This window comes from Pinus tabuliformis, chromosome 7 (genome assembly GCF_031772625.1).
Source record: "Pinus tabuliformis cultivar Carrire ecotype Pingquan chromosome 7, CPIR1, whole genome shotgun sequence".
NCBI lineage: Eukaryota > Viridiplantae > Streptophyta > Pinopsida > Pinales > Pinaceae > Pinus > Pinus tabuliformis.
The window spans coordinates 10255818-10327906 of record NC_142293.1 but is presented as its reverse complement, the minus strand read 5'-3'; positions in this window follow the sequence as shown (position 1 = coordinate 10327906).

Genomic DNA, 72089 nt, shown 5'->3' with positions numbered 1-72089 from the left:
TTTGTAACTGAGCTGGAACCACTCTTCATAGTCTTCAAGGGACTCATCACTTCCTATGGTCATTCGGAAGATTTCTTATTTAGTATATCTTGACCTACAATAGTCTCGATACTTGTCATTAAAGGCCTGTTGCATTTGAGCCCAAGTTGTGATGCTATTGCCAGGCAATCCCATGAATCAGCGCAGTGCTTCATCCTTGAGAGTAGAAGGGAACAGTTTCAACTTTTGCTCGTCTTCTGCATAGTCATAAGTTCGACAAATGACAGCAAACTCGAACAAGAAGATGTCAGGATCTTCTCTAGTCAGACCATGGAAGTGAGGTAGGGCTAAATGACTTATATTCTTCATTTTGGTGTCCCCATTGGTCTCCCGAATGGGGAAGGTACTCTCTATTCTCTATCCATTTCCCCTAGCATTTCTATTTTCAGCCATTGGCTCCCGAGGAATGGTTTCTTCTTCTTGTTCCCCTATAGGTTCCTCAAATATGTCTGGTTGTTCACCTAACGGACCTTATTGATTGCAGCCACCAAAGAAGAGAGAAGGTTGGTTGTGTGAAGAAGTGGGGTGTTGGGCAAAAAATTTCCTGAGTTATCTCTATTCCTACGAGGCATGAAAGGAAATATTTTTGGTTGGTTTTTGTTTCTTTTTCTCCACACTGAAAGTACCTGCAGAAATTGAAATTGTGATTGAACAAAACAAATTGCAACTAGCTGAAATGAATTTGCTGGATGGAAATTTGCAGAATTGAAAAGGAAAGCAAGGAAACGCAAAACTGAAAAGAAAAGAAATGACTAGTCTACTTTTGCCGAAATAAACTATTAGAAGAATGTTGCAATAGGAAATAGAAGAAAGAAGTAATCACAGAATACTCTTACGCCTCCCCGGCAACGGCGCCAAAAAGTGATGAGCTCCAGTATTGCAGCAAGAATTCTACAACTCCTAGGCTACCAACTTTACTTTTATCAACCCGGTAGTTCGTAACAAACTTAGAAGCGTCGGTGCTATATGCACAAGTACTAGTTCTCACTACAGGTTGTCACTTGGTCAGTCGGTGCGAGATCACTAGGAGCTCAAGCCAACTTCTATATATTTCAAAAGAAGCTCTATGTGTGATGAAAGGAAAGAAAGATTACTCTACATATTCTATTCTAACTGTGGAAAGGAGAAAGACTGGAATGTGCAGCAAAACCTAGTAAACCATAATTAACAAGCTAATTCTACTTCTGCCAAAAACATTATGAAAACCACGAAAGAAATTCCATTACCTAATCAAGGAAGTAAACAACATCTAACCATGCTATTTCTGGAAGTAAATGAGCAAAAAAAAAAAATGGATTTTTATGTGTTTTTATGTGAATTTAACATGCATCTAATTTATTGTGTGTGTGTGTGGAAGCTTGGGAGGATGTAGGATGGTGTGGATTGGTCCTAGGAGGTCTTAGGTGGCCTTCTGGAGGTTTTTTCCACACTCAACCTTCAAAAGAAAGCCTACGGGAAAAACTACAAGAGGACACAGGAAAACTACAAGAGGAAAACAGGGAAACTACAAGAGGCCTACAGGAGGAGGCCGAGAGAAATTTTCATTGTTTTGAGGGTGTGAGAGTGGGTGAAAAAGGTGGATGAAGGTTGGAATGAGGTGTTAGGGCACCTAAGGTCTACCATGAATCACCAGGAGAGAGAAAGATGATTGGATTTTCTCAAGGAGAGAGGAAGAAGTTCTATGAAAAATGAAGGAAACTAGGGCAGAATTGAGGTGAGGTTTGAGAGACCTATAGGGCATGGATCAGATGGAGGGTGTGATTGCTAGTAAGCTGGCCTACTGCTAGAAGATATCTGCTGCATAGAAACTGATAGTCAACCAAGAAAATCAAGCAACCAATGAAATGAGTGCATCCTAGGAAAAATAGAGTTTTGCGTGAAAATGGCCTAAACTATGATGTAGAAAAGGAAATGCTGGTAAATGTTGTAAGAAAGGAAAGCATGCAAAAGGACTATTGCAATTCAGGAAGTGAACATGATAAAGAAGATCTAAATCAAAGAAAAACTGAACTATCAACCTACTAGAGAGCTGCAAACACTAGAAGTCCTAGGGATGAGGAAAATCTGTGTTTTTGGGGCAGCAAGAGAGTCTTTGCCTCAAATCATGGTCCCAGAGGGAGGAAGAGAGGTCAAGGCACTGCTGCTAGCCTTTTGAATCTTCTCTGATCACTGCTTAACCTGCTACAGAAAGCACAAATCAAAGCAAACTACTAAATCATTAAAAACAACCTATTCTTAACCATAAGAGAAATACATCTAACAACATATTAATCTACAGACTGAAGTAAAGCATACAAATACGAGTAAAGAGGAGCTTGGCTGCTTGGATTGGGTCCTAACCCAAGAGCTTCATCCCTCTAAGGTAACTCAATGCTAGCTCAAAAAGGATTCCATCTTCATTATCAAAAAAGAATAGCAAGATTACATAAAACTGTCAAAAATAGTAAGCTCGAAATTTGAGCAGAGTTTACACAAGAAAAAAGTCGACCCTAGTGAGGCCCTAGGCCTCTCTACTTACACATCTGAAGCTATCAATAGCTTCGTTAAAATCAAAGAGGCTTGGCTCCCAAAACTTGAGATAATTATTAATCATCTTCCACTTGCTCGATTGCCTTCTAGTGCATGATTCGGCTGCTTGTACTCTGAGCTGAATGAAGGGGAATTCGAAGTGAGGAGCAATAAATGAGGGAGATTACCTCCTATCAGTCCTCTCCTCTATCTACTTCAAGTTATTGCTACAGTTTGACCACTAGATCCTGGACTTTGACCTCGAAATCCTTTAATAATCTGCATTAAATACATGTTAGACCACATGGCATAATAACTAACTCAACTCACCCTATAAGCATAAATATAATCAAAAAATCATACAATAAGCTAAGAGAATGGTTGATTTGACTAGGTTAGGAGGTAAAATGAGCCCATATAATTACCCATTTATGAGGCTCATTAGTATTTTTGTTGAATTAGTACATGATGCAGTGGAAATCTATATGGATGACTTTACACCTTATGGCTGTGATTTTAACAGAGATTATCCTGATTATACACTATTTTCGGAATGCCTGCATAATACATAACCTCCTCTACGTTGATCATCAATTTGCAGAATTAAAGAAATAATCGCATGCCCACATTGAAACAACAATCACACATATCAACACAGTATGTAATGGGGAAAGCATATAGCTAAAAACCCCGAACTATCTGTGTATTATAATGATAGAGAACATGTAACATTACATAGTACAATACTCCTCACAAGTACTCAGTACTATCTCCACCTGCTACACACAAACTAGCTCAAATCTGAATCAAGTCACAGGTTCAAATTTCCTCCACTGTTTTCCTGCCTCTACTGCGCAATCCAAGTTGAGAATAGATCTAATCCAAGTTCGAATTCCCTTTGGTTGTACTGCGCAATCCTCATTGGCAATCTCAATCAATGATTGTGCAAATCTCATGCACAGCTATAGTCACAACTGATAATAGTCTCACCCTTTCACCCACCTCTAACACTTGTCTCCACTGAACTGTCCATGCACTGAGTTAACTAATGTATTCTTTAGTTGATTTATGAGTTAATAATTAGTGAATTAATTAATAATTAATTCACATCACTCATCACTAGTGTATTTGGCAATTAGACTAAATACAACTAGTTCAACTAAGTCAAACTGAACACAACTCCATCAACTCCTCATTCAACTCCACCAAACTCAATCACTTGAGTTCTAACTGAAGCCCATCATGCAATAGCTCAAATAACCCATAGGAAAAGCGTATTTCCTTCTGGCAGTTGCATGTGCCACATCCGTAGCTCGAACTGAAGTGCTGCAAGAGGATAAGATAATGTTTATAGTCCAAATATTATTAAGAGCTAATAATATTCGATTGTTCTATTTTTAGACTGGCAGTCTAAAAACAGACTCTGCCCATATGTCTAAAAATAGAAGTCCATCTATTTTCACCAACATGACCAATCATCCATAAATAGCATCTTGCAACTCATAGACCATGATCCATATGTCTAAAAATAGACATAGTCTAAAAATAGACTTTGCGCCAAAAATAGCCTGCGGGCTCACTTAGTGAAGGCGACTTCTTTTCACTAAGCTCCATCATCTTGTTGCATTTTCAACACTCCCTCTCAACAAGATATGGATTATCTGCAACCCCTATCCTGCCTCTGTGGTATTCGAATTTTCTCCTGGTGAGCACCTTCGTCAAGATATCAACATCCTAATTCTCCGTGGGAATATATGAAAGTAACATGATTCTCCGCTGCACACAATCTTTGATATGATGGTACCCGATGTCGATGTGCTTGGATCTATCATGAGATACTGGATTAGCCGAGAGTTTAATGCAACTCTGGTTATCACAATAAATGACAGTAGGCTCCAAGTGTGACCCGAACAACCTGACCAGGATCTTTCTCATCCATATAGCCTCGCATGCAGCCAAACTTGCTGCCATATACTCGGCCTCTGCTGAACTGAGTGCCACAAATATCTGCTTCCTGCTGTACCAAGAAACTGTTGTCGACCTGATACTAAAGATCCCTCTAGATGTGCTCTTTCTGTCCGTTGGGCTCCCTGCCCAATCTGCATCCGTGAAGCCACATAGCTTCACCTCATCCTCCTGTCTGTACCACAATCCATATCCCGATGTGCCTCTGAGATAACGCAATACATGCTTGCCTGCCTTCCAAAAAAGCTTAGTTGGCTTAACCATAGCTTGTCAAAGCTGGTTAACAGCATAGCATATATCGGGTCGTGTATTGACCAGATACATAAGCGACCCCACCAACTGTCGATAAACAGTGGCATCCACTACCTCCGTTGAAGTAGCATCCTCCTTCCTCCAACCTCCAGGAAGAGGAGTATCAACAGGCTTGCAGCCATGCATGTTGAACTTCTCCAGTATCTCCCGGGCATACTTACCCTGAGAAATAAATAGTCCATCATTGCGCTGCCAAATTTCCAATCCCAGGAAATAATGAAGGAGGCCCAAGTCCTTCATCTCAAACTCTCTAGCAAGATCCTCCTTGCATGAAAGTATCAACAACTCATCTCCTGTCAAAATCAAATCATCTACATAAAGTACAATGATCAGCAACTTACCCTCCACCACAATCTGGTATAGGTTAGGATCCGCCTCACTCTTGGAGAATCTAAGTCCGGTGAAATAATTGTCTATCCGTGTGTACCAAGCACGAGGTGCTTGTTTCAACCCATACAGCGCTCTCTTGAGCCTGCACACATGCAACTCGCTGCTGAAGATCTCAAAACCTTCGGGCTGCTCTATGTACACCTCCTCCTCAATGACTCTGTTGAGGAACGCAGTCTTCACATCCATTTGATGTATGTGCCACCCCATCTGCGCTGAGAGAGCAAGAATCGTCTGTATGGAAGAATACCTTGCGGCAGGTGCAAAGGTCTCCTCATAATCGATCCCCTCTATCTGTTAGAAGCCTCGGGCAACAAATCTTGCCTTGTACTTCTCCACACTCCCATCAGCTGCTTGCTTCACTTTGTAGATCCATCTCGAACCCACCACTGATTTCCCCTCCGGTCCTGGGACAATCTCCCATGCACTGTTTCTAACAATCGAATCATACTCTTCCACCATGGCATCTACCCATGTGGGATCCTCCACAGCTTCCTCGAAAGAGAATGGCTTAGTCACGACACATTTGCTCACAAGATCCATGTATCTAGTGTACCGGTCAGGTGACTGTCTCTGTCTGCGTTGTCATGTAGGTGGTCCTTAGCTTCTGTAGTGCGCTTTCGCCCTCTGATGGGTGGCGCTACATGAGTAGTCTCTTCCACTCCATGAACTTCATCTTGTGGCTGATCCACATCCTAAAGCACATTCTTAGGAACTAATAGCTCCTCATCTGCATGCAAGTGTGGCTCCCTCTCAAGTGAACACTTCATGGCTTTCTCCTCCTGAAATTTGATATCCCGTCACACAACAGTCTTGCGACTGTCTTGCAAATACACACGATAGTTGTGGGGCGTATCAATGTACCCCACAAATATCCCAACCTCTGCAGTTAGCTCCAGCTTCTTCTTGGCATCCTTTGTCACATGCATGTAAACAAGAGAACCAAAAATCCTCAAATGGGAAACATCAGGCCTCTTACCAGAATAAGCCTCCTTGGGTGTACTCATGTCAAGTATCTTATGAGGACAATGGTTTTGCACATATACTGCAGTATTGCATGCCTCCGCCCACAAGGGAAGGGGTAGGCCCTAATCATGCAACATCGCCCGTGCAGCACCCACGATCGTTCTGTTCTTCCACTCAGCAACCCCATTCTGCTGTGGGCTATGGGGAGCTATGAGCTCTCTTCAAATCCCTTCTACACTGCAGAAGTCCTTGAACTCACCAGAGATGAATTCACCACCATTGTCGCTCCTAAGAGCCTTCACCTTCTTCCCTTATTCCTTTTCGACAAGTGCTTTGAACTCACAAAACTTTGAGTATGTCTCACTCTTCTTCTGTATGAAGAAGATCCAGCACTTTCAAGAGAAATCATCAACAAAGATCACATAGTACTTGTGCTTTGCTGTCGAAGCTACTGAGAAAGGTCCACACACATCTGTGTGAATTCTCTCAAGGATCATCGTGGTGTGACTATCCTTCTCGTGAAAGGTGGCTTTCACAAATTTTCCCAAAGTACACCCCTTGCACTGATCTGACTGCACAAGAGTGCCTTTAGGAAGCCCAGTATAAATCTACTGCAGTATCTTCAAGGCTCCATGGTGAAGGTGGCCCAATCTCCAGTGCCACAGCTCGCCATCATCTTGGCTCACCAATCCTACTACCTTGCATGCCATTGTTGCGCAGTCATCTACATGCAATTGATAAAGGTTCTTGACTCGAACCCCTATCTTCCGGGTTTCTCCAGTTGTCTTACTGCGCAGGAAAGCCTTTCCCTCGCTGAAGAAAACATCATATCCCTTGTCTTCTAACATCGCCACAGAGATAAGATTCTTCTTCAATCCTGGAACATGCATCACTTCCTTCAATACGAAGGGTTTACCAGACTCCCTCTCAAAGGAAATGGTACCGATACCGGTTGCACTGTATCTACCATCATCGCCCATCTCGATGTGCACTCCAAGATATTTCTCATCCATATCAGAAAACAAATCTCGATCTCCTGTCATGTGAAAAGACGCACCACTGTCCAAGAACCATACTGATCCCATCACACTTGATACCAAGCATGCGATCAGCAAAAAATCCAGCTCAAACTGCGAGGCTAAGGCCTCTCCCGTTACAGATCCAGCAACTTGCTTATTTTTCTTCTTATGCGAACAATTTGTGGCATAATGTCCGTGCTGGTGACAGTGAAAGCACTTCACCTTGGACATGTCCTGCTTCTTGCCTTTCGCACCGGAATGAGAAGCTTTCTTGTTCTTCCCCTTCTTTGCTTTGGTAACCAAAGCGCAATTTTCTTCATCAGATGCCTTTGATGAAGATCCGTCCCTAGTATTTTTCCTGATCTCCTCTTGCACAAGATCAGACCAAAGTCTCTCCCATCCTGGCAATTTCTCTCGACCATTGACAGAGTCCTGATAGGAATGCCAACTCTTCGAAAGACCAAGGAGAGCCAAGCTCACCAAGTCCTCATCATCGACAGTCACCCCCACACTTCCCAGCTCATCCCAGCATTGGGTGAACTTCGTGAGATACTTGGGCATACTGTCTCCTTTCTCACACTTAATGTTTTTGAGTTTATCCTTGAGCGCCAACTTCCTCTGGTCGCTCTTGCTTTGGAATAAATCTGTCAACTCTTTCCACATCAAGTATGGAGAAGCCTTTCCATGAAGGCTGGATACAATGGGATCCTTCATGCCCTCCAACAGAATTCTTCGACACTTTGTTGTCTTCTTTTGCCAAGCCTCAACGTGAGCAGCATCAGTAGGCTTTGGGACCTCAGCCTCTATGAACTCCTTCAACCCATTGTCATCTAATACCACCTCCATCTTGTCTTTCCATGAAATATAATTCGAGCTGCCTTCAAGGGCATACTCCAATCGCAATCCGTTGAAAGACATTTCAACTTCGACACCAAGAAAACATTGTTGCAAATTCGAATTCCACAAACTCAAAACTCAACCGCTTCTGATCTAAAATTCGTGAGAACAAAGTATTTCTTGTACAGAGATTGACTGCATGGGCATTTACCGAATATCTCACCTTCCAAAAGAAGGATGAATCCAGAGGCTACCTCGCCTGATTACAGACTCTGCCTAAAGAAATAAAATGTAATCACTTTCTGAATAATAGATCTGATGATCAACTTCGCTCCGATACCATGTAGAAACTTTTTCTACAAATTATCTAGCTCTGATACCATGTAGAAATTTTGAATAATATAACACTTATTCACAGAGATTATCCTGATTATACACTATTTGCAGAATGCATGCATAATACATAACCTCCTCTACGTTGATCATCAATTTGCAGAATTAAAGAAACAATCGCATGCACACATTGAAACATCAATCACACATATCAACACAATATGTAATGGGGAAAGCATACAGCTGAAAACCCCAAACTATCTGTATATTATAATGATAGAGAACATGTAACAATACATAGTACAATACTCCTCACAAGTACTCAGTACTATCTCCACCTGCTACACACAAACTAGCTCAGATCTGAATCAAGTCACAGGTTCAAATCTCCTCGACTGTTTGCATGCCTCTACTGCGCAATCCAAGTTGAGAATAGATCAGATCCAAGCTCGTTTTCCCTTGGCTTATACTGTGCAATCCTCATTGGCAATCTCAATCAATGATTGTGCAAATCTCATGCACAGCTATAGTCACAACTGATAGTAGTCTCACCCTTTCACCCACCTCTAACACTTGTCTCCACTGAATTGTCCATGCACTGAGTTAACTGATGTATTCTTTAGTTGATTTATGAGTTAATAATTAGTGAATTAATTAATAATTAATTCACATCACTCATCACTAGTGTATTTGGCAGTTAGAATAAATACAACTAGTTCAACTAAGTCAAACTGAACACAACTCCATCAACTCCTCAATCAACTCCACCAAACTCAATCACTTGAGTTCTAACTGAAGTCCATCATGCAATAGCTCAACTAACCCATAGGAAAAGCGTATTTCCTTCTGGCAGTTGCATGTGCCACATCCTTAGCTCGAACTGAAGTGCTGCAAGAGGATAAGATAATGTTTATAGTCCAAATATTATTAAGAGCTAATAATATTCGATTGTTCTATTTTTAGACTGGCAGTCTAAAAATAGACCCCGCCCATATGTCTAAAAATAGAAGTCCATCTATTTTCACCAACATGACCAATCATCCATAAATAGCATCCTACAACTCATAGACCATGATCCATATGTCTAAAAATAGACTTTGCGCCAAAAATAGCCTGCAATCTCACTTAGTGAAGGCGACTTCTTTTCACTAAGCTCCATCATCTTGTTGCATTTTCAACACATTAAAATGAATCTCTCTCTCAGTCCAGAAAAATGTGAATTCTTAATGACTGAAGGGACTATGCTAGTTCATTCAATATATCAGTAAGGACTGCAAGTGGACCCAAACAAAATAGCAATCATCCAAAGGGTCCCACCTCCACAAAATCAGAGAGATGCTAGGAGTTTCTTAGGGTTAGTTGGATACTACAGAAGGTTCATAAACGACTTCAGCAATGGCCTCTCTTTTTTTTGGTAGTTGGCCAAAGATTATGAGTTTATATGGTCAAAGAGTTGTCAAGAGGCCTTAGACATTCTAAAGGGTAAGTTAACCATTGCACCAATCCTTAGGGCCCAAACTAGGCCCTCCCTTTTCATATTCACGCTGATGCCTCACATAAAGCCATAGGAGCAGCCTTAGGTCAGGAAGAGGAGAAATTGCCATGTGCCATCTATTTTATCAGTAAGAACCTGTCAAAGGCTGAGCTGAATTATACTATGAACGAAAAGGAACTCCTGGCTGTTGTGCATGCATTAAACAAATTTAGGCATTACATTACAAGCTATCAAGAATTTGTGCATATTGATCATGCTGCAATCAAATATTTAATGAACAAACCAGATGTGAATGCTAGAATTATAAGATGGTTTCTTTTATTACAGCAGTTTGATCTAACTATTGTTGATAAACCTGGTAAGGAAAATGTTGTTGTTGAATTTCTATCTAGGATGAATCTGCTTGCAGGTGAAGAAGGAATGGTGGATGACCAGTTACCAGATGAGCATTTGTTTTCTATTTCAGTTCTCTCCCCATGGTTTGCTGATATAGCAAACTATTTGGTATCAACACAGTTTCCACCAAACTTGCCCTCCAAAGAAAAGAGCAAGATAGTCAGAAAGAGCGCCCCCTTCACCTGGATTGGGGGCAATTTGTTCAAACATGGCCCGGATCAAATCTTAAGAAGGTTTGTAAGGGAAGAGGAAGTCTTTGACATCCTTCTGGCCTGTCATGATGGGCCTTGTGGAGGTCACTTTGCAGCAAAGAGGACAACATTCAAAGTGTTGCAAGCAGGCTATTATTGGCCTACTCTTCATCAAGATGTGAAAAAGTATATTAGTTAGTGTGATTGGTGCCAGAGGATGGGAAAGCCTACTCCAAGAGATGAAATGCCCCTACAACCTGAAGTGACTTTCGAGCCATTTGACAAGTGGGGCATGAACTTCATTGGGCCTATCAACCCTCCTTCAAATAAAAAACAACACATCATTGTGTGCACTGATTATTTGACTAAGTGGGCTGAAACCAAGGCAATTAAGGCAGAAACAGAAGAGAAGGTGGCCGAGTTCCTAAGGGAGAATGTATTATACAAATTTGGGTACCCTAGAGAGCTAGTCACGGACGAAGGCAGCTAGTTTACCTCCAGCATGATTGAAGAACTGCTCAGGCATCACAAAATCAAGCATAGGACCTCAACTCCCTATCATCCACAAGCTAATGGGCAAGTGTAGGTGACCAATAGGGCATTGGAGAACATCTTAACCAAGGTAGTGAGCAGCAGCAAGAAGGATTGGGCAGAGAGACTAGTTGAGGCCATCTTGGCCTATAATACAACATGGAAGACCACCACTGGATTTGCACCCTATGAGCTAGACTATGGGAAAAAGGCTTTGTTGTCCATTGAGTTTGGATATAACACATTGAGGATGGCAGCCCAACTAGATTTGGATCTCAGTCATGCACAGAAATAAAGGTTGTTACATTTAAATGGCTTGGATGAATTCAGAATGCATGCCCTCCTACAAACATAGATAGTTCAACTTCAGAGGAAGATCTGGCATGACAAACACATTAAAGAGAAGCAATTTCAAAAGGGAGACTAGGCATTGTTATATGATTCTAGGTATAAAGACTTCAAGGGCAAGCTAAGGACAAGGTGGCTCGGAACTTATGTGGTGGAAAGATGTCGCGACAATGGTTCAATGCAAATCAGAACTATTGATGAAGAAGCCATTCCATTGCTAGTTAATGGACACCGATTGAAAATGTACAAGAGGCCTTTATAAAAACAAGAGTTCATTGACAATATCAATAAGATAGTGATGATGGTGGAGCAAGTTCCAGCTCCTCCCTCATCAGGTCACTGAAAAAGGAAAAAGAATAAGGATTCAGGTGAAAACCTCCATGAGGCGCCTGAGTCCCATATTTGGGTTGAAAACCTCATGAGGCAGCCCAAGGATGAGAAAAATGAAAAGGATAAGAAGATCCCTGGGTGAAAACCTTCCTTGAGGCGGCCCAGGGCAGATATCTAGGGTGAAAACCTCTTTGAGGCAGCCTAGGTGTTTTTTTTTTTTAATATATATAATATATATAATAATAAAAGAAAAAAACATAATTGTTATTTGCAGGTGGGTGAGAAAGACAAGCAAGGAGCAAAGAAAAGATCCAAAGGGAACCCTGCCTCACATATATTCATCTCCTCCACTCCTTACCATGCATCCCTCCATCAATCCCATTGTTTTTCACTTCATTGCTTCAATTCAGGTGAAGATTGTGTTTTCTACCAGAATCACCTCAACCATTACCATCATCCCTGCATCCACACACACTCCTACTCCCTCTGTCCATTCATTACAGCATCCTCACAGCACCAGCCAGCAACATGATCAAGAAATTCTAAGGGAGACACCAAACATTGCCAAGTGGTGATCTAGGAGCTCCACAGTAGCAGCAACAACAACAAATCCAGGAGCTCCACAACATCAGCAACAACATTAGATCTTCAGTCACAAACACCTACAAAAGCTAATAAACCATCAGCAGATAGCAGAGGAGGAAAAAGAATGACCATCAGCAACACCTCTGATCTTTGACAACTGCAACATGGCATCACCACAGGTAAGTATCCCACTCACTCTCTCATTTGCATCATTTGGTCAAAAGTTGTAAAGGTTAAGAGGTAGTTGGTTTATAAGTGAAAAGGTGGCAAACAGGAAATTCTTTAATAAGTCAAATGAGAATGCAAGAGTCCATAGATACAGTATTGTTATGGCAACCATTTGAGAATTCTCAAAGAATTAAGACTTGGGGTAGAAACACCAGTTCACCAAAGACTCAGCATACCCTATTTCCTAATGCAATCACTCATATACTCCAGCAACAAAGTAAAGGAATGGAATTCCCAACAGTTGGCTCACCATGGTTTGATCAAAATCCTCATTGAGGATGCCCTCCAAAACCTCAAGATCCCTATAAAATGGTCAGTCTTCAGAGACTTACCAGCAGAGGATGACATCAAAAACTTCATCTATGATGTTAGTCCTTCTGTTAGTTAGTGAGGAGGAGGCAAAAAAAGAAGAAGATACAGAGCTAGATGGGATGAGATGGATGAAGAAGAAACTAATACAGAGGAACATGCTAAAACACAAGAAGGATGATGCTGAAACAGAGGAAGAAACTGATGGAGATGAGAAAGAATAGCAAAAGGAAGAAGATAAGAAAAATAGAGAGGACAACTACAGGAAAAGGAAAACTAGCCAGCATGTATGGCCAGCCTCTCCTTGGAGGCCATCCAATGTAGAATGCCAGCTAAATCCTATACTCTTTACTCAGAGAACAATGGCTGCAATTTCAGATTAAAACACTAGCACAAAGGGGCACCATGCCATTTCAAGACTCCAGACAGTTTATTGATCTTTGTGATCAAAGTGCACTAGAGAATAGGGCCAAAATGGCTGAGTTTTACTTGCACAACATCGCCCTCATAGAAATGAATATCTGGGATCCTAATGTAGAGCCAGGAGATCTATAATTAATGGATTTGGCATCATCGATGAACCATGAGAAGTCAAGGGCTGCAGAGATGAAAAGGATATTGACTAGATAGCAAAATGAACCCCTTTTCATCAGAGCTGAACAATCAAATCCCATGGCCTTAATCAACACCCATAATCTAATTGCAAATGATCCTCAACTGACACTTAGATATCTTGCTGCCCAAGAGCAAGCAATTTCACATTTTGAGGATATGTTTAGGTTGCTAAGAGATGATAATATACATGCCTACTAAAGGAAATGGAAAACATTGCCACATAGCTTGAAGATCAGAGAATATCACTCCCCTCAAATGTTGAGAGAGGCACTCAACAAGACACCTATGTATAAGCAATCAATGAAAAGGTTGAACGTCAATTGAATAGGCCTAAAACTCAGTCCACCACTACTCCTAGGGATGCTAGAAGGGAGAAAAGAAGAAGAGGAAAAGAGGCAGTGGGAAGAAGTAGAAAGGAAAGCAGGCTTCTATAAACAAGAAGAAGAGACCACAGCAGAAGCATGGGATGTCAGAGAGGCTACCAGAGCCATGAAGGACATGGACATTGACTAAGTTGCTCAGAGGATGAGCAACACTTTCAGTAGGGGGGTGATGATGAGCCTCATCATTGAGTAATTATATGGGCCTTAATTGGCCTTAATTCACCTCCTAGCTTAGTCAAACCAACTATTCTCACAACTTATTGCATACTTTTGATTATATTTTGTTTATGAAATGAGTTAGAGTTGGATATTTGGCTTTGTGGTCTAATGTGCATGTAATGTAGGAATAAAGGATAAAAGCAAGGAAAAATGCAGGTATAAAGGATAAAATCAAGGAACTATGGAAAAGACCTTGGTAAAACTAGAATGGGACAAGGGAGAGTAATTATAGGAGGTAAATCCTCCTCGTTTACTACTCCTCCATTCGAATATTCCTCCACTGGCTCAGAGTGCAAACAACCATCACTTTGAAGACTAGAAGACAACTGAGCAAGTGAAAAGAACATAAACCAGTTTTTCTTGAGTTAGAGGCCAAGCCTCCCTAATGGAAAGGAAGTTGTTAGAGACTTTAGATGTATAAATAGAGAGGGTTAGGACCTCAGTGGGATTGGGACTTCTATTGTAAAAACTATGCTTTATTTCTGAGTTGCAAGACTTGTGACAGTTTGTTCTGTAATCCATGGTTTTTTTATAATAAGAATGAGTTATGTTTAAGCCATATCTGAGTTAATTCCGAGGGATGAATCTCTTGGGTTAGGGCCCTACCCAAGCATCCAAAGCTCCTCTTTACTGTACATGTATGCTAGCATAGAGCTTTGTTCTGTTTATTTGCTTAAGTAGTTTCATGGTTTTATGTTCATTTGCTTAAGTAACCTTATGGTTTTCACTATTTATTTTCTTAAGTAGATTTATTTTCATTACAATAGTATAGTGTAGATTATTCATGGTTTTTCTGTTCATTTGCTTCAGTAGTTGCATTTACTGTAGTTTACTTCCATTTGTGCCTTCTTTCAGTTTACAAGTTAGCTAGGAGAAAAGATCACCATAAGGTTGTGCGTAGGTGTCTCGGCCTCATCTCCTCCCTCTGGGACCATGACTTAAGGAAGGGAACCTTCAGCAGCCCCAAAAACACAGGTTTTTGGTTCTCGCATGAGCTAGGGAATTCATTGTTTGATGCAGTTATTTGTTCACTCGCATTGGTTATCCCTTTCATTTTCGTTTAAAACTGCCTTCAGGGCATTCCTCATGCATCGCTTCCTCGTCGTCCGATCACTAAAAAAACTTCACAACCACTGTCTGATTCATTATTTTCTCCAACTACTGCCTCGCGTGGAGTCCACCACTTTCTTTATGAGCTTTAATCTCCACCGTTGATCTGTCTCTTGATCCGACGACTATCGCGTCACCCAATCACTTTATGCGCTTTAAACCCCCACCGTCGATCTGCCTCGCCTGCTCTGACGACTATCACTTCACCCGATCGCCAACTAGCTTGGACGACCTCCACCGGTGATCAACCCTGCCTGATCCAACGACTATCATGCAATCTCGCGTGGATTAGTGCACGAATGTTATCCACCCAAGAGTACACGAGAAAAGTGGTTTTCTCGTGCTACATGTCGCACAGTAAGGCTAATCGCATGAAATTTTAGAATTCTGCTTACTGCCTTAAGGGCACACGAGAAAATACTTACCACCTTAGAAACCCGCTCCATCATTTTCACACGTTTCTTTTTCCCACGATACGATCTCCGTCATCCATCTCTTGACTTCACCCACGCGATAAGATCTATGCTATTCATCGTTCTTGTTAACCTCATCCGTCCATCTCTTGACTTAATCTTTGTAGAGCCTCTACTTTACACCTTATCATCCATCATTACCCACTGTTTTCCATCACTTTTCTCTCTCTTTTGCCTCATTTTCCACCCAGATCATTACATTAGTTGTCATTAAACATGATCAAGTGAGCTTTGCTAATGGGTGATTGTTGTGTTTAGTTTTTGACATTTTTGCAGAGATTCCGCGGCTGTCTGGCAATTCCACAGCCATTCAGCGATTCCGCAGCCATCTGATGATCCCGCAGCCATTTTGTTGATCTCAAGGTTACACGTGCCATTTTGCAGAACGAGCCACATGGGCATGTTGGAATATATGTGCTCGAGGTTCCTGTGCCATCAGTTCAGCCAGCCACGTCACCTGTACCTCCGGTCAAAGGGGGTCAAGTTTCGGTCAAATAAAGGCAGCTTAACGCTGATGCGTAAGCTGTTAGGATACGTCGGTGGAAAAGATGACCTGTCCGTGTTTTGCAAGCCGTGGGGAACATGATCCAATGTTAGATTCATTGCCCATAACGACCAGGACCTCCAGCTCGACCATGAACCATATGACGTGTTGACTGCACTTTAATTACGCATGACATTCTGTTAATTTTCTGTTGTTAGCTGTACGTATTAGGCTATCTTGCAGATGCCTATATATACTTGCGTCTGCGTACGCTTATGTTAACTTTTTAGCTGTTGTAGTTTATGACTTTGTGAGAATTTTAGCACACTTTTGAAACTCTGTTTTATAGTGCTGTTCCAGCCCTTTGACTATGTATTTCTGCATATAAAGTAATGGAAACAGTGCTGTTTTGAAGTTCCAAATCATCTGAGTTTTCTGTGGGTTGTTTGGATGGAGGGCCCCTGTCCATGACTGCCCGTGTATAAGTATTTCATGTTCATACTTCTGCAATTTCTTTATTTTACTTACAGCATTTCCTTTTCTTGAAGTTATGTACAGCTTACTTTCTTTTCATTGCTGCAGCCTTTATTTTCACTGATCAGCTTTGTTTCTTTGCAGGTTTTGACCCGGGATTAAGTGTTTTGTATTTGCTTTAATATCTGATGGTAGTTGCAGTTGTCTTATTTATAATGCTGCCCTTTTTACTCTGTTTTCTAGATTAGTTTTTAGCTTAGTTTTACAAGTTGGATGCTAACAAATTTATGCTCTCTTTATCATGAATGATTTATCTTTCAGAGAACAGAACACTAATTGATTGCAGCTTGTTTTTAAGTAGCTTTGGCTTGTAGCACTAATACTTTTTCCTCTTGTTACACATAATCACATATGTAGGAAGCAGTATGATGGAAAAGGCTTAATAGTGTTATAATTTGTCACTTAGAGTTTTTATCAACTCTTGGATTTGTCTTTAGCTACTTCCTAATCGTGTTTTATGCAGTACTGTGTGGTAGAAGCAGGGAGTTAGGAAGAGATAACCATTATCATCAATCCTTGAATTGATTTTCTTATTTCTTTTATTTGCAGCAATATGAATAGAGACTAATGCCATTAGAATGTGGTCATTTACTTTCAAGTCATTTCAAGTTATTCATTTCTTTCAAGTTCTTTTCCTTTACAATTCAGCAAGTAATTAGGAATCACTAATCACACACTTTCACTCACCTAGAACTCACTTTACACACATTTTCACTTATCTGTCTATAATCATCACTCCATCTTAGGAAGAAAAGTTAACCATAAACAACACCCCCAAACGAAAAAAAGCTCTAAGAGGTTGCTTAAGTACATATAGTACACCTTCATTTCATCAGCTTACGAGCCCCGGGTTGACAATTAATACTAGCAATTTAGGAATACTAAATTGACTAAACAATCTTCGCAATTAGATCTCAGCCATTCATCTCCTATTAACCTCGTTTGTCCATCCACTCACTTAATCCCTCGCAATATGATCTTCGTCGTTCATCTGCTTTGTTACCTTGTTCGTCCATCCATTCACTTAATCCCTCGTGATACGATCTCCGTCGTTCATCTGCTTTGTTACCTTCTTCGTCCATCCACTCATTTAATCCCTCGCGATATGATCTCCGTCGTTCATCTGCTTTGTTACCTTGTTCGTCCATCCATTCACTTAATCCCTCGCGATACGATCTCCGTCATTCATCTCGTTCATTAACCCATTCATCCATTTATTCGTTTAAGACCCTGCGATAAGATCTCCACCGTCCATCTTCTACTCGTTGATTGATCTAACGGTCTCTATGCGCTACTACGTGCTCCTTTCATTGATTTCGACTCCTGATTACTCTTCCGCTTGAAACCCGATTTAGTCTAAGTTTCTTTGCTTACACCTTAATCTAGTTTAATGTGTTTTTTACTTCTGCAACTTAGATAGCAGCCTTAGGTTAATGTTTTTTTTAGCAATTCTTCGTAGCATAGGTGTTTAATTGGTTAGTTAGGTTATGGTGTGGGTTTATCATTACATGTTGTTTTCTTCAATACTGCATTAGAGGTAGCTCTCCCTTAGGATAGATTTGCTCTTCTTCCATCAAAGAGTTAAGCTTCTTTTGACCCTATAGAAGTCTGGCTTGGAACCCTTGGGGTCTCTTTCCAGATGAGCAGTGACAACAGGAAGTGCCTTCACTTTTACTTGTGCATATAGCATTTTCACCTCCAAGTTTGTACGAACCCCAGGTTGATAAGTAAAGTTGGTAGCCTTGGGAGTTGCAGCATTCTTGTTGCAATACCTAGGCTCATCAATTAGATTCATGAAATCAGTCAAGTATGTGTCCTACATGGATATTGATCAGCACCAAGCATATCATTTCATTTATGGATAGAACCCTAATATTAGGGAAATGGTGTGGATGTGGAAACCATCCTCAGTTGTAGAAGTTGTTGAACATGCTCGTTATGTTGAATAGCTTCACTAGTGAGAGCAATGCAAGCTTTTCACCCTGACATACTCATGGATATATACAGCAAGCTCAACTTCTAAAAAATAACTAAAATATTTGAGACTTTTCTGCAAGATAATGCTCAGTTACCTAGAGCCAACCCTCCTTAGCCATCTTCCATGTTCCTGGAGATGACCAAACAAATAATCTCAATTTTTTCATGCCTGTTAGGATATCATTCAGACCAGTGAGTTGATGAAACCATCTTAGCCTTCCTTTTTGTGTTTTCCTCAAATGAAAAACCTCATGTTTTGTTCTATTATAGTGAGTTTTTGGCAGAATCCATTCATGACCAGTTCATGAAATTCTCAATTGAAGGAGTTTTTAAGTATGAATCTATCCTGGTATATTTATTTCTTTATTATCAATTAGACAGGTTTCCTTTCCAGTTACAGAATCTAGACAGTCAAGGAAACCCTCAGTCAGTAATTCACTGGACCTCTCTGGTCAGAAAGAACAACACTAAATTTACTTTCAGTGATTTTGTAGATCAGTTTTTACATGTGACTGCTAGTTTGTTAAATAGTGATGCAGAGCCCAGGATACATCCAGAAATCAAAAGAATCCTACAGTTGAGTGACCAGACTAAGAGAGGAGATTGGTATCTGTATCAATCTTACTCAGAAATTAGAATATATGGATGTGAACTACCACCTTACAAACTCCCCAAGTTTGTACCAATTAGAATATTTTCTCTAGAATATATTAGACAAATGATCAATATGGATCAAATACATTTTCTAGTAGCAAAGAAGAAAGCACAGTTCAAGATAAAAGCAGAGGTTGGCCCATTCATCTACAACACAAGAGCAGTAGGACAGGATGCAGATGATATTTTGAAGCAAATGAATTTCAAGCACAGATTTACATGGTCCTATGATCCTCTAGGTGTAATTTCAAAATTAAGGATGGAACAACAATATGGTCCTTATACACATACTCCTAGGCCAGAAATAGAACAATTCATGAATCAAGAAAGTTGGGAGGAGAATACATTGCAGGAAATAGAAGAATAAGTGTTGTCAACAAGCTACACTCCAGTTCAGCAAGAGAAAGGAAAGAGACCAAGGGAAAACATTTCCCCTTCGGTAACTGAGATTTCAGCAAAAGAGTTCAAAGTATACAATAAAATACAGAAGACCATGGATGTAGGGGAGACACAACAAGAAAACACAGAACAAGTACAACCAATTGTTCTTACAGGAACATGCACCCCCTCAGTGTCAGGGAGAGAGGACATCATTCCTTCATCCCCAATGACTCCAAAGACAATAGATACATCAATTTCATCACCAACAGGAGAGTCGGGACAGAGTCAGAAAGAACCAAGTATATTTGCTACTTATCAAGAAATAAAAAGAAAGAATCTTGCACTTAAGGCCACTACATTCTCACAGTTTTGGAAGCAGACATCTACTTCCCAACATAGGCTCCTCTCAGCCTTTGATTCAGAAAAATGGAAAAATGCAGATTTCTTTCTTGGAGCCCAAGGTTCCTCAACCTCGGTCAGTAGATGATTACAAGCAGTCAATTTTCTCTTTTGATACAGGAACAATCCATCCCATAGACCAGATGGATTTGCACAAACAGTCTAGTGAGATGATTTTTAATACTTTAACTAATTCTTCTATGAAAGTTGCCAAGCTTCAAACCACTGTACATAATATCCAAGCACAGTTAAAATTAGAGAAAGTCTCTTCTCTAGCTAAAGATACAAAAATTAAATCTTTAGAGGAACTAGTGATCAAATTGGGATATGATCCCAATGATGTAAAAGCAGCAGAAGAGATAATCAAAAATAAAAATACAGATATAGAAACATTGAGAAAGTAGCTAAAGCTTCCTTCAACTGAAGATCCACAGGCCAAAGAATTTGGAGAATTGGAGAAGGAAAAGGAAAATATGTTCAAGCTTATTATTGAATAGAATGATCAGATTTCTAAAATGGAAAAGGAAATCAAAAAGCTTCTAAAAGAAAAAGAGGAGCAAACTGCTCTAGTGCAAGGAATTCCATTGACTATCTTTCCAGCAACAGTACAGCAGAAAGAGAAACATTGACTTAGAAACAACTTCAATAGCAGAGACAAAATCCAACACTACGCTAGCATATTTGACTAAAGCAATGAATGATTTGTCTATCAAGGATCAGGAGACTGAGAAACTGACAAAGAAGTTAAACAATTTACAAGAACAGAAGATCAAAGTAGATAATACTTATTTGGAAAAACTATAAAAATCACATAAGATTACACAAAGAATAGAATATTTAGAGAACTAAAATATTATGGCAGATACCATTGCACAAGCTAAAGAGAACATTTGGGTGGAAATAAATGAAGAAATTACAAAAATCTAGCCATCCATAGAGATTATCTTCGAGCAAGATAAATTAGTACTAAGATCAAGATATATGATAGTAACATGTCAAGAGAGAACATGACAACAAACCCAGTGATGGAATTGCTAATCAAATGCTTGAATTCAAAAAATAGAGAAGAATCAAAAGAGTCGGATATAAAGGACAGAACATATACCATCTTGGAAGCAAGAAAAATTCTCCCCAAGAAAAATCTAATGCTGCAATTAGAAAACAAGTCTGACAATTTGCAAATGATGGTACAAATATTTCATAAGAAGATCAATGTTTTGTATCAGAAGGTTCTCCCTATACTACAGGGAATGAGAGACAAATTAGTCAAGCTTGAAGACTATCAGCAGAAATTATTTACCATTGCTACAGACAAGTCCAAATTTGCAAAGATCAAAGGTACTATTATAGGAAAGGCATTCATGGAAGGCCTCAATTATGATCTATTGATCAAGCATGAAATAAGTCATATGTTTCCTGTTAAGCCTACTTTTGAAAAATACACAGAAGTAGATGAAGTCTATCGAAAGTTGATCAGATTTTCACTTCCAGATGAAAGAAAATGGGAAAAGTTATGTGAATTACTAGAGTAAAAGTTAGCAAACATCCAGAAGAAAGTCAGCAATGAGGCAGCTATTTTTCAGATCCAGTCATCACCAAAAATCCTCAAAAGCAGTGCTAGCGACTTCAATAGTTTTCATTTCCCTTTATTTATGTACTATTTTTGTAGAAACGGATCTAGACTCTTTTTCCAATGTATCTAGATATTTACTTTAGATAATTTGGGAACACTTTGTATAAATAATTCCCAATTTGAATTGAAAAGGGTTGCACCCTTGGATTAAGTTTATTTGAAACATAATTACCTGTATCTGAAGTTGTTTGATATCAATAAAAGGGTTCTAAATTTGCTTCAAACAGCTTGTTATCTCTATGAGTTTTCTTCATGTTATTCATTCCATTTTGTTATTTCAACATATATCTAGTTTTATGAAGAAATCTGAGTAAGATATAAACTGAATATCAATCTATCTTAAATATCCTACGAAGTTATAATCAATTACAGAGATTAGTTTAATAGACAATTTGTCTAAATAATCTCCTCTACATCAATTAATTGCCGATTCTTCATGAATTTAGATGTATTTTTGTTGGTTAGTGAACATATTTTACTAGCATCTATGAGTTCTTCATTCCAAATCTTTTAAAGATAAATTCTTGTTTAGAAGTGAAGAAACATCCCTTTCATTGTGTTGAAGAGAAATTAGGACACAGTACCTGTTTACATAAGCTCAAACATAACCAACAATATGAACATCGATTTGTCGTGGTAGAAACCTCAAGTACGATAAACAAAGTAAAAATTAAAATTTTGTTTGATTCTGGTGCTACAGATAGTTTTATTTCACCAGTTGCATTAGAAAAATGTGGGTTGGCAACCTATGAGCACGATGACTTTAAGAAAGTTGAAATGGCTTTTGGGATAAAACAAGCAGTCGGACCTAGTGTTGACCAATGTCTGGTGAACCTCGAAGTGTGTATAACTAAGTTGAAGGCATGTGTCACAAGATTGGGGACTTACTATGTAATCGTCAAAATGGACTGGCTAGAAACTCATCGAGCTTTGGTAGACTATTTCAAAAAGAAGGTGATTTGTTTAGATCTTGAAGGTAGGTCAATTCATATTTTTGGTATTAAGAGAAGAGTGTCCCTATGGTTCATCTCCATGATAAAGGTAAAATATTGTCTCCGAAAAGGTTGTAAACTATATGTGGCCAAGGCTGCAAGTGACTAGAAAGGACCCTCCCTAGATCAACACCTAGTTTTGTCAGAATTCGAGGATGTTTTCCCTAAGGAATTTCCTGTATTACTGCCTATGAGGGAGATCGATTTCACAATTGACCTAAAAACTGGTGCAAAACCAATCTCCAAGACACCCTACAAGATATCAACTCCAGAACTTTGTGACTTGCAGATGCAGTTAAAAGAGCTTTTAGACTTGGGATTTATCAGACCTAGTATTTCACCTTGGGGTGCACCAATGATTTTCGTTAAGAAGAAGGATGGTTCCTTAAGGCTATGCATAGATTATAGGGACTTGAATCGAACCAAAATAAATAATAGGTACCTAATACCTATAATATATGACCTATTTGATTAAATGAAGGGAGAAGCGATTTTCTCAAAGATCGATCTACGATATGGATACCACTAATTGAGGATTAAGGGAGGTGACATATCAAAAACCACATTTCAAACTCAGTTTGTACACTACGAGTTTGTAGTTGTTCCATTTGGTTTGACCAATGCACCAGCAGTATTCATGAGTCTCATGAATGGTGTGTTTAAGAAGTATTTGGACCAATTTGTGCAAGTCTTTCTAGATGATATTCTTTTGTATTCCAAGAATGAAAAGGAGCATGAAGAGCACCTAAGGGTTGTATTGAACTGCTTAAGGGAAAATCAATTGTATGGAAAGTTGTCAAAATGTTCCTTCTTTAAGAAGAAAATTCATTATCTTGGGCGCATCATTTCAGGAGAAGAGATTCAGTTGACCCGGAAAAGGTAAAGACCATAATGGATTGGCCATTACTGAAAAATTATCATGAGGTGCATAGTTTATGGGGCTAGCAGGTTATTATCGCAGGTTTGTGGAAGGGTTTTCAAGGATTGCAAAACCCATCACCACATTACAGTGAAAAGGGGTCAAGTATGAATGGACATATGAATGTGACAATGCATTCACTGAACTAAATAGGTTACTAACTAGTGCACCGATCCTTTGAGTACCGGACATGGAAAAATACTTCATTGTCTGCATCGATGTTTCGAAGTAAGGATTGGGAGTAGTGTTGACGCAAGAAGGCAGAATAATAGCTTACGTGTCTAGAAAATTGAAGAAACATGAAAAGTTGTATGCTACCCATGACTTAGAGTTAGAAGTAGTGATGCTAGATTTGAAAATGTGGAGACACTACCTCGTTCTGTGAAGCTTTGATTTAAGAACATATCATCAAATCCTGAAGCACCTCCTCACTCAAAGGGATTTGAATGATATATAGAGGCGGTGGAGTGAATTCATGAGTGAGTATGTTTTTGGGATCTCATACATTAAGGGAAAGGAGAATGTGGTGGCGATGCACTAAGCGGGAGGCCACGAACCTTCTCCCTAGTACCATTGAGGGTCAATTTGAGGAACATGTTTTGGAGAAACTCTTTGAAGATAGTTGGCATCTAAATGTTATATTAGCACTCCAGAGTGGGAAACAGATAAAAACAAAGTTTGAGGGATATGTCCTTGAACCAAATGGACTATTGAGATTTCAAGGGAGAATGTACATCCCTGACGAAGGGGGTATAAGAAGAAACATCCTCAAAGAATCACATATATCACTTTATTGTGCACATCCTGGAGTGAAGAAGATGTATTCAGACATGAAGAAACTTTTCTTTTGGGTGGGAATGAAACATGACGTAGTATAGTTTTTCGCCAAATGTCTTGAATGTCAACAGGTGAAGGCTGATCATCGCCATCCAGCAGGACTCCTACAACCACATGACATCCCTATGTCTAAATGGCAGGTCATTTCTATAGATTTTGTTGTGCATTTTCTTCTCACTTCACAGAGGCACAATGTTATATTGGTTGTAGTTGATAAATTGACAAAAAGTGCCCATTTCATCCCAGTGAGAGACACTTACGATGTTACTGATGTGGCACGATTTTTCATAATTGAAGTTATTCGACTACATGGGTTACCCACAAAGATAATTTCTGATAGAGACTCTCGTTTTACATCTAGGTTTTGGACAAGTTTACAGTTAGCTTTAGGGACTTAGTTGAACCTAAGCACTACATATCATCTAGAAATAAACAGGCAGACTAAAAGAGTAAATCGAGTTATGGAAGACATGCTTAGAATGTATGTCATGGGTAATCACACTCAGTGGGAAAGGTACTTACCATTGGTAGAGTTTTGCTATAATAATAGTTACCGCAATTCCATTGGGATGCCTCCTTATCAAGCTCTATATGGGAAGCCATGCAGGACATCATTGAGTTGGGAAAAGTTGGAGAACCAAGTAATAGTTGGGCCATAATTAGTTCAAGAAATGGAGGAACAGGTAAGACAGATTTGACAAAGGTTAAAGGAAGCACAAGATAGACATAAGAGTTATGCCAATTCACATAGGACTGATCGAAGTTATGAAGTAGGATACCAAGTTTTTATTCGTATCTGACCCAACAAAAGCACCATTCGATTTGGTAAAGGGATGATTCAAGTTGTCACCTCAGTTTATAGGACCTTTTAGGATCAAGGAAAATATTGGACCAATTGCATATCATCTTGTACTGCCACCCCATTTGCATAAAACTCATGATGTTTTTCATGTATCTATTTTACGACATTATGTTTCTGATGAATCTCACAAACTACATTGGACGGAATTGTAGGTCTCAGATGTGGGAACCATAATGGTCAAACCATTACCCATATTGGACCATAGGGTTCGATAGCTCAGATGTGGCATGGTGGACGAGGTTAAGGTCCAATTGGACAAGTATAGCCCAGGATCTGCTACCTGGGAGGATGAAGATACTATACGTCATGACTACCCCTCACTTTTTGAGCATTTTTTATGCCCATTTTGACTTAGATAGCTACCTATGCTAAGGCTCTATTTGTAGTTCCATGTTATTTATTTATGAAAGCTATGTAATATTGATGCATTTAGTTGGACAGGTGAAACTACTTGTATAAATAATTTGATAGATTAGGTATTGTTTATTGAAATATTTGATGTATGACCTAATGTACGACTTACTTGGTTACGATCTATCTACTGTATGACTTGTCCGAGTTATTTTTTTTTTTATGTATGGCTTAAGCGAATATGATTTATCTAATGAATGACTTATCAAAATTATGATTTATCTAATGTAATATTTATTTCCAATATTTTGTTATGAAGTACAAAATTGGCACGTGGATACTAGACTTAATAATATGATGTTTAAGATAACTATTCGATATATATTTTATTGTTATGTATATGCATGAATGAGAACTAACCTGCAGATTGGAAATAACTATATGATAACCAATATCTACTCTTCTGATGGGGAATGTTGAGACATCCAATGAGGAATGGTATGATGTACATTGTTCTATTACATTTTGTATCTACTTGATATGCACTATTATGACATGGGTAAAGTGTAAATGATAGGTGACAAGACTACCTGACTGGATTATTTGATGACAAGTATCCAACCAGCGTCATAGTGTGGTCCATATTAGGGTGTTGACCCTAGTTTTGAGGAGGGTGGAGGAATTTCCCACCGTGTAACCTCCAAGCCTGGAATCGTGGGAGGGAAGTGATGGACACGCTCCCCTAGACGTGTGATGATGATTCCCAGTTACCTACTAGGGAAGTTAGGTCGATATAGTCAACATTTCCACCATATTGGTTTTATCAGTGGTTAGATTAGTATAGCTAATTCCATAGTATATTGCAGCAGATGATGGATAGGATGGGAGCAGAAGTAGGTTAGGAAGGATAGGAGGCTATAGGTTAGTTGGAGACTATTGATGGGAAGTGGTATCCTTGCTTGACTTACTTAATTTGACTACTATATCTCTCTCTATTTTGTTATGCCTTATTGTCAAACTTCTTTGAAACTCCTTGTGTCATTTTCACTCCAACTTTGGGACGAAGTTTTCTGAAGGAGGGGTGGATGTAATGTCCATGTAATGCCCTACTTGATCCTATCAGGCTAATTTTGATTAGTGTTTAATTAACCTGCAAATATTGACTTACAATTATTAAGTAATATTGGTATAAACCTACACTTGTGAATCTGTAATTTTATTTTACTAATATGACTTTTATTATTTGTTATTATTCTATTCCCAAGGTGTCTTCTCAAATCTACTTTTGGATAAGATATGGCCTTCTCCAATTTATTTCTAAAATTAAATATACATATTTGTTTTCTCGACCTGTCTTCTCAAATCTACTTTTGGATAAGGCATGGTATTCTCGAATTTATTTGTAAATTAAATATTCATATTTCTATTCCCAAGGTGTCTTCTCAAGTATACTTTTGGATAAGAGACGGTCTTCTCCAATTTATTTCTAAATTAAATATCCATATTCTATTCTCAAAGTGTCTTCTCAAATATACTTTGGATAACATATGGTAAGGAAATTCAAGCATATTAAAATAAAATAATGAAGGGGTAGTCATCACATTAATGATAGGTGGTTGAGGTGGATGGGAGGAAGAGACAAAAGCGAAGGAGGATGAGAGGAGAAGGGGGGGGACCTTGGTATTTGTTTTGGGCATTGGAGGATTTTATATTGGGGAGGAATGTGGAGGATAAGGGAGAGAATGAGAGAACTCAAACTTGGATCTATTGGAGAGTGTTGGTTTTAACTTGGACACACTACAGCTGGTTGGAATTGGGCTCAAAGGGTTAGGGAATCTGTGGAGGTTCCCTAGGCTAGGAATTCATTCCTAGTTGGCTGGGAGGTAAATTCAGTCGATTAGCCAAGAGGAGAATCCCAACAGATTCAGGAGCATCCCAACCAAGCTACTGGAATAGGTATTCTTCCATTTGTTGATTACTTATTACTTGTTTAATATGTTGTAAATAAATTTTACTTGTCTATTGTCATCAGATAAATGTTCAGCTATAAATAGGATATTTCCCTTCTTATGGTGTTCAAATTAAATAAATTTACTTTTAGTTAGAGGACCCTAGGTTGGATCCTCACAGTTTTTCTACATGCTTCTTTGAGAGAGTGAGGTGCTTACAAAGGATTGGAGGAAGGAACTCCTTGTTGGGAACTAGAGAGAACCATTTCTCATCTTAGTTTTATCCATGTGTCTTCAATACTTACATATTATATTTTTGTCACAACCATTCAATAAAGAGAATCTTTTTCCATTCTCTTTGTCTAGTTTATTTCTCATTGTTCATTGTTTTCTTTCATTGATCTAAGTATATTGTCTATGTTTTATTTTCCTTTAATCACATTGCATTTTTGTTCCATGTATAACTACTAAAATTTTCTATTAGTGGGAATCTTCATAGATAACAACCATCCTAGAAAGAGAGAATGAATTTGGGACGCCATTGCACCAAATTCTATACCAAAAAACGGTAACTCCATTGTTGTTTTTTTATCTTGTTGGTTGTTTGCAGGATTTCTTTCTTTGTTATTTCCATTGGTTTTTATTGTGCTAACATTATGTGCTAGTTGCATGCTACCTCTAGGCCTAACAACACTATAATTTTGCACTCTCTCTTTTATTCAGACATCCCCCACGGATATCAAAAAAATAGTCGTGATTTTCCCCGTGACTGAGAAGAAATAACCTGTGCATATTATCGATAACACATTTTTTCTTGTAGTTTCCTTTCTTTCTGAATTGAAGGTATCCTTTAGTGATCTACCTTCACTACTACAATTTTTTGGTATTTTTAGATAAGATTTCTTTGCTCCATTAGCCACCTAAGTAGATAATTTTTCCAAGTTGTTGGCCATGTGGATGGCTTGTCTGTGTGCTTTAAGTTTTGTTGACAGTGCTGGACCCGCCAACATGTCAAGGTGATCTTCCCGGTAAGAAGTCCCAATTAGACCTCAAGTCGTTTGGTGTAGGAGTCCTAGCAGTGGGTCGTAAGGTAATTCCTTGACCACGATGTCGCACAGAGGCAAGTAAGATAACTATGTCAATAGAAAGGGTGTGACTGTTGTAGTGAGTCAAGGAAGATGTATGAGAGGTTCTAACACAAAAGAGCGGAGATAAGGGTGAAGGTGAGTTCCAACACAAAAGGACATACACAACTTCCAGTGTAGCAGTCCACTCGGATGCAGTAGTCACAACGTACAAGGAAAGATAACACGTACAACACTCATGGATCAGTCTGAAATCAGTGCAATGGTTGTTACAACAAGGTTCATGTGAAAGGTCTTTCTGGTTTCTGGCAGAGAAGTCGACGCAGATGAGACAACATTAACAAAATATACAACACATTTACAATAAGATTCATATAACTACATACAAATCAGTTCATACACAAATATGTAAGTTAAACAACATATATCGTTAAGGCAACCAGAACAGTCCAACTACAATAACAACATATGCATGAAAATGTGCTGGCTCTTATTATATAAAAGTGTAAGTTCCAATCATACAATATATCCATGTAAACCTGCTAGCCCCATCAGTGAAATGTTACAGCGACATCCACCTGCTCCTCCAAAGAGATGTACTAGCTTCGTGCAGTGGAGAAGCCAAGGCGTGTTACAATATTGTCCAAGATTTCTTCAAGATAGTCTTAGTAGAAGCTTGGCTGACCAAAAGCCCTTACAATGAGTTATGAGGGAATATTTATAGCAATGGGTGGGGTGACCCTTGACATTCCCCTTTGTGACAGTTCAACTACCCTCATGACTCTTCACCTACTCTATGACTATTACATCCAACCATTAACACTTGACATGACTCAACATTACAATGCACATGTACTCATGTGAGACAACATGGCTTGAGCAAGCCTTGAAAGACATCACTGACACTCAGTCCGCTGTGATGAGAACAACTCTTTGACATGCTTGTGATGGTGAAGGCGATGAGCTGATGCCAATATTGGTCATCTGTGATGGTGTGCATGCACCTCATGGTGACATCTTGCTGAAGCAAACTCTTGCCTTTGTTGCAACCGATGCATTGGTTCGGCCCCTTCATCCAACTTGTCTGCTAACATGCGCATGGTCTTCTTAGGTACGGTTGAACCGGAAACACACTGATGCATAGTGTCCATGTTGATCTTCAAGTATGTGTTGGTGGTCATGCGCATCAACTTGTCGAAGCATGTTCAACCCCAGTTAGACTTGCTTCTTGTCTTCGCCTTGGTAAGTGTGTTGAATGGGTTGGATTGCATGTGTGCACTCAATGATATGCATGTTGCTAACTCCCTTGCATGCAATCAACAACACTGCTCACCATGTTCAATCTATGTCAATTGTTGGGTTGGATCTTTAACTTTTATGGCGTAGTTTCATCCATGAGTGCATGTTGCGCCCACTGTTATTCATGTTCCTGTTGCAACTCGTTCGTCTGTCTATGCATCATCATGTTCTTCCTAAGTTGCTGCTTCAGCACATGCAACTCCTTTGTTCCATCTTCTGCCTTCGTGTGATGTTCATGTCGTGTTGTCACTTCATAGCCGGAGTCTCCAAAGTTGCTTTCATCATCAATGGACCTGCTTGAGCTTGCAACCTTGTTCCACCTTTGTGTTGTCAACAACCGTCCTCATTGTGGTGCTGTTGTTGTCATACCTTGATGTCCTTGTCTACGAACAACTTGATGTCTTCGTGGGTAGGCAAGTCCATGGACACTTGATCGACTGCATCCTCAAGTGTGATGTGAACAGTGTCTTCATCTCTGCTCTCATGGAAACCATATTACATGTACTGCTAAGAGGCAGATGAACACCTCGGATACCTAGAGACATGGCAACACTCATGGAAAGAAATCTGTCAGTCGAAAACCAAAATGAACATGAGAACTGACTTGCAACATACCTGGGTGCATGATCATGAAGGTTGCGCAATTTCGACCAGGAGGTTAGGAGACCGACTGCCAAGACTACACAAGGCATATTCTGGGTTGTTGGGAGATTGGATGACTGCTGGAACTGTGGAATGCATAGCCCATTCTAGCTGCTGACTGTTGGGATTGTGCAATGCACAATTCTAGCTAGGAAGGACTGCTGGCCTAGGGACATATTTACACAATTTCTTGGGCCAAGTAGCCACTGTCCTCTAGAAATGCAACAAACATTCCTAGAGGTCAGTGCTGGGTAGGAATGCACAAATCTGGAGAGGGAGGTGAGCCTTCCTTCCCCAGATTGCGCAATGTAGCCTTGGTGAAGGTAGAGTCTGGGCCAAGGTTGGCCCGACTCACCGACGGGCAACTGAAAGCAACTAAGACAGTAAATGCATGGTGAAACTAAGTGATAGCATAAGTGATTGACAGTGCATAAAACATGGAGGAAATATTCAACAACCAGATCAACATGCATGTAGGTGAGGTAGTTCACCGATTGGGTGAACGTCCGTGCAAAACAATTTCATGCATGTGACAACAGTGATATAGCAACGAAAACTGAAACAGAGCTAGTACAATCTAGTATATATGTAAATGACAGCAGGCATTCAAATAAATCAAGCAAACAGTACTCCCATAAGCAAAAACACAAAAAGCAACAGAAATGCAGCATAAGGCATGGGAAGCGGGCTTACCCCAAAACAGTTGAGTTGAATGTGTCGACTGCTCCTAGATGTGATGTGGGATGTCAGAGTTGCATGGTTGATGTAAGGAATGAGCTCTATAGTGTCCAGTTGATGAGTTTTTATAACATCGAGGTTGTGATGCGCATGCCACGAATCTAGGGTAAGCGACACTTGGTGGGAGGTTTCGGAATTGCTCCTTGCACGTAACCTCCAACTGCTAAACATAGATCCGTGAAAAATGGGATGCCTTTGCATGCTTCTTTGGGAGAAGCAGCCCATGAATGCAAGTATATTTGGCGTAGTCCTGGAGGGAACCGAACAACTCAGTTGCACATGCAAGAGACTACTCAACTGCTGGAGAAAAAATGCACATTTCTGGCTGGGAGTTGGGCTGGCTGCCTAGGATATTTATGCAATTTCTAGGCAGAGTAGCTGACAGCTGCCCACAAATTCTGGGTTGAGCAGCCTTGCTGTCAAAATTTTTGAAAATCTTGTTGGGAGTTTTGGCAGGCAGGATTGCGCAATCCTAGAGCCCAGTAGGCTGCAAGAGAGGATTGCGTAATTTCTGGAGGGAAGGATGGTTTCCCTCCATAAATGCACAATTTTCAAGGGGAAGTTGCTTCAGCCTGCAGCTGGACCAAGTCTGGGTGAACAACCTGTGGGGGGAAAGGATCAAGATGTGACCGACAAGCTGCCTTTGTGCAAGAAAGACACTCAAGCTTATGAACTTGATGAAGGCAAACTGCTGTGAAGGTTGGAAGGGAGGCTCCAAAACTAGGTGAAGGAAAAATTTTGGAGGGTGGTTGTAGCCGCTACAACAAGTTTGTAGATTGGGACCAGGAGTAGTGCCATTAAAAACCAGAGTATGCCCTTCCCTCTTGCACATTCGGTGATCTTGCAGGGAATTAGAAACGTTTTGAAAATCGTTACCTTCCATCTCCCTATAGGATTGGAAATTCACACATAGTCTAATTAGGAGGAGTAAGTGTCCCATTATACGCATATCACTTCCTTTTATGAAAGGTACAACATACTTAGTCTAATTAGGAGGACATTGTAAAGGATCACACAATATCCATCTCTGTTTCAATCCAAACAAATTTTGTATTTTCACCATTCACACCTTGCGCACACACCACTTCACACACTGAGGTCACCTAAAATTAATCCAAATAGTATGCCCATCCCTTTTGCACCATTTGTCGATATTGCAGGGAATCATAAATTTGTACTTAATTTATTTGAATCTCTTTTTCACACCCCAAGCGAAAGCAAGACTTCCTAAAAGCAACCTTAACATGAATTCATTTAATATCCCTACAGGGGTCAAAAAATAATTAATATTTTATGTTAGGACCAAGGGGGTTATGCATCCCAATAACCTCCCCTAGTTATTTCACATTGAAGTGTATAAGTTATCTTTTTAGGGAGCTTAAAATCCTCCACAATCTAATAGCAAAAAGCTAGTGGTGAGAAGAAACCCATGAAGGGGCAACGCTTATACTACAGACTATCGTGAGCCTCCTTGAATTCCTGATTCTTGGTAGGGGCTCCAAGTCCGATGTTGAAAACTAGAAGCTGAGATTCTCTCAGCCTCACCAGATGGAGGTAGTTTAGTTTATAAACTTATAATATATTTCCCTATAGATGGTGAATGAAGGAGCACTTGCAACTAGAAGAATCACCAGTTTCTTTAGGACGTGGCCCCAATACCCCTTGTTACAACACACCATCCATACCGTTGTTGTCTTTTCAGTCAGTGGCTTCAGACCCCATTGTCGTAAAATCCTTCTAAAGGCCCAGTTACTGATTCAGTGGAAGGATGTTAGGTATTTTAGGATTTTTTTCATATGCAAAACCCCATGCCAAAAAAAATTGGATTGTTTCACATATTAAGAATTTTTAAATGAAAAAATAAACTTCTATTTTTCATTGTGTCTAATGTGTGTTGATATTTTGGTTTTCTAAAATACCCCTCACAGTACTTTCACACACCTACTAGGGCGTCATAGGGGACCCACTTCTCCCCATTGCTCTAGAAGCCTTCAAAACCTCCCACCCACAGCGAGAGGAGTGCTTTGTCTTACACCATCCCTTACTCAAAATTCCACTTTGATATAACATATCCCTTCTACTTTGTTAGGCCCATCCATCATTTGTGCCACTCTATTTAGAACAAATTCCTCTCAAAGTAACACAGTACATCTCAACAAGGTCGCACTACAATGGCCAACACCACATGGATTGTCCCATTTGTAGCTTCATTGAACCTCCTGGATTTTTCGAAGCTCACAAGTGATCCCATAGCCCATGACCCTACTTGGTCGGGCAGGTTGATAAATTACCATTAGATATTCCAAAATTTGAAGGAAAACAAGGAGAAGACCTAGCCAACCATGTCATGTATTTTCACTTATGGTGTTACTCCAGTAGCATCACTGAGGACTCAAATAGACTAAGATCTTTTCAATATACCCTAACTCACCCTGCAGCGAATTGGTATGTTAGTGAAGATTCAGGGGCACATCGCACCTTTGAATATTTGGCCAAATATTTCTGCACTTTTTTCCAACTCCTAGTTTTCCATGACATAAGGCTAGAATTATTGACCTATTTTCAGCAGACTATCACCACAGATATAGCATATGAATGTCATAAATGTCATAATCTTTGTAAGGTGGATGTCAACCCTCCCCTTCTTTTTGATTTCATCTTCAAATCACTTTTGCTTGTTATTGTGAAAGATGTCACAACCATCCTACCACAAAATGAAGAGGAAGCCATAGCCAAGGCTCAACAATTTGAGCTTATTTATATGCAATTAGGGTACCTCTACTCTATTAGACCAGATTCTCCTCACCTACACTCTTTCAGTCAAGACAAACTGGGGGCATCTAATGTTGTTGATGGGTTGATTGAGAACGTCACTCAATTCTAACCTAGGAACCCACTCCCATGTCAGGTGAATACGTATGTCCAATATCCATCATTTTCCCACTTTATTGGTACATCTACAGCACTAGTTACCATCTTCTGTTGCGTATTATACCAATCCTCCTGCACCTTCTCCTAATCCTCCCATGTAAGGGAATCAATACCCAATGGGAACATCGGTTGGAACATCTACTTCCCAACCTACCTATGGAAATCCCCCACCATGGAATCCATACTTTCCTTTTCGTGGCCCTCCAAAAAATAACATTGCACCCTAGCAAAATGTAGGTTTTAATTTTGTCCAATCTTATTTTCTTCAGCAACAATAATCATTTGAACAACTCAATATTGTGAATCCAACCAACCAAAACAAGAATAGAGGAAAGAACAAACAGAAAGGAAGCCAAGGACAAGGTGGGAACCAATAACAACAAAAATTGAATGCGCGGATTAGGGGAAATCTCCCCAATTGGAACCAAAACCTAGCCAAGGTACTAACAATCTTCATAAACAAAACAAGAATAGTGGTCTTCAAACTAATCACACATGTCAAATTTGCGGTGAATATGAGCACTATACCCACCATTGTCCTTAATTCCCTAAGTTGAAAATCATATGAGAGGCTAGGGGGCAAGTCAAATCCAATCAACCACTTTTCATGCTATAGAACCCATTCCCCCAATTAGGAATTGTGGTTGTACAACATGAGGTTGTTCGTCCGCAATACCAAAACCAAGTAGGGGCAATTCAGTTGGGCTTGCTAATTGTGACATCTACATGCATGGAACAGATGTCCTACTCTAACCATGTAGTTGAAATTATGGAACCCCTCTAGAACCTAATCCCTTAGCCCCTACGAAAATGCAAGAAAATACAACTACACCACCTTTGACAATCAAGTGACCTCCCATTGAACATGTTTCTAAGATGGTAAAGGGACCATTACAATGAACATCACATAAAGCAAAGGAAACATATATTTATTGCACTATCGATAATCTTGCACAATGTCCATATGTCATGTTAGCTTTGGAGGTTCTTAAAACTTTTCCAACTCAACAAAAATATGTTCTTTCTACATTAGGCATTATTGATCCTTCATATTCGAAATTAATCATCTTCGACTTGGAAAACACAAAATGATGACTACCATCTTTAGTTGCATTCCAAATCACAGTGACTATTAAAAATGTCACGATCCACTAATACATCAATGGTGAGGGGGCATCCACATGCATGATGTCAAAAATAGTTCGGCAAAAGCTAGGCTTCCTTGAACTCACTATTTCCATTAATTTTAGGGCAAATGATGACATCACGTTGTCACCTTTAAGACTCTTTCAAAATATCCTGGTTGAACTTGTCGGCAAGATAGTTTACTTGACATTGAATTCCTTGATGCCCCTCTTGAGTATAATATATTATTCAAATAAAGTTACATGTACATAATGAAGGTTTTTGCATCATCAGTTTTCCATACCATGAATTTCCCCCATAATAGAAAAATCATCAATATAGACCAGTTGATGCACTATGAAATGACAACCTCCCCCTCACTAGACAATATGCTATCGTTTGTCGTGTCACACCAAGAATTGGTTCCTTGCTTGAATGAGGTTGGCCCAAGAATCTTCCAACATTCTTCCCTCCTTGGCATGTATCTAGAATATCCTCCACTTTTGCGGCTCTTGCATGCATAGCAACCACATCATTTGGCAAACAACCTCAGGATAATCAGCCACCACAAGAATCCAATGATACTATGGAAAGTCATACCACTTTCTTTCCATACATTATCACTCAAACTCCTTTCCTATATCCCCATCTGGTTTCATATCACATCAAGTAATGGCGATGTTTACCCTACCTAACATGGCTCTAGCATTACCCATCTCGTATTTGGCACCACCCACCACATCAATTGTGTCAAGCACAGCGCCCAAAGGTCATGTTATGCCCAATGATCCTAGGTCATTTCTACCACTATTAGGCCCACCAGAGGATGTTTCAAGAATGGACATGAATAAATCCAAGAAGAAGGACCCCTCTAGCACATATTCTCCTAGGGTACCTCCCCCATGCGCATTATGTGACATATCGAGATACCCCACCAATCATTTTCCCTCATTGGAAGAACTAAAAGCCATTCTCCACTCCCCCCAAGCACTTATTCCCTCCTCTCAAACCATGGATGAAAAATCCACCACACCTTGTAATAAGGGATTATGTAACAACCATCTTTGCACCATTTGCACACAATATGGAAATTACACACATCACTATGTTGAGCTCCCTCGATATCGGGATGCATTCATTGCACTAGATCATTCTACCAGAGTCACACTACCTCTTCCTCCCACTCCAGATGTGGATAATGCACCTAAAACCATTTACTATGTATTTTCTGCGGTTACTCATCGTACATCGCACAATGTGCCCTTTGCAATGAAACCGCCCATTTCACATATTTATGCCCTCTCCTGATGGAATACCATTGCATTTAAAATTTAAACAATGAACACCCTACAAGTGTTGTCCATGAGGAATCTCATTCTTTACCAATGTCAAGTCATGACGATTCTCTACACATAATTCCCATGGCACTAGCCCCACCCTTGGAAACCTCCCCCAATTCAACGCATATAAAAATTAGTGAGAACTTCGGCCTCCTAGTGATGATGACACGAAACATCATATCCACTTTATTTCTTATTACATAGGAACAATGATTAAAGTTATATGCTCATCATCCCATGTTATCGAGATCTCTCTACCCATTGTGAAGGTAGCACCATTTAGGACTGCATGGACGCAACTATTCTATGCTTTATCCACATTTCTTGGTCCTACAACAACAATCATGATATCATACACCTACTTCTCCACTAGTACATTCGTGTGCCAACCAATGCTTCATGACCTCATGATACCTTTGTCCCCTTTTTCGAGCCTCTTCCATTCCTATAAAGATATCCTTGAGGCCATGATAGCACCAGAGTACCCATGGGGTGCCATGCATCATCGCTCTTTATTCCTCCCAAAAAATATTTCACCCCATCTACATCACTAAAAAACACCATTTGTGTAGTGGCAACCAAAGACTTCATTCCTGTAGGTCATATCGACTGCTTCAAAAACCCCATACCAATGCCAAATGCCTTTGAAGAAGGAAATATGTCTAACATTTCACCTACCATCAAGGTGGACATTTCAACCAATGTTGGCATAGTTGAAGAAATATCATTGGGGGAAGCATGTTTCCTTAACAAAGTTGTCTCATACAAAGCCCTATTCCAAGAATACAGGGACATATTTTCTTGGTCATCTTCAGAAATTCCTGGTATAAGCCCTGCCATTTTAGAGCACCACATCTAAAAATGGTCTGATGTGTCCCTTATAAGGAAAAAACAACGACCACTACATCCATTAAAATCTACAGCTACCAAAGTCGAAGTTGATAAATTGCACAAAGTTGGGTTCATTTACCCCATTACCTACACATCTTAGGTTTCCAACCCTATACTCGTCATGAAGAAATAAGGTACATTACATGTATGTACCAAATTTTAAGATTTTAATAAAGCATACCCTAAAGATAACAATAACACACATTTTATTAGTCATATTATTGATTCCTGCACAGGGCATGAATACTTCTGAGGATACAATCAAATTCAGATACAACACGTGGATCATTATAAAATTGCATTCACCACTCCCTAGGGTGCATTTTCATATAAAGTCGTTCCCATTTGTCTTAAGAACAGTCGAGCCACCTTCTAGCAAGCCATGAACTACATCTTCCATGAATTGGCTCATCTCATCTTAGCATACCTAGATGACCTCACTGTTCATTCCAAAACACTCTCTGATCATATTGAGGATCTATAAATTGTATTCCATCATTGTCGATATTAGAATTTATGCTTGAACCCTCTTAAGTGTGTGTTATGTGTTAATTTAGGACACCTACTGATCTTTTTTGTTTCCCAACAAGGAATCAAAGTAGGCCCATTAAAGTGCAGGAAATATGCAAGATGTACTGATCCAGGGGATCAAAAATATGCTCAAAAATAAAAGTGCTCAAAATATCCTGAAACCAACACCAAATGGTAGATCTCATCATTCTGATTCTAATGACACTTGAATCCCCTCAATCTAACATTGTATGAGAAATTTATTGTGTTTTGAAGTTTTGGGCAAACTCCTTGCGGGGTTGACTCAACAGTGTACGGATGCCACGTGGTAGTCTGTACGATAACATGGTGTTGATGTTAGTAGGATGATTGTGGAATATGGAGCCAATCAGGATCGGACATGTGGCTCGGTTGTATAGAGGCAATTAGTGTTATTTGATTGGTTAGTGGTGATTTTTTTTGGGCCAATCACGAAGAGACACATGACCCAATCACAAGGTGCCACATGGCAATCTGGATGATGCCAAACTTTGTTTATGGACCGATAGACCTCCCTAGGGTTCAACCCCATGACCTCACAAACACATAATGGATGCCCTACCATTGTGCCATGACAGTTCTTATTAATACGTGGTTGAACGATTATATTTAAGTTTGACCAGTTCCTCCATTTAAGGGAGGGTTGGGCTAGCAGGCGTGCCCGTCTAGCCCAACCCAAGTCATATGGATTGCAATGAGACCATGGCAAAATGCATAAAGGGTGGGGTGTGTGGCCCAAGCCCCGTGTTCTATTGAAATCACACGAAAAAGCAATAGATGAATTCAGAAGGGCGAGCGTGTGGCACCCTGCCCATGCCCAGCCCATGATTCCATAACCATGACATGACTAGGAGCAGGGTTGGGGAGCACATGGCCCATGGCCCGTATCCCACGGTCATATTGACGCTACGTGGTTGATCGGAAGGCAAAGAATAGGGATGCGATATCTGCCTAACTGTTCTACAAATTGCACCAAAATCGGTGGGAATTATGGGTCGAATATGCCACCTGTAATAATGAAATTTTCACCTGGAAAGGCCGCCAAAGACCAATTTCATTTCTAGTTTTGATAGAGGGACGAATTTGTAGAATAGTTAGTAGAGAAATGGAGGAGGCATAACTTAGCCATTTTCCAGCCTTTTTGAGCCCAATAAGAGCCTACACAGGGGGTTTTGGGTGTTCTCAACATAATGGTTGTGTTATTTTTGCAATTTAAGCATTGTATATTGGTGTTGAGCATATAATTTAAATGTCCAACATTAGAAGTTGGACCCGGAGATGTAGCCCGAGAGGGGTGAACTCCATCATCTAGTTGATGTTTTGTGATGTTGCTTTGTTAGTCTCACTCTCATGTGTTTAAAACAATTATAAGTCCAAAATAATTAAATTAATTAAAATCAAGAAAGTTGGATTTATTCCTACCTTTCTAGATTGGGTTTGTTCCTCAAAGTTAGGAGTCAGTTTAGGTCTAGTTGGTTGAGAGATTCTCTCCAACTAGTTAGGCTCCTAGATTAGTTTTTGGTTGAGATATTTTCTCAACCATAGTGTCCAAGATAGACTCATTATCTTGAGACAAATTATCCTCATGTATTTATATGTATCATAAACATTATTTTAACAATGAGAGTGTGAAGAATGCTATGAGGCTCTCAAGCCTTTTCCGCCATGTCTGATTTGTGTATATTTCTGTTGTTTATTTTATTAATGTTTTATTAGTTGATTGAATATCCTTCATGCTTGTTGTTTATTTTTCACTATTAAAATATGAGAAATTTAACTTAGTTTGTATGCTTTTTCAATATCAATCCATTGCCCATATGACAAAATATCTTGCAAAACTTGACATGAAACCATCAATTTTAATTTCATATTAGTTTGGTATCAAAGCATGGTTGTTATGAAGTTTTGATAGTTTTTGCATGTGTTCGTTTTTAATGATTACAAGGTCTAAATTGAGAAGAGGAGAAGGAGTGCTTGAAGAACCAAACCCTCAAATTGGTTCAAGGAGGTCACAAACACCACCAGTCATGGTACATGAAGAAGGACAAGAGTTGATTCTTTAGGATGAGAGAGATTTTATAAAGCCTTTCTATGATTTGTTTGAGATGGTGAAAGTGTTATAGAATGAGAGGATAGTAACGTTGAAGGAGACAATTTAAACCAAAAGGTAATGGTGGTGATGGGAGCAAGCCTCCACCTCCACCTCCACCTCCTCCTTCACCCCCATCCTCACCTCCTCCTTCACCCCCATCCTCACCTCCTTCTTCACCTCCTTCATATCATATACCTAATCCTCCTCCATCTCCAAAAGGACATGCTGAATCTCCTTTTCTTAAGCGTGATGTCAAGTTTGAATTGCCTATGTACAAGGGGGAAGCAACTGTTGAAAAGTTGGATAATTGGGTTCGTCAAATTGAGGTCTATTTTAGGATTCAAAAGATTGATGGTGATGTTACAAAGATCCAACTTGCTTCTCTTCATTTTGAAGGTGCATCCCTCATCTGGTGAGAGGACAGAACTCAAGAAGATTTGAAGAAAAGTGGTAAAATTATCTCTTCTTGGAATGACGTTATAGTTGCATTAAGAAGGAAATTTTATCGATTAGCTTACATGCAAAAAGCAATTATGGATTGGAAAAATTTTAGACAAGCTAAAGGTCAAAGTTTCCAAAGTTACACACAAGAATTTAGAAGAAGAGATTTAATATTAGGTGTTGATTTGTCTTCACAAGATACTCTCTTTAAATACATAGGTGGACTACATAGATTGGCAATCTCCCAAAAATCTCCTGGAAATAGTACCAAATCGTATATCTCGTTGTTATAATTCCAACAATGCTTGAATTGCCTCAATCTGACACCGTATGAGAAAGTTAACGCGTTATGAAGTTTTTGGCTATTAGTAAAAAAACCAACTTGCAGGGTTGACTAGACAATGTATAGATGCCATGTGGTAGTATGTACGCTGACATGGCACTGACGTCAGCAAGATGATGAATTCAATCAGGACAAGACATGTGATCCGGATTTAAACAGGAACGCAATAAAATACAGAGATAACCATAAAGACAGATATGCAGCGGAAATAATACCTCAATTCATTACTGTAAAATACTGAAATATGCTTACAAACAGAAATGGAAATAAACCAGCTAGGGCGATGGTAGCTTATCTCTGAGAAGAGATGTGGTGGCTACATGCCTCTGAACTGTCTTACAATGAGGCGCGAAGGCCTATTTATTGTTGAGACACAATGGAAAACCCTTCACATTCCAAAACCTAACCCTAGAAGATGAAACGCCAAATTGTGGGCCCCGTTTTTGGGTAAGTTGGTACATCAACTTCCCGGGGTCGCGAATTGGTCGTACTATCTCCATTTGACATGCATGATAGCCCGTTGGAAAGATCTCTCCGAGGACTACGACGGAAAAGACGATTTTTATCAGAAAAATCGTTGGCGGTGGATTTCCCAAAAAACGTCGTTTAGGGCCTCAAAACGGCTCTGGAAGTTTAGGACCTGAAAAACTGCTAAAAATAGTAAACTGTGCTATAATTAAAAAAAAAAAAAAAAAAAAAAAAAAAAAAAAAAAAAAAAAAAAAAAAAAAAACTGTAAGAAGCACTAGAGGGGATCCAAGTGGAATTAGCGGGTGGCCACCAATATCCACCTGGATCATTCCTCCCCCCTTAGGAAGCAATGGTCCCCATTGCATTGAGTTCCTCCATGAGATGAGGGAACTTCTGCTGCACTTGGTCCCTGGTGAGCCACTTGCCTTGGTGAAGGAGTTGTCCTGCTTTGACAACTCGATACAGTTGGATATTCTGCTGGCGAGTGTGCTTGATCTGTGTGTCCATGATCCGATTAGTTGCAGCTTGTTCCATGCAAGCTGGATTTAACTCTGTGGGTGTGAGTTGTTCTGCAATGTCGGACGTGTCTAGTAATGGTGGAAAGTATGGCCGAAGGCGGTCGACATTGAACACCGGGTGCAGGCCAAGGAATGGGGGAATGCTGAGCTCAAATGCATTGTCTCCCACAGCCTTGGTAATGGTGTAAGGGCCATATAGGAGTGGTATGAGTTTCCGATAGGCTCCAGTAAGGCGTTCCTTTTGCAAATGCAACCAGACTTTGTCGCCCACTTGAAACTTGTGTAGCACCCGATGTTGATCATGTCGTTGCTTGTACTTGGCATTTGATTTCTCCAGAATGTCATGGACCTGCTGGCGAATATGTTGGATGTGCTCAATGAAGCTGTTTGCCTTATCTGTTTCAGACCGGACATGAGCAGAATCTGTGTGAGTAGCTGCAAATGGCATGGCCACATCGATGGGACATAGTGGCTGGAATCCCAATCCCACCTGAAAAGGGCTGTGGCCAGTCGAGCTGTGGAGAGCCCGGTTGTAGCTGTGCTGAACATAGGGGAGGCTCTCGTCCCATGTGCGTGGATGCTTTGAGTTGTACATGCGTAGAATGTGTACGATCATCCTGTTGACGACCTCAGTCTGGCCATCAGTTTGAGGATGGAAGGCTGTGGACTTAGTGAGTTTGGTGTCCAGCATCGACCAGAGGCTAGACCAAAATGTACTGAGGAACCTGCTGTCCCGATCCGAAATGATAGACTGTGGGATCCCAAAGTGTACCCATACTCGTTCAAAGAAGAGTTTAGCAATGGCTTCTGCTATGATATTCTTCTTGCAGGCCGCCATAATGGCCATCTTCGAGAACCTGTCGACGACCACAAAAACACAGTCATTTCCATGCCTAGTGGAAGGGAGGCCTGACATGTAATCCATGGAGATGGATTCCCAAGGTCGACTAGGGGTAGGTAGCGGGGTATAGAGGCCTTGTTTCTTGATGGTCGGTTTGGCAATGGCGCAAGCAGTGCATGATCTGATGTACTTCCTGACATCCTGTAGAAGATTCAGCCAATAGAAATATTTCTGCAGTACTGCCACCGTTTTCTCAACCCCAAAATGCCCAACGGCCCGACTGTAGTGTGCTTCCCAGATCATCTTGGCACACTCGCTTGAAGGAACACAAAGGTGACCCAGGTGGCATAACAGGTCGTCCTGGAGGTGAAAATCTGGAACATGTTGACCCTCCAAGAGTGTCTGGTATGTGTGGCCGAATTCCGGGTCACTTTTGTAGAGCAGTGGCCAATCAGAAGTCTCGTGCCCACAAGAGTTGAGCACGGTGGTTAATGCCATGATCGGTGATCGACTGAGGCAATCTGCGACATTATTGGTGCTGCCCTTCTTATACTTGATATTCAAATGGAACTGTTGCAGGTATGTGGACCACTTCTGATGGCGATCATTCTTCAATTTCCCTTGGGTTTGTATGAACTGCAAGGGTCGGTGGTCTGTGTGGATGACCGTTTCCTTCCCCAAGATGTAATGCTTCCATTGTCGACAGGCCTGCACAATGGAATACATCTCTTTTTCATAAGTGGGATACTTCCGGACTGTGTCTGAAAGTGTCTCACTGTGATATGCCACTGGATGCCCGTGTTGAGTAAGGACTGCCCCAATAGCATAGTCAGAGGCATCTGTCTCGACCTCAAATGGTTGTTGCAAGTCTGGTAATGCAAGAACTGGTGTTGTGCAGAGTCAATCTTTCAACTCTGTGAATGCCTTCTATTGAGATTCGGACCAAATTTTTTTTGCTTTTGCTCCTCCCTTGGTGCCCTAACTCAAGGGCCAAGTGATATGAGAAAATCCCAACACGAACCTGCGGTAGAAGTTGGCAAGGCCTAGAAAGCTGCGAAGCTCTGTCAGAGTGGTTGGAGGTGGCCAATCCCGAATGACTTGGATCTTGGCTAGATCCACATGCACCCCCCGTTCATCAATAATGTATCCCAGATACTGAACCTGGGTCATGCCAAAAGTGCATTTCTCCAAATTGGCACATAACTTGTGTTGTCGCAATGTTTGGAGAACCTGTCGGATGTGGTGGAGGTGCTCTTCCCAAGTCTTGCTAAAGATCAAGATGTCATCCAAGTATACCACTACAAATGAGTTGGTGAATGGCCGCAATATGTCGTCCATTAGCCTCATGAAGGTTGCAGGAGCATTCGTCAATCCGAAAGGCATAACCAACCATTCGAAAAGGCCCTCCTTGGCTTTGAAGGCAGTCTTCCACACATCGGAGGGTTCGATTGGTACCTGGTGATATCCTGACTTCAAATCAATCTTGCTGAAATATTTTGCCCCCTTTAGTTGGTCCAGGAGGTCATCAATCCATGGAATTGGGTACCTATTACGGACAGTGATCTTGTTCAGTGCCCGATAGTCAATACAGAGTCTCCAAGTCCCATCCTTCTTTTGTACCAGCACGATCGGGCTCCCACAAGGCGATGAACTCGGACGGATGTGACCTTTTTGCAGCAGCTCCTGAATCTGCCTCTTGATTTCATCATTCTCCAGAACAGAGCGCCGATAGATTGGTCCATTGGGCAGCGGTGAACCTGGGGTTAGATCAATGGAGTGCTTGACCTGACAGTGCAGAGGAACCCTTGCGGGGGAGGTGAAGATGTCCTCATACTCCTCCACGACCTTTTCCATCTGTAGTTGTCGTGCGGAGGGGCCCTGTCTGGAGGTCGTGGCCACCGTCTTCTTCTTTTCTTGAGGGCATATCATCAGGAAAACAAACTTCCCGGTTTTGGAAATGAGCTTACTGCATTGTTTTGCAGTAACCAAAGAGATGGCGGTAGGCGGTGCTACCTCTGGTATCCTGTACAACTTATTTCCCAAAGTAACAATAACAGCACGGGGCCTTTACTCATACACAGCATGTCGCTTCCACAAGTATGGTTGTCCTAATAACACATCACAAACTTCAAGGGGTGCAATGTCACATAATACCTCATCTGTGAAGGGCTTGATGTTGTATGGAAGGTGACACTGTTGGCTCACGCGAAGATCCCGTCCTTGGTGCAGCCACCCAATGGTGTATGGTTGTGGATGTGCTGTGGTCGGTAAGCCCAACCGTTTCACGACCTCTGCCGAAATGAGGTTCTTTTGGCTCCCGCTGTCGACAATGAACTGTAGTGGGGAGCCCTTTACCCACATCTGGGAGTGGAAGAGACGCTCCTCCTCCTCTGGATCTTCAGGTTCCTCCTTCTGGATCTTCATGGTGGCAACAGTGGCGTTGGGCTCCGCATCGATAATCTACTTCCCTTTGTCATTCCCCTTATCGAGTTCTGACTCAGAGTCAGAACACGCATCTGATTCTGAAACCTTTAGCTCGGTCACCAGTGACTGCTTGGCCCGACACTCACTTGTGTTGTGAGTGGAGCTCTTATGGAACTCACACCACTTTCTGGTGTCCTTTTTCGACTTCGCGGCGCTGTTCTTTGCTTGCAGCTTTGGCGGGTTGTCTTGGGCCGCCCCACCTTGGCTTTGTCCTTTGTTTTGCGGTTTGGGGGCACCTTTCCCTTGTTTCAGATTCGCAGACCCAAAGTCTCGCTTCTTCTGTTTAAACTTTTGCTCGACCTTGACAGCATATCGGTATGCCATGCCGAGCGAGGAGATGTTCAGGAATTCTATTTCTTCTTGGATGTACTTGTGGAGGCAGCCACGGTATTTTAGTACCAAATGCTGCTCTGTATCCTTGATACCCAACTTTGTGCGAAGGGTATGGAAAATATTGGTAAACTCTGGTACGTCTTGGTCCCTTCCCTGTCGTAGCGTGGTCCACTTTATGTATTGATCCTCATAGCTTCCGATAGGGTAGTACTGCTCCTTGATGGCATCTCGAAATGAATCCCAAGTCGGTGCGACTGAAAATAGTGAGCCTGTACTTTCATCTTTCTCCTCGCAGTAGGTTTCCCACCAATCCTTGATGTGGGGGGCTGCTTTGAGAAGAGCGTAAATAATCTTTTCCCGACTCGAAAAATCATGAACAGAAAAATAACCCTCTAGCAAATTTAACCATTTATCGACGGCATCTGCGTCTATCTGACCCTCGAATATGGGGATTTCAAAATTAACTTGTACCTTAAATGGTGTGGCGTTTCCAGTGTTGCTGTTGGAAGCCGATGCGTCGCCCCTGGGTAGCCGCTGAAGGATTTGGGCAAAGTTGTCCATCATCGCGTTCCTTTGTCGCTCGAGGGCTTCTTCGAGCAAGATTTTGATAGGATCTCCTGCCCCCTCGTCTTTCTTTTCATCCGCCATGGGAGGCCGTCGGGATTTGCGAGGCTGGTCTTGCAAAGGTTCGACCAGTTCAAGCCCTAACTCCTTATATCCTGACCTCGTTGGGGACATGCAAAGAAAAACAGAGAAGAAAAGCAGACCGCTCTGATACCACTGATCCGGATTTAAACAGGAACGCAATAAAATACAGAGATAACCATAAAGACAGATATGCAGCGGAAATAATACCTCAATTCATTACTGTAAAATACTGAAATATGCTTACAAACAGAAATGGAAATAAACCAGCTAGGGCGATGGTAGCTTATCTCTGAGAAGAGATGTGGTGGCTACATGCCTCTGAACTATCTTACAATGAGGCTCGAAGGCCTATTTATTGTTGAGACACAATGGAAAACCCTTCACATTCCAAAACCTAACCCTAGAAGATGAAACGCCAAATTGTGGGCCCCGTTTTTGGGTAAGTTGGTACATCAACTTCCCAGGGTCGCGAATTGGTCGTACTATCTCCATTTGACGTGCATGATAGCCCGTTGGAAATATCTCTCTGAGGACTACGACAGAAAAAACGATTTTTATCAAAAAAATCGCTGGCGGTGGATTTCCCAAAAAACGTCGTTTAGGGCCTCAAAACGGCTCCGGAAGTTTAGGACCCGAAATACTGCTAAAAATAGTAAACTGTGCTATAATTAAGGAAACTGGAAAAAAAAACTGTAAGAAGCACTAGAGGGGATCCAAGTGGAATTAGCGGGTGGCCACCAATATCCACCTGGATCAACATGTGGCTCAGTCGTACAGAGGCAATTGGCGAGATTTGATTGGTTGGTGGTGATTTATTTTGGGCTAATCACGGAGTGACACGTGGCCCAATCATAGGGTGCCACATGGAACTCTAAATGAGGCCAAAATTTTGTTATGGATTGGCAAACCTCCCCGAGGTTCAAGCCCAAAACCTCACAAACATACAACAGGTGCCCTACCATTGCGCCATGGTGGTTCTTATTAATACATGGTTGAATAGTTATATTTAAGTTTGATCGGTTCTTCCATTGGGGGAGGTTCGGTCCGTTTGTGCACAAGTCATATGATTGCAATGAGACAATGGTGAAAGGTGAAAAGGGTGGGGCATGTGGCCCTAGCCCCAAGTTCTATTGAAATCACATGACTGGCAGCGGATGAATCGGGAGTGGCAGGCATGTGGCACCCTACTCACACCTAGCCCACGGTTACATAACCATGGCGTGAACAAGAGTAGGGACGACGGGGCACATGGCCCATGGCCCGCACCTCACGGTAATATTGATGCCACGTGACTGACTGGAGGGCGGAGAATATGGGCATGGTGTCTACCTAATTATTCTACAAATTGCACCAAAATTGGTGGGAATTGTGGGTCAAATGCACCACTTATAATATCGAAATTTCGCCTGGCAAGTCCGCTAAAGACCAATTTAGTTTCCAATTTTGACAAAGGGATGAATTTGTAGAAAAATTAATAGAGATGGAGAAGGAGGCCTAACTTGGCCATTTTCAGCCTTTTTTAGCCCAAGAAAAGCCTATACACGGGTTTTTGGATGTTCTTGACACAATGACAGTGTTATTTTTTCAATTTGAGCATTTTATGTTGATGTAATTACACGTTTGAGCATATAATTTAAGGTACAGCATTGGAAGCTAGACCCGGAGATGTAGCCCGTGAGGGGTGAACTCCATCATCAAATTAGTCTTTTGCGATGATGCTTGTTGTCTATTTTTCACTGTTAAAATTTGAAAAATTTAACTTAGTTTGTGTGATTTTGCAATATATATCCATTGCCCATAAGACATAAAATAGTTTTCAAAACTTTACATGAAACTTTCAATTTTAATTTTGGATCATCCACCCACGAAAAAAATTAAATTAGTTGCAGATCCTACAGGGCAAGGCCAATTTCTTGCACTGCTTTATTCCTGATTATGCCACATGTACGCATGGTTTTCTTCATCTCCTCCATTAAGACGTCCCATTTAATTGGGACAAACAAGCCCAACATTTGACGCTTTGAAGGATGGATTATCACAAGCTTCGTTAATAATCCCTTTTGACTACAACAAGGAATACACCCTTTACCTCCCATCATTAAATGTAGCCATTGCAGGCATCTTATTCCAGGAAGGAGATGATAATAGTGAAAACATCATATATTATATCAATGAAAACCTGTCAAGACCTAATTTAAACTATGCGTTAACTGAACAGATAGCCTTAACCCTCATACACTATGTGCAAAAGATTTAGCATTACATCATTCTCCAAACTACCATAGTAATTTCCAATATCATGTAGTACTTACTCACTCACCAAATGATGAATCACAAATACACCCAATGGATTTCATTCTTCATTGGAATTTGACCTCCATTTTTCTTCCCCTAAAATCAAGAAAACTCTTATCCTTGCTTAATTCATCATTGATTTACCAATGAATGATCAAGGGTAACTATTCAATGACTCTTTCCACGATGAACACTTGTTCATCACATCAACTGATGGCCCTTGGTAGGGTGACGATATATCCTCATAGGATATTTTCTATATCAAAGAGGTATCAACACCATATTGTTTCGGTTCCTCACCTTCGATGAAGTGAAACAGGTCTCGAATGATTTCCAAAATGAAGCATGTGGAGGCCATCTTTCCAGGATGTCCACCGCCCAAAAAGTCCTTTGCGCTAATTATTTTTGGTCCACCCTTTTCCAAGACTACATACAAGCAGTTAAGATATGTGAACATTTGCAACTTTATGCTCACAAGGCTAGAGCACCTGCTGCTCCTTTACATCTAGTCACATCCATAGGCCCCTTCTACAAATGGTGAATTAATTTTATGATTTCCAATTTGCCATCCCAAAATGGCAACAAGTACATAGTAGTCATTGTCAACTACTTCACCAAGTGGGTTGAAGCTATTCCCAAGTTCAACAACACCATCTGCTGGGGAAAATACTGGGGGGGGGGTGAATCAATATTTTAAAAACTCTAAAATTTTCAATTTCATATCCATATTTTTGTACACGACTTTATTGAAGGGAACCCATGTATGTACGTGACTATTATGCAGACAACTAGCATATATTCAGTAAACTTACTTTTTAGTTAATTCATCATTTGGTTAACTTGAGCCAGTGTATCAATACCTCATTAAACATTAATTAAATAGTAACCATGTGCAGTAAGAACAAAATAAGCCATCACATATAAGAAACACATCAACACCAGGATTTTTAGGTGGAAACCCAATGTGGGAAAAAACCACCATTGTTATCATCTTTGTCTTATTTTTATTATAAATAAAAACTTCTTACAATATTTTATTGGTGCATACTCATACCAGCACGTAAACACCCGCCTACAGAAGGCTACAACCTTCTCTCATTCTCCAGCACCCACTGGAAGGAAGCTCCAACCCCATGATCTCGTTTACCGGCACCCACCGGAAGGGAGCTCTAACCCCCTAATCTAATTTACCAGCTACCACTGGAAGGAATCTTAGACTCCCTTACTGAAGGCTCCAACCCTCAACACTTTGTGGACCACATTTCATAAATTTTCATACTGGATCCACTTGCTAAAAAACATCACAACTTGTAGGCCACATTTCATCAAATTTTCATACTAGGCCCACAATCATCATTTAAGCCCAATACCAAATATCAAAACTAAAACTGATCACTACAACAAATCACTCAATCATTGAACCAATTGAATCAATGAATCATTGAATCAACTGAATCAACAAATCACTAAAACTCAACTCAAACAACTTATTTTCAAATAGTCAAAGCAATTAGATAATTGTACATAGACACCAATATTGAACCCAGACACTACATCAACTCACTGACTCAACCGAAAACCTTGATCAATAAAATATCAGAATATATACGCTACTTTACTATAGCAAACCCGCGGTGTATATGTGCTTTCCATGAGGCATACATGCGTACATATCTTAAAACACTGAACCCTGAAACTGAATCACTGTTATTCTAAAATAAACTCCAAGTCACACACAGAACCACTAAATCATTCTAAAATAATCACAAAACCATCATTGATCACATACAACTAGTAGGATCATCATTCTTCAAGCAATCAATTCAAGTTCAAATATCATTGTTAAACCCAGATTATCAGGTAAGACTTCATTAATAGACAACAGAAACACAACAAGACTGATTAGGCTGATCAGACATCCTTTCAGAAAAACCTTAGTTTATATACGTGCTATCCACATATAATTTTTGCGTGTATACACGCTTTTCAGGAATGAAAGCCGCTTACATATCTGAATAGATATGTGACTTACCAGTTTTAAACCCGCGTGTGTATGCGCCTTTCAGGTTATCAAACTCACGTACAGATCTGCAATTATTGACACAAAATCTTCATTGCACAACAAAACTTCAGACATACCTAGATCTCGGCATACACAGAATAATCACACATCAAATCATTATCATCTCAAATCAAATCAACCCATAATCAATATTGTCATTTTAGATCTATTGGATCTTATCCATCATCAAATTCTCGAGTGAAATCATAGTTTTAGATCAAGCAAATCATTAACAGACCATTACATAAACACTTGCTTTGGATCTAACTATTCATGAAATATTCATCACTTGCACACAAAACACTTTGATCTTCATCTCCTTATATAGCTTAGCCCTTAGACAATACCACAGGTCAAAACCATACTAGTGCCAATGGTATTCTTGGACAAGATCAAATATTTGTTGTTGGGCTCAATACCATGGGTCAATACTATGGTAAAGATCCTTGGTATTTAGAATACCATGGTGCGGAAATTGTACACGTCTTTCCTTCTTCATACCTGCATGTGTACATGGATTTTCTTCACAAAACCTTTGTATACTTCTTGAAAATTCATCTTTATAATTCCTCTATCTCTAAACTGTTATTCCTTTGACCAAACACTTTATCACATGTAGACACATCATGTTGACATCTTCATCAAGTAGGTTTCCATCAAAATACAACACATAGTGTAGGTTTCCATCAAGGGAAACACATTATTCATAATGCCAACAATCTCCCCCTTTAGACTTGATGGAAACCACTTTGGTCACTAAGGACTCAAAATTACAGCAATCACCCAATCACAGTGGGTTTACATATTTGACTTCTCTATTACATCAACCTCCCAATCACAGTGGGGTTATGTTGATTGGAAAAAATGTCCTCTGTCAACATTAGGGGAGACCATTAGGTCGGGAACTTAAAGCATCTCCTTTTATGTTGAAGATGGTGGTTCCCATTGGTCAGGGTCCAGTTACCCTTAAATAAATCTAATATAATCTAAAACTAATATAACCTAAACTAATAATTAATCTATTTACACCTATATTACATCATGTTACATTTCCTTTATATCGATCTTTAAAGATGTAAGTTAAAGAAGTAAATCAACACAAAGGTTTGATCAATTTAAAAACGCTGATCAAACCGTAATTAAATGATTTATTTGCCTCTTTAAGAGAGGACTTATTGCAAACTAAGATGTAAATGCAGAATTAATCTAAAACATGAAAGAACTATCTTGAACTAGAATGGGATAGCCCTCTACCAATCTGATAGAAAATTAAATAAAACAGGGTGAAAGATTGGTTTATGAATGAATTCATAAATAATATTCAATTATGAATTCCAAAATAATTTGTAAAAACATAAAAGGTTGAAATAACTATGTAAATGAATCTACTTTAATAAATAGTTATTAAGGTAAATCCACCTACAAGCCTGAATTCATATTAAACATAATTCATTATAGAATTTGCATTAACCAAAAGAAATAGTTCATTTCAATTAATACATATAAATGAAAAATACAATTGTAAATGAATAATAAATAGTTATCATTCACCACAAGTATAATTCAATGATTTAAGTATGATTTTGATATCATTTTGCCTCTTGGAGATAGCTCCTGCAAGACTTCAACAGCATATCACAATTGACTCAACAATAGTGTTAGAGATCAAAGAAACGTACTACTTAGAATGGAAATCAAAACCAATTATAAAACTTTGACAAAAATATAAAAATTTAACATTCCAGTAATAGTATACAAGAATGAAAATTCATTAAACAATGTCAAATTGACATTACAAATGCATTGTCTTGGAGCAACTCAGACCCATAGTAAAACTGCGTGCAATAGTGCAAAACAGCCCCCCTTATATCTCTCAACAACTAAATCTGGAGGTTTTCTTCAGTAGGCCGAAAACATATTGTTTTAGTTGAATGTAGGACAAATTTGGGAAAGAATTACACCAATCAAACCAATTGACTTTGTTGTTGGCCAAAGGATCCATTAGTTATTATTGGTCATGGCCTGTTATGGAGTTTGTTACAACATTCGAGTTAATTTCCAACAGTATTTTCCACATGGCAGGGGGCCTTTTGAAGCATGGATCAAGCACGACATTATGTCTTGTTACACAAAATACATAGGAGATCAAAGCCTTATTATTAAACTTAACTAAAAAAGCGTTGAAATAAAAATGTGTAACATAAAACCCGAAAACCATTTAAATAGCAGTTTTAATAAATATAGCAGTGACCCTTTATGAAAATGACAAGTGGTAGATGTTAACAGGTATCGGAGAAATGGATATTGGAACTTTTAAAATGAGACAAAATGAAATAGTTGCGATATTGGGTGGCTCTGATATGGAGAGGATATGATATTGTAATCAACTACCTTTAATAACTTTATCGATTCCATTATATCATAGATTTGATATCGTAGGTTTTAAAATTATTACCATTTTAAAAAAATCGATATACAGACGGATGTGATATTCCGATTAGACCATAGTTAATATGCATATCGGGTCCGACTTATCGGATCCTAACAGATATCAGAGGTCTTGTATCGGGCGAATATGATTATCGGAGATTGGAGATTGGAGGGATTGGCATATCGGAATATCGGCGAGGAATCATATTAGAGTTTTTTTAAAAGTGTCTCGAAAGGAAATCTCTGATATGCATTACCTCCGATATGTGAGAGCAGAAACAATGACATGGAATGTGGGTCCTCCGACAGGGCTTATAAATTATAGCGCCTTTATATAATGGTCAGACTTTGGTTATATGATATGTTTTTTTTAATACTCCGAAGTCTATAAAATGGTTTTCCACATACATATTTCGAATTTAATATGCCCCCATGCCACTTATATGGATTGGATATTATATTCTTTTATTACGACATAAGTCATTATATTATGAATCAGGGTTTTGACATCGGGGAATTCTAAAAGGGTTCCTCCGATGTCAAAGCTTTGATATCTCTGATATATTATAACCACTTGTTTAATGATTAAGGCTTAAAGCCTATGCACACATCTTGGTCTCGGGGCTATTTTATTCATTAATCTAATTAATTAAGATGTTTAAAACAAAAAACTTATTTACAAAGTTTATTAACAAACAAACTTAATCAAACTTAAGAAAACTAAAAATAAAACAAGTATAAATAAAAGGAAAATTAGATTTGAAATGAATCAATCACACTTAAAGTCTACATGCAATGCAAAAAAAGGGTCTCCATGTCTATTATGATAGAATAAAATGGGGGTGTTGTGTTTTCACTACAACAATGGCAACACACTGGGGAGAAACAATTATCTCTATTGTAAAGATATGAAACCTAGTTTAAAAATGAAGGAATTATAATTATATAATTTGAAATGCTCAAATTTAGGTATCCTAACTTTTTTGTCCCTATTATATGTTGTCAAATAAATAGATATACCATTATCGTTCATGAACTTGTAAAAATTTACCCCATGAATTCAATGTTTCAGTAAATTTATATGTACAACAGTCAACTTAGTTGGACATCAGTTTTTGAGTAAACAAGCTAATCAAGAAAACATAGTATTAATTTAACTTCCATACCATAAGCATGGCCACTGCTACCAGTAGGCGTCTATAGCCTCGACAAGGATGCCTTTTAACCCTTTTAGGTGTTAGTGTCCCATATGTACATAGCACTGCATATACAACATATACATAGCACCCTATGTACACAACACTGCATATCCAACATGCGCATAGTACCATATGCACACAACACCGCATATTCAGCATGCGCACAGTACAATATGTACACAAAACCGTATATCCAACATGTGCATAACACCATCTATACCCATAACTGCATATACAATATTCACACAACACTATTTGTACCACTTTGTACATAACATTGCATAAACTACATGTACACACACTATATATGCACAACACTGCTTGCACACAAAATCACATATACAACATATACAAAATATGCACAATAGTAGCACTGCACATCCAAAACCACATGTCTCTACCAAGAAACCTTGCTTCCAATTTCTCTTTTCCATCCATGATTATCCTAGCATCCCGCAGACCACACTGCTTTCATTTCCTTGATATATCCCTTGGTATATCATGTCCAAAACATAGACATCATATAATCACATAATATCAACTCATAAACACATGATATTGACATCGTATATTTGTCAAGGATACTCTTCCCAATTGATTCCTCGTAAGACCAAGAACCTCTTCATGCCATTCACCTACATAAGCAATCATTCTTCCACAAGAATGATCCCTGATGACCCTGTCAGATAGTGACATAGATACATGGATACATACATACATATACATAAACATTAGCATAAACAATCATGATCTTGTCAAACAACGATATGCATACATACACATACATACATATAAACATCAACATAAAATAATAATGATCTAGTCAGTCGATGACATATGTACATATAAACATTAGCATAAAATAATCATGATCACAACATAATTACTAGATATCAAGGTCAAGGATAAGAGAACTTCCTTTATTTGTGCACACCATGCATAACATTGAGAACAATCATTCCCAACATAGCCAAGGCATCTGATGTCTCAGGTCCATTTATTTCACCTTTCCTATTACCTTTCTCATGACTAAACTGCCACTGTCCATTTACACCAATGGACCTAACCAATCCAACTGATTTTCAGATTCTTACCTTCAACTTCGTTACTCATGCACTAAGCTTAATCTAGGTTTTACATTACCTGCTACGTTTCATTAATCTCTCCCCGAGCTCCATTAACTTTCCTCTTTCCCAACTAATTCCCAAGACTTAGAAATTAAAAGGCAATACAAGAAACAAACAATAATAAAAACAGTAAAACCAATAACAATACGACACCGCGAACAAAGTGTCAAGGCCTTGCACCAGACATAAACAAAACCACAAATCAAGCTCAACAAATCACAAAAGACCAAAAGCACAAGACTAGCAATAAACACCATGACTCAATCCCCATGGTTCCCAAGGAAATATCAACCCGAGCCTTCGTCAAGATTTCATGGCATTCTCTTTGCCATGCAATCCCCTACATTATACTACTATCAACAAATAATTGTCAATGAATAAATAAACATAACAATACATTAGTGACCTTACCTTGTTGTGCCAAGATCTTTGCTTGAAACTGAACACATCCATGTTATCTCTCAAGGGACTCCAATTCCCTTGCCAGATCCACCTGTAACTAGAGACTAACTAATATACCTGTCAAATACAAGTTCATGAATCTAGTACATACCCACATAATCTCAGACGAGATCAAGGTTAAGAAGACTTCTTGTATGCAAATCACTCATTCGTTTGGAATTAGGGTTTCCAAACATAACCAAAGGAATTCTTGCCCATTTCCTTTCTTTTACCATTTACCTTGTTGCAACTAAGTCTTACTATGTACTGTGACATCACCCAATGGATAGCTATATAAACAAATAAGCTATTACCTTGTCATGCTAATACCAAGCATGTTTCCTGCAACTTCTCACACATTTCAACCACATGTTCCAAATATCAAGACAATCATGTATATTAATTTGAAATCAACCTTTACCAAGCCTAACAACTATGTAATAATCGATAGTCAAATGACATTCATCATTCATAATACATAATGCTACAACTATCACCCAGTTAAACTCAAGTACATGCCAGCTACCTCAGGGCATATGTGTGAGTAAAATCATCTTAAAACAAGATTGTTTCTTCATGCAATCTTACAGACACATACTTATCATACAATTAATCAAACATAAAATGTACCATTTTAGATGAATCAACTAGATGACATAATAGACACCAAACACTCAAACACCAAATAAACGACATAATCAGACATTCAAGCACAAAGTAGACGCAATAAGCAAGCTCATACCTTAATGTAACTCAAGGGAGGTTATCTTGTCGACACAATCAATCTAGTTAGCATGATATAACTTCACAACATATTATCTCAAGCACAAATAAGATCACGATATCCATAATAGTAACTAACTAACATGTTCACATCATAAGCTCATAAGCATTTATCTTTCTTTCATAACAATCACGTATGTACGATTAGTCTAGATTAGTGTGACATAATATCACAACATATTAGCTCATACCTAAATGCCATAATCCTAACCATTTGCATAGACCAATCCAAATTAGTATGATACATATAACATCAAGATCTTAATGTAATAACCTGTTGTGGTCACCAACAACCCCCCTCCTTATTTAGTATTAGCAATAACACTAGGTAAGTGGGGACCCTCAATAAAATATTCAAAAAATTCAATTAAGGCTCATATATTTTACTCCTTAAGTAAACACCGCATCGCACAAAGACTGATAGGACATTTCCTTATGAGTAAAATGATAAACTGCGAGAATGCGACGCGAATTCCATCGCATCGCATGCATTAAGAAACGCTCATATTCGAAAACCTTAAAAAATCACCGATATCCGATATGCGATATCGCATATCGCAATGTCACATGAAAAATACATAAACATTTAACGATTATAGCGTGATCCGCGATCGCGCGATACTGCGATCTGCGATTCTGCGATAAGCGCGATCGGACAACCCTGCGATAACACATCTTAATGAAATGTGCGGTAATGCGATAATGCGATACTGCGATGATGCGATGCTACGATGTTAATCGCAGAAGCGTTGCATCGCAGATTTTCCCCAGCTCAACATTCAAGAAAAGTTGTCCATAGACCAAAAATTGGATACACGCTTTAATGATAATTAATGAATGATACGCCAAGTGTTGATGAAAGACAGTTTTGTGTTTTTCGAAGAGTCATTTCACGTCAGGTGGCATGTTTTTGTACATCTGTAGAGTGTGAAGCTTTCTTGACGATTTTTATTATCATTACTCTCTCCTCATGTGTGAACTGCAGGAACGAAAAACAGAAGTATTACGAAGCAATGTGCAGGAAGCCATGGGGAAAAAGGGTAAATTCCAATGCTCAGAAATAGAGAAGAGATGCCCTCATGAACAGATATCGCATGCAATGAGCTGCAAATTCACAGAGCGCTGTTGAGCTATCCATTACAGATCTTTCAGTCACAGCCATGGTTGAATGAGTAGTTGAACAATGCTAATATCAATAGACGGTTTAACACCCAAGGTCAGAAGCTCACGAAGGCAGTATGTTTACAAAATTTTGAAGTTTATACCTGGTGAAGGAAAAGGCGCTAAAGGCGAAAAACGCATCAGAAAGGCTCGGATCAAAGAATGGAGGCAGTTTCCGATGCGCTGCTGAGAAAACTACTCAAAAAGCAAAGTCCCTAACTGCTCAGTCACTCGTAAGCCCGGAAAACGCAAGAAAGCAAAGGCAGAAGCAATGCGAGGATTAACCAAGTGGAACTTGGATTATTACTTGGCATACACAGTAAATCCACATAGCCAGAGGATGACTCTCGAGTATATCATCTATTTTACTGAAAAAATGGTGCCATCTCTTACCATTTATGTTTGCTTAGCTCAACCAAAAGCGGAAGACATTCAGCCGACTCTACCCAGGCAAATATTGAATGCTCGCAACGTTAAGGAGCAAATGCAGAAATAGTTAGATATTAGATTTAATTTTTAGAAATAGTTTTGCTTAGAAAAAGGGCGGTCATTTAAACCGTATCCTGAATCTGTGTAATTAAGTTATTTAATTAGTAGTATTTAAACCCTTCTCATGCATTTAGAGAAGGGTCCAGAAATTTATCAAAAACTTGTCCTCATAACATGCACTTTTGCACCCTCAGAGGAGGTTTTGGTGAATGAATGGATCAAGATTTGTTTATGTTTGCATTTGATATCTGCTACTTTTGTTGCACTTCTGTACTCTTAGTAGAAGTTAGAGCAAGGAGAGATAAATCATTGTTGCTTGAAGCTTATGAGTAGGACCAGACATAAATGGTAATTTTATCTCTTGACCATTTCTGCTTATATGTTAAAGTGATATACAGTTTTTAGTTGTTTATATATTATTGCATGAATGCTTGAGTTATCATTTGGCACTTTTGTACGGTGATAACTATTTATTTATGTTTAATGTATGAATAGCTCATTATGCGATATGTTGTTCACAACTTTTTCGTATAACTTTTTATGCGAAGTGGTTCATCTTAATTGATTTCATTTCTTATAATTGTTGAATGATCTTTATTACCAGTTGTTATTCGAAATTTCTTTAGATCGCATAATAGAAGAATTACATCCCGGGTTAGCATAGATTTAGATGTGTTGTTTATTAGATTACAGTAGCATAGAATTAGATTAAAGTTTGAATTAGAATAGCTTAGGTAGGAACTATTAGATCAGCAACATCCAATTCTACACACACACACTCATAGATTGGGAAACTGGTCCCATTATCCCCAGTCGGACCTGCTATACCAAACAGATAAGGAGCTGCCAACCAAGGTCCGGACCAGGCGGGTATCCCCCTTGTTGTCGACCCGATTTTCGGGGCTTCAACATAACCCTAATCATCAAGTTACTGGCATATAACAACAAGAAGTTATATATCATGTTCATCAATAACACATAACCTAATCATCAAGCTAATTATCATATAACAACAACAAGTTAACCTAGAACATACTCATCGACAACATATAACCCAATCATCAAGCTAACTATCATATAACAACAACAAGTTAACCTATATCATAGTCAACAACATAATATAACATAATCATCAAGCTAACTATCATATACCAACAAGAAGTTAATCTATAACATACTCATCAACAACAAATAACTTAATCATCAAGCGAACTATCACATAAAAACAAGTTAACCTATAACATACTCATCAACAAGATATAACATCATCATCAAGCTAACTATCATATAACAACAACAAGTTAACCTATAACATATTCACCAACAATATATAACATAACCATTAAGTTATCTAACATAAAACAACAATAGCAATGCATACAACCACATGTTACTATCATTCATAACTATCTAACACATGTGCATATGACTACAATAATCAACTAGCATCTATCATGTATGTAAACATAATGTCAATAGATATGTACATAAACCTAATGCATATAACCCTAATGCACATAACAATCCATTAAGTAACTGTTATGATGTTCAACAACCCCCCCATTTATTGATTTAATAGTTAATATTCTATTAATAAATGGGGACCCTTTATAAAAAATCCTCCAAGAAAAAATTAGCACTTAAGCACTTTCTTTTTAAATTTTTAGAAATAAATTAAGATATCAAGTTAAATCCCTTTAAGACTAGCAATTCTTGCTTTATTGCATATCGCTGGACCAAGTGTATCAAAAGTTAATTAACAACCAGGATCCGTGAATTGCGATGGAAAGGATAACCATAATAAACTTAGGATATCATTAAACTTTCCATTTAAAGCTAAGACTTAAAGCACTTCTTGTGAAATGAAGCGCCTATCACAATCGCATATCGGCTTTCACGAAAAGCCTATTGGAATATGTGAACTACGATATTTTGGTAGGGCAAGCCAATACTTATCGCATCGCGGCACTTTACTTAAAGGCCAATCTTGTGGATTATAAAAGTTTGTGAAGCGCGATAGAACCCGGACCCAATAAAAATAAGTGTTATAAACTATAAGTTAAGTCCGGCGCTTAGTAAAAAGGCACCTTACACAATAATTATACATTTAGGCAGAGTGCACCCTAAACAAAAAAAATATGTCGCTCACCACACATCTCGTAGAATTCTAAACAACTCCGAAAAACGCACAACCGAAAATGTGATATTGCGATAATCTTATCCCAATCGCATAATAGGTATTTTGCACTTTAAACTCGCCACCTTAAATTTTTTCATTCCCGTTTGCGATGCAATATTTTAAATGAGTAATAAAGACCATGATAAAAGATCTTATTGCGTATTTAATAAGTTTAATGACATTTATGTTAAGAACGGCTCGATGTGATTTGATATATTTTCATCTGAGTTTTGAATAAAAACTCCTTTCTTGTCACCTTTCGAGGTTAACTGTATCATTTAATTCTCACTGTCATTTTTGCTTTGTGTTTATCCGATAACTTCCATCGTTCCATTTCAAGAAACCTCCATAGAAAACATCATTGGAAAGAATGGCAAAGAAGGGAAAGGCGAATGCATTTGAGAAATCAGATATGATACCATTTTTCTCTGATACCACATATAGCAAAGATGGAGGAACCACGACATGGGAAGCCATGTATAACATGTTAGAAGAAGAAAATCCCAGGCCACTGGTAACAAAGGCCATAGTTGATGCTCAGGAATCATCTGACGCCTCCTATTTTGAAACAGCATGTTCATTGTTGCACCGAATAGCTGCGAGACCAAAGATATTACAATACATGGATACGGTAAAATGGGTAATTGATGAGGTAGACGTCTCAAACAAAACTTTCAAGAATAAAAGACAAGAGGTCATGGGGTCTTTCTCACCAGACAATCTATGACTAATGTACCAACTACCAGAGCCTCAAAATCTCTATAACAAAGAGTTCCTTGAGCATTTCGCCAAAGAGAACGAGGACCCGTTGGACGTTACACAGACCTGGAGGTCAAGCGGAGGCAAACTCAAACAGGATAAAACTGGTATGTACTCAATAGCATCCATCTCTCCCCCTCATAGTTTCACAGCAACAATGATGTGTAGGTTATTCGGTAGACCCGATAGCACCAAATTTTCTATGGAGTGGCTCTCGTTAATAGATGCAGCAGTTAATGCAACAATTATGAACTGGGGTCAGATTTTATCAGATAATTTAGCAAAGGCCATTATGGAATATAGAAAGAAGAGAAGTGTTTCTTCAAGGATTTTTCCCCCTTTCTTTATGAGTGCTTTTGTTATGGACGCAATTTGTTTTTGTTCTCAGTTTCCAAATATGGAATGAAATTGGATTGTACAGAACCTGCTTCCCATCCATATATACCATAAATTTTTGTGGGAATCTCAATTCCACCTCCATTTTTACAAAATATGTCAGGGCGCTATGTTGCCTATTCATACAACTATTTTTGATATAATAGCCCGTGGATTTTCTGAAGAAGCCAAAGTAGATATCTTGCAGTGGCCAGATGGTTCGGGAAGGAAACATTCACCTACATTAGAGTTTTTGGGAGCACTACTTCTCCGCATGCCCTCCCATATTATGTCCCAGACAAACTATTGGCCAGAGAAATAACCTACGAGACAGCAGGGGAAGACATTTTAACTAGAGGACTAAAAGAACAGAAGAAAGCCATTTGGCCAACCTTCCCATTGCAATGTGGTGCTTTTGCACTACATTACTATGGACATGCAGTAAAAGAAGCAGAGATTATTATGTCTCTGAAATTGGCCACAGTTCCAAGAAGGCAATACGACCCAAATCATGTTGCTAAATAATTTACCACTATGGTGACAGTCAAATATTTCACCCATAAAGACACGCGTTTGATGACCTCTTCCAACAAGCAGAAACATTTCACAAGTCATACATATGGAATCATTACTATTGCGCCTCGAGGATATCAATTATTTTCATGTGTACAGGAATAAGAGACTATTAAAGGTCCCATTGGACCTATTACAGATTGAACCAATAAGAGAACCAACTCCTAGCGTAAGCTTGGAGGGAAGTTCCAAAGAAAATTTTGAAGAAGAAACCCAAGAGAAGTCGACGCATGATTCAGAGCACTTAGACCAACATAAATAAAGAGTATGAGAAAGATATAGCCGGAAGTACAGAGGAAACGACCGAGCAAGCCTTGGCAAAGAAGCAAGCAAAGGCTGCTTCTACTTCAGCTCAATCAGGTAAGGCTCCAGTCATTGACCTGGAACAGGAATGGGACCAATTCAATAATAAGCTCCATATAGACACAAATATTGAGCAAGCATCTGAACTACAAACCCCCAAGCAAACCCAACATAAAGAAAAACCAAAAAACAACAGAGGAAGGAGCTACAAGTACTAAGGATTTTGATATTATTCCTGTTGTTCCTACTTCCGAAATTGTCTTGAGAATTGAAGAGATACCTCCATTAAATATATTCTACAGCCCTACTCATAAGGCTGTAGTTAAAGGACAAATGAAGATAAGGAAACTGGACACCACGACCGTTATAACTCTAGAAAATGAACCAATGGATGTTGTGTAGAAGGACACGCCCGTTGACCCATTCGAGAATCTTACCAAGTTGTCACATTTCGCGAGAGCTTATGCCACAAAAACCATTGATAAGGCGACGTAAGTCCAAATGCTACTGAAGGAAAAGGAACAGAAAATTTCGCTACTTGAACAACAAATAGCACAAGAAAAAACTAATCAACGAGCAGAATTATAGGTAGCCCAGCTCCAAAGGGAATTCAAGCAAATGAGAGTGCAACACTAGGCCATCTTAGTAGAAAAGGATTTGCAATTTCTTCAAATGCAAGCCATGGTGGATAAATTCATAGATGACCTGCAAATTGACAAATTCATCAAAGAAGCAACCAGCCTAAATTCCCTATTAATGCAGCAAGGTGAAATATTCTACCAAAAAATCTCGCAAATAAATCCTTATTGCAAGACCAATGATAAATTGACAAACCAAGTAATTGATATAAGGTTTGAGTACGAAGAAATCCACAAAAAGATTTCTGAATTTATCACCTGGAAAGAATTAGAGGATGGAAGAAAGGCTGACCTACCAAAAGTGGAAGAGTCCCACAAAGATATTATGTTTACAGATTGGGATTCTCGGTTGAAATAGGCAGAAAGGGCGACAACAATAGTAGCAGGAGTAGCAAGCAACATAATAGAAGTCGTAAATGAAAACTTCCATGGTGCCAACCTTGTTAAGGAGTGTGTACCAGGGTTTCTACCAAATGTCAAACAACTAGAGCAGCAGTGGAAACAAACAGCACAGGAAAAGGAAGAGGCAATTAAACAGCTAACCAGGCTGAATTGGGAGACATACTGGCAGTTTCTAGTAAAACCACATAGCCAGTGGATGACTCTGCAGTGTTTAACAACCTCTACACAAAAGATGGTGCCAGCGTTGACAGATGCCATATTTGTTGGGCAGTTAAAATCTACAATCAGCTAGTCGCCTCAGCTCAAGCCAATGATCAACATTTGCAACCTCAGAGATCAAATTAGCAGATTAACTTAGTTCAAGTTCAAAGGAGCTAGTCATTAGTTTTATTTTATTTTTAGTTTTATTTTTTCCCGTTCTGAGGAAGGTTGTTTGAAACCTCCTCAGCTATTTTTGTAATAATCTATTTTGAGGCAAGTATTTTAGTATTTAAACCCCTCTCATGCATTTAGAGAGGGGTCCATAATTTTATCAAAAACTCTTTTCAAGACATTACACTTTTGTACTTTTGAGAAGGTTTTGATGAAATGAATGGAACATGATCTATTTTTCTTTGAATATCTAGCATACTCTACTAAAATTGCACTTCTATACTCATAGAATGTGTTGGATTGAATGAAATTGGGTCAATATTGTTGAAGCACATGAGCAGGACTTATCATATGTGGTACTTTTATCATATGATTATGTTTTATTTGTGTATCAAGCAATACTCTTTTTATTGATTGTTTTATGTATGAAAGTCTGAATTATAGTTCTGCATTTTTGCACTTATGTATGATGTTTTAGCTGTGATTCTGTTTTGGATACATAAACGATTTTCATATGTGATATATTTCTATCAATTGTTTTGTCTAACTATTTATCCAAAACAATTATCAATAAATGATTTCATTTCTTTTGGCAGTTGAATGATCTTTATTACCAATTGTTGTAAGACATCGTTGTAGATTTCATATATTATTTTATTCTCAGGTGTATTTATAGTTAGATAATGTTAGATTAAGATATATGCATGTGTTTAATACATAGATCATATTATACTTAGTTGAATCATTTCTCGCTACATCTTATATCATCCCATCAACATTATCAAATCAATCCTCCATGGGAAACTGGTCCCATTATCCCTAGTTGGAGCCACTATACCAAATGGAAAAGGAGCTTCTTTCAAGGTCCAAATTGGGTGGTTATCCCCCATGTTGTCGCAGCGAAATTTGAGGCTTCAACATTTTTCGCTAGAAGGAGGGTCTGACTATGATTGGCAAGAAAATCTAAATCAGAAAGCCATTCTAAGAGTAAAACTCCCTCACCATAACCTCCGACTTCTTGGTCACATTCTAAATACCCAAATCCTAGGCGTGAAGTTGTGAAGAAAGCCTTAGAATCCACTAGTGTTCTTCCAAAGAAATCGGATCAATCTTCTTCTACAGAAACTCCCGAAGTTCAGTCTTTAATCCATAAATTGCAAGGGATATCTCTGTCTCAAGAAGAATCTAAATTATCTCAAGCCAGTGTTTCTTCTTAGTTTCCTTCCTCTCAAAGGTTAACCAGATCACAGAGTGAAAAATTTTGGATCCCCCCATTTGAATTTCCTCTACCTAACCCTCGAAGGAAAACTAAAAAAACACAATATGAAACTCATAGTGAGATTCTCTCAACATCACCTAAAACACCTTCATTCATTCCATCATCTTACCCACCAGATCAATCATTCACCTCACAACTCCAAATCATGATTTACACTGGTACTGGTGCACAAGCCTCCTCTACCCAAGCACATTCAAATACTGGAACATCTCCCTCTACACAGATACCCATGATCGCTCAAAGACCATGGACAAATCCAGGAGTTGTTCGAATGGTAGGACCATTACATCCACTACCTATGCATCCATAAAAATGGTTGCCAAAATTCAACCCTGGTGATGGTCTCCCTATCGAAGAACACATAAATAACTTCATGTTTTCCATAAATCTGAATGAAGTGGTAGAAGAAGATGCAGTTGTAAGATTATTCCCTTATAATTTACAAGGATCTACAGTATCATGGTATTTTTCATTACCATCTCATTCCATTAATAGTTGGGATACCTTTGAAGAGAAGTTCCTAACCAAGTTTGGAGATGACTGATTGACAACTACTCTTCTCAGTGATCTTTCCAACTTGAAAGTTGAACCTAGAGAACCAATTAAAGACTTCAATTCATATTTTAATAAGTTATTAAACAAGATCCCAACGGCATCCAAACCCAGTGATGAAGTTCAAAATGAATGGTACATTTCTACTCTTCCCTCAAATGCAGCTATTTTTTTCGATAGGGCTGGCAACCAACCTTGGCAGAAAACAAGAAAGAAGCCATAGATGTAGAAAAACACATTTTAGCTTTAGATAAAAAGAATGCATTAGAAGAAAGAAAATCCAAGAAGTTCAATTTCAGGTACGAATTCAAGAAAAAAAGCACCTAAATATCCTTTTGGTCTTGAAGGTCTGCAAAAGGTCCTTAAAACCATGTCCAATGAAATGGTCGATATTAAAAAGCAGGTAGTTGAGACTTCTGCAAGGAAATCTTATAGACCTTACAAAATAAATCCTTCCTCTGATCCTAAACCTCCAAATACAATATCAAATGTTGAATTGGATGTGGAGGAAGAGGAAGTCTCAACTGCTAAAGAACAAACCGATGATGAAGAGGTAGTCGAATTACAAGGAATGTGGGATTTAATTCTTCCTATGTCAGATAATGAAGAATCACAAGAAGCATTACTTGTCGCAACCAGGAGCAGGAGCATTGTTGATTTGCCACAAACAAATCAAAACATAAATAATCAACTCTAGCTCTTAAAGACAAAGCAATAGGTAAGAAATCTTCTCCAAATCCACTCAAATGACTCCTCCTCAATCAAATTCTTCACCTTTAGTCAAAACCCTGCTAGTATCTGATGAAATGGAATACAACATCATCGAAGATATGAAAAAGACTAGAGATAATATTACATTCCACGAGCTTAGAAAGTTAAAACATCAACAAAATCTATTGCTCAAAGAACTAAAAGCAGTCCCCACTTCTCCTCTTCCCGCTGCTGTAATCTCTTAGGCTATTCAAGAAATGGGTAGGCCTCCCAGTACCTCATCAGACAAAATAAGTTCAACCGATATTTCTTTAATAGGTGGTAGATATAAATCTCACACACCTCCATTTATTTTGACTTTTGAAGTTTTCAATAAGAATTTGCACAATTGTTTAGTAGATTCTGGAGCTTCATCCAAAATTCTACCAAAATCTGTTTGTGAAAAATTGAATGTGGAAGCCCAAAAATCTAGTGTTCACATTGTGCAATTAGATCGATCTCAAGTCAAAGTCATAGGAGAACTTAATCAAGTCACTATTAGACTCTCATCTAACCTAAAATTATGTCATGTGATTGACATTATTGTGTCTGATATCCCTGAATTCTACGGTTTGATCCTCAGTAGAGACTGGTCTGAAAAGCTTCATGGCTATTTTGCGACAGACTGGTCCCATATGTGGCTTCCTTATAATGGAAAGCCGAATCAAATAACGGTCAACCGTGAGAAATATCAAAATTATATCGGCACATAATTGGAGGGATAAAATGAGTCTGTCGCATATGGTAACAATATCATTGGAAATTATTCAGTCGAGTCATTCTTAGGAAATTTTAATACCCATACCTCACCCTTTTTGGAAAATTTTGTTACATCACAAGTTGAAAACTAGTCTCAAACATATTCTTCTAAATGTATGAATTTTGTAGATAAACCTACAGTTGAGTCTTTATTTTGGAAATTATATTTTGATGGATCTAAATCTAACGATGGAGTTGGAGAAAGTTTCATATTGGTTAGCCCCGAAGGGGGAAAAACCATGTTAACATGCAAACTTGAATTTGAATGCACAAATAACACTATCGAATATGAAACATTAGTTCAAGGGTTGTATAAAGCCATTGGCCTTGATATCAAATATCTTCAAGTATTTGGAGATTCAAAAATTGTAATTAACCAGACGAGGAATACTATACACTGTCTCTATAGACATTTGAAACATTATCAATCACTAGTCCATGACCTCACCTCCCATTTCACTGCATTCAACATTTCCCCAATTCCAAGAATTCAAAATGCAAGTGCCGATATTTTGGCTAGCGTTGCATCCAAGCTTATTCCACCAGGATATTATAGTCTTGATCACTTTTCTATAGGATTAATTTTTAGGCCTTCTATTCCGGACAACATCACCAATTGGCGAGTTTTTAATAATGATTCGGATATCATAAATTTTCTAACATTTGATTGCTCTTATGATGACCAGATAATAGATGAAGATTAGCATGACAGCCAGCTCAAGCAGGAAACAATTTAAAATTCGGTACCTAAATATGTGGTTAAGCTGGAAGATTTATATGATCTTAAGAACAAATTCAAGAAACCTACTAACTCAAAACTTCAAAGTTCAACTTTGAGGTTTGAATTAGTTAATCTTGGAACTGATCTTGAACCTTAAAATATTAATCTGGGACTTGGACTTACATCTGATGAAAGACTAGCCTTAATTCATTTGTTAAAGAAATACAAAAATGTTTTTGCTTGGAATTATGATGATCTTAAGACATATGATACTTCCATCATTCAACATACCATTCCTATGATATCTGATGAAAAGCCTGTACAACAGAAGTTGAGAAAGATTCATTCGAATTTAGAAAATCAGATCAAATCTGAATTGAATATGCCTCTCAAAGCCAAAATAGTTTTTCCTATAAGACATTCAAGGTGGGTTTCTAACCTTGTTCCAGTCAAGAAAAAGAATGGCGATATTTGAATATGTATAGACTTTCACAATCTCAACAAAGTTTTTCAGAAGGACAACTTTACATTGCCTCCTATGGAACAGATACTGCAATGAGTTGCAAGCTCAGAGCTAATGTCTTTTCTAGATGGATTTTCATGTTATAATCAGATTCTCGGACACCCAAATGATCGACTAAAAACCACATTTCGAACCAAATGGGGAAAAAATTCTTACTAGAAGATTCCATTTGGATTAATCAATGTTGGTGCAACATTTCAGACAACCATGGATATAGCTTTCAAAGGTTTGGTGAATAAATCAGTGGTAATTTATTTAGATGACATAACTGTGTATTCAAAAAAGCGCAGTAATCATTTAAAAGATTTAAAATAAATATTTGAACGTTGTCAGAGATATGGAATTTTTTTAAATCCCAAGAAATATTTCTTTGTTTTGAGTGAAGGAAAACTTATTGGATTTATTGTATCTAAAGATGGCATTCACATTGATCTTGATAGGATAAAAGAAATTTTTGAAATCTCTTTGCCTCATAATAAAAAATCCATGCAATCTTTCCTAGGACAGATAAATTTTGTCAAGAGATTTGTCCCTGACTTTTCATGAATTGTTTTACCCCTCCAATCTATGATTAAGAAAAAAATTGTTTTTAAATGGGGACATACCGAGCATGAAGCTTTTAATCTTATCAAACAAGTAATCATAAATGCTCCCTCTTTAGAAACTTCGAATTTTTCTAATCATTTCATTTTATATACCTTTGCTTCCAAGACATCATATGCAGCTATATTGACACAGGTCAATGATGACAAAGTCGAAGCACCAATTTCTTTCTTTAGTTCCAATTTTCAGGGGGCTAAATTAAATTATTCAGATGTTGAAAAATAGGCTTTCATTGTTTTCAGACCAATAAGACATTTTAGGCCATTTCTTCTCAAAACTCACACTAAGGTAGTAGTTCCATTCTCAACAATGAGAAATTTACTAATGCAAAGAGAAGTAGGTGAGAAAAGAGAAAATTGGGTAACAACACTACAAGAATATGACATTGAGATTAGACCAGCTAAAATTGTTAGAGGTCAAGGTTTTTGCAGAATGTTAGCAGGAGCATCCAACTTACCAGCACTACAAGATTCAGGTGATGATATACAAATATGTGAGGTAAGCCTCAACGATACTAAATCTAAATATGTTGATATCATCTTTTATTTGAAGAATGGATATGCCCCTATGAAACTCAGTTACAAAAGAAAAAGGACTTTGAGGATAAAATCTAAGCAATATGAAATCATCAATGATGTTTTGTTTAGAAAGAAATATGATTCTGTTTTACTTAGATGCCTTGAAAAATTTGAGGCAGAAAAGGTTTTGCAGGAACTCCATGATGGACCAGCTGGTGGAAATTTTGGAGGAGACACAACAACACATAAGATCCTGCATGTTGGCTATTATTGGCCAACCTTATTCAAAGATGCACACAAATATGTAAGGAAATGTAAAATTTGTCAAACAGCTATTGGAAGACAAAGGAAACTCGCATTACTGTTGCCTCCGGTCAACATTGAACAACCATTTGAACAATGGGGACTGGACATAATAGGCGATATTGTTACTCACTCTTCAAAGAAGCATAGATATATCCTTACAAAAACTAATTACTTCACTAAATGGGTGGAAACAATTCCACTTAAGTTAGCATTTATAAAAATATCATTGAATTTATTGACCAGTTTATTATTACCATATTTAGTTTACCAACTGCCCTCATGTTTGAAAATGAATCTTATTTCACAGGCAATGATATGACAGAATTTGTTTTTAAAAGAGGTTTCAAACTTAAATATTCCGCTAAATATTATTGTTATGAAACCAACTCAGAAAAAGATAGAAAAGAGAGATCCACGCCTTAGAATTCAGCCTCTTCGAGGGGGCAACCTCCTTCACATTACATAAATGAGCAATTCTTGGATGATTCAAATGACAAAACCTCCTTTCTATATATAGGAGTCTAAGGAGTCACGATATAACCCAGCCAACCTAACAATAATAATATAAAGCCACAAAAATAACAATAGAGGGATTCTATGGGGCACAATAGGGGTACAATAGGGGTACAACAATATTAATAATGGATACAACTACAATAGTAATGGGGTAATCACTAGTATTATAGGGACCCAACATGCCCCTCTCCTTCAAAAAAGTGTTATCCTCAACGCTTCAGTAGTTCTGGATGCTTCTGTATAAAATTCTCATCCTCTCATGTGGAATCTTCAGCGGATAAGTTCTTCCACTTGATAAGATACTCCGAAATTGATCGATTTCGTAACTGTCGAGTTCTTGTTTCTGTGACTGCTTCTGGTTCCAATATAATTTTTCCCTCCTCGTCAAGTTCTGGCAATTGTTTGAACTGGGAGCTTGTCGCCTATAACCTTCTTTAAACATGAAACATGGAAAACTGGGTGCAATCGAGAAGCTGCAGGAAGCTTCAATTTGTATGCCATAGTACAATCTTTTGCAACACCTTGTACGGACCATAATACTTTGGTGATAATTTATCATCCTTTTTAGCTTGCTTGAGGGACATTTGCTTATATGGTTGTAGCCGTAGGAATACCCAATCACCTACATCAAAACTTCTTTCGCTGCGATGTTGATCTGCCTGTTGTTTCATTCTATTATGTGCCAACACGAGGTTATCCCTTAAGAGTTGGAGGACATGTTGTTGATGTTCGATGTGATGTTCCACTGCTTGAACCTTAGAATTTTCTCCTAAATATGATGTGATGGATGGTGGCTAATATCCATAAAGTGCCATAAATGGGGTCATTTTTGTTGCTGTATGGAAGGAAGTGTTATACCACCATTCAACCAGAGGCAACCATTTGACCCATTGTGTCTGTTTATCAAATACAAAGCAACGAAGATATCCTTCCAAACATTTATTTACTTTCTCAGTTTGCCCATCAGATTGAGGATGATAAGATGAGCTATGAGCTAACTGAGTACCAAGAAAAGAAAATAATTCTGTCCAAAAATTTCCAGTGAAAATGGGATCTCTGTCACTTACAATAATATTTGGGTTTCCATGTAGCTTTTGAATTGTTTCCATAAATGCAGTAGAAACTGTACTGGCTTTAAATGGATCTGATAATGCACAAAAGTGTGCATACTTGGTAAGTCTATCAACTACCACCATGATGACACTCTTTCCCTCAGACTTGGGTAAACCTGTGATAAAATCCATTGAAACCTCCTCCCAACGTTGGCTTGGAATGGATAAAGGTTGCAATAGACCTGGTGTCTTAATTGTTTCAACTTTATTTTGTTGGCAAACCAAACATTCCGCCACAAACTTTTGAATATCTGATTTAAGGCCCTCCCAAAAAAATTCCTTCTTAACCCTGTGGTAAGTTTTTAAAAATCCTGAGTGGCCCCCTAAGGGAGAAGTGTGCAATTCCATAAGAATCTTTTGTTTTAGTTGGGAATTCTTACAGAGGTATAAGTGATCTTTGTACCATAACGAATCATTTTTCCATCTAAATGTATCAGACGTACTGGAGTCTTGTTGTAACTTTCGAATAAGTGCCCACACTTTTTCGTCATTCTTCCATTCCTCCCTTGCTTCGTTTATCCAATTTGGTTGGATAATAGAAA